At 43.5% G+C, this 71,244-nt stretch overlaps 3 protein-coding genes across 8 annotated transcripts in view; 2 read left to right on the top strand and 1 right to left on the bottom strand.

Moving 5' to 3' along the window:
• SKA3 (spindle and kinetochore associated complex subunit 3) overlaps positions 1-3,403 on the top strand; it is a 23,210-nt gene extending 19,807 nt beyond the window's left edge. The window contains exons 7-9 of one of the 2 annotated variants that reach the window (XM_006927156.5): positions 901-1,104; positions 2,843-2,973; positions 3,274-3,403. In XM_006927156.5, the coding sequence (XP_006927218.2) occupies positions 901-1,104; positions 2,843-2,971 (333 nt within the window). In that variant the 3' untranslated portion in view covers positions 2,972-2,973; positions 3,274-3,403. The remainder of the gene's footprint in view (positions 1-900; positions 1,105-2,842; positions 2,974-3,273) is intronic. The other variant, XM_006927157.5, reaches the window with a different exon arrangement.
• A 6,892-nt stretch (positions 3,404-10,295) lies between these two features.
• Positions 10,296-35,319, bottom strand: SAP18 (Sin3A associated protein 18). 5 transcript variants are annotated; one of them, XM_023249619.2, is made up of 5 exons: positions 34,967-35,319; positions 16,032-16,147; positions 15,740-15,849; positions 10,782-10,904; positions 10,296-10,522 (listed from the first exon to the last, which is right to left on the bottom strand). In XM_023249619.2, the coding sequence occupies exons 1-5, from the start codon at positions 35,061-35,063 to the stop codon at positions 10,366-10,368; spliced, it is 603 nt and encodes a 200-aa protein (XP_023105387.1). In that variant the 5' UTR covers positions 35,064-35,319; the 3' UTR covers positions 10,296-10,365. The 5 variants fall into 5 exon arrangements, with proteins under 5 accessions (XP_023105387.1, XP_019672917.1, XP_019672947.1 ...); XM_019817358.1 differs by lacking the exon at positions 34,967-35,319 and having other exon boundaries at positions 16,007-16,333; XM_019817388.1 differs by lacking the exon at positions 34,967-35,319 and having other exon boundaries at positions 16,025-16,333.
• A 7,594-nt stretch (positions 35,320-42,913) lies between these two features.
• LOC123380853 lies at positions 42,914-69,645 on the top strand. Its single transcript, XM_045040419.1, has 5 exons — positions 42,914-42,920; positions 43,396-43,489; positions 43,581-44,058; positions 48,550-48,657; positions 68,837-69,645. Exons 1-5 carry the CDS (start codon positions 42,914-42,916, stop codon positions 69,032-69,034), a joined length of 885 nt encoding a protein of 294 aa, XP_044896354.1. The 3' UTR covers positions 69,035-69,645.
• Positions 69,646-71,244: the final 1,599 nt, after the last annotated feature.

Below are 71,244 nucleotides of genomic sequence, written 5' to 3'. Positions count from 1 at the left end.
CACACACACACACACACACACAATATATATTTTATTTCAAGTAAAAAGAATAAAAGAATGGATAAAAACACACCAAAATGTGATTGTCTCCAGGTCACAGATTCATGGGTGATTTTTATGCTTTTTCCAAATATTACTCGATGAACAAATTAATATAATCATACCTCCTCCCTTTTTTGAAGTCACTATGAGCACTTAAGACAACCAACACAGTAGGCTGGGCTATCCGTAAAATGTGGCTAGTACATCTGAGAAGCTAATTTTTACTTTTAAAAACTTGATGAATTTCAAATTAAATCTAAATAGACCCGTGTGGCTTGTTGCTACTCTATTGGACGGAATAGCTAGACGGACAAAATACTAGTATCAGTTGAAGTACCTATCAGGTTATCTCCTGCTAGTACTTGCCACTTACAATGAATTCACTCCTTGTGTTCCTGTTCTTGTGGAAGGCCCCCTGCTGATGTGACTCTATTAACTCTGACCCTAGAGAGAGGAAGTGATTTACTGGGTTGTTCAGGTTAGCACGAATTGCATGCTAAGGTTACCTCACACGGGCTTTCTTTGTGTCAAGAGTGAGGGCGTGTGGTCACACTTTTGCTCATCCATGGTGTTACTCTTACCTGGGACAGCTTAGTGTTGCCTGAAACTGGGTGGGTGAGTCCCTCTAACCTTGTTCAGTCAGGCCCGTTTAGTTTTCATAATAAGCTGTAGCTTAGCCTTTATTAGTAAGAAGAGAGTATTTTGTTCTCCATGTGCCATTTCTTTGTTTCCTCCATTTTCTTTAGTAATCGGTCGAGGAAGAGCGGGTCATTTTTGTGCGACAGAACTAAAATTGACTAATTTTTATTTACTGTATTTTATGCCATCATAATTTAATGACTTACTTCTGTTCAATAGGGATCCACAAATTATCCATTATCGGAAACAAATAGTTCATCAAACGATTTGGAAATGAAAGACTGTACATCGTTAGTTTTAAATTCGGAGAAGTGTTTTGAGAGTTTTGCGGATCCCTCTTCTCCTGTAATTTCTTCTTACGAGAATCTACTGAGAACACCTACACCTCCAGAAGTCACTACCATTCCAGAAGATATTCTTCAGGTTATTTTCCCAGGCTGTTTCTTTCTCTGATACATTCTTTTCAAAATTAGACATTTATATTAACGACCTGAAACTGTATAAAAACCATCTTATTTCTCATCGGGCTAATGTGCTGGTTTGTGTACTGAGAAAATCCGAATTCTGGGCTCTCAGTCCCTTCTGAGAGTACCTGGATAAGGCTCTTCAGACTGAGCATGGGCTCAGGATTTCATCATACTTTTATTTTCTCATGGTGCATTTTCTCTTTACCTTCAACTTCATGTTCTGAAATGTCCTCTTATAATATTTTATAATAATTGTTCAACTGCCATTGCCACGTTGACCATTTTTTCCATTGGAGGTATGGCTGGCAAAATCGGAAATGCCACGTACCCCCCCATTCTCCAGGGTAGGGTATCATGGATACATATCAGTGTTTCTTGAACCTGAGACATCTTGGACATCAGTTTGAGAAACACTGACTTACATGTTAGAATATCTGATTCTTTTTTTTTAATGTTTATGTATTTATAAGAGAGCACACAAGTGCACAGGCGTGAGCGGGGGAGGGGCAGAGAGCGAGGGAAGGAAAGAATCCCAAGCAGGCTCTGCGCCGTCAGCACAGAGCTCGACTCAGGGCTCTGTCCTACGAACTGTGAGATCATGACCTGAACCGAAATCGAGAGTTGGACGCTTCACCGACTGAGCCACCCAGGCGCCCCAAGAATGTCTGATTGTTTTGTACACCACTTACCTCTAGTCTACTACTGATCTGTAAGGACTACCAACTCTACCCCATCACCACCAGTCATCCCCACCCTAATAGAAGTTAGAGTGGCAGCTGTCACTTAGGCAAGTGGAGCCGTTCAGAACCGTTCTCGCAAACTACCTAGCTTGTGGAGAGCCGTGGCTACTTGGAGTAATACCTAAATGCCAAGAGAGCGGACTCATCCTGTGATATCAAGAAAGTATTTGCTACCCTTTATTTTCGGTCTTCTCTGTTTTTCTGGACATTAGAAAATCGGGTGAGCGTCTTCTATCTTTATAGGAGTTTATCTAGAGTTTCTACTTTGCTGTGGTCGATCCTCCTTTTTATTTCTACGTGAAAGGGGGGGATCCTTGTATTTCATGTATCACCTCTTTGTGAAAAAAAATCATAGCTGATATTTCAGAGTCTCCTTTTCATAATCTTTAATAGCTGATCATCTTTTGAACACATATTTTGCCTCTTTCCTAGATACATTTTCCCTGACAGTGTTGTAAAGGCTTAATTTGCTCTCGGGGATATGTTGCTGCTTATTTTACTTCCACTAATCTTAGAGTACATTTTAGAAGGCTTCAGAAGTCAAGCCTCTACATCAAAGTTCAATTTCAAACTCCATCCTTTCTTTGCTGTTGAATGTCTGTGCTGCTGAAAAATAACTGTTTCAAATAACCCATATTTTTACATTTTTCTTGGCTTTTTTTTTTTAAAGATTTTTTGGGGCGGTAAGTTTATTTTTTGAGAAAAAGTGGGGGAGGGGCAGAAAGAGAGGGAGAGAGAGAATCCTGAGCAGACTCCACACTGTCAGCACAGAGCCCGACGCGGGGCTCAAACTCACAAACCGTGAGGTCATGACCTGAGCCAAAACCAAGAGTCGGACACTTAACCGACTGAGCTGAGCCCCTTTTCTTGGCTTTTCTTGAGTATTTTATAACACCTTCCAAGTTTGTTGTGTAGTTCTTGGGACTTGATAAAAAGGAATTTGTTTTGTTTCAGATTTTATCAAAATACAACTCGAACCTAGCTACTCCAGTGGCAGTGAGAGCCGTGCCACCCGGCAAAGCGTTCCTCGCCAAATACGGAGCACCGAGTGTTCAAAGTGCTGGCAACAAAGAAAACTGGTGAAGGTAGGCGCCATTCCAGAGAAATCACCTGTGTTATTGGAGGAAGACACTTACAAATGAGCATTCAGATGGTAGTAAAATGTTTTGACATTTGCCAGCTTAACAGGTTAACAGCCCAACTCTAGCTCTCGGGATACTGAGCTTGCTGTCCCTGCAGTTCAGATCCCCACACTAGCAAGTAGGATGTCACTGGGCACACGATTTTCTAAGTGCAAAAATATATAGTCACAGTGTTCTGTCATTTGTGTTGTTGATGTCTATTATAGCTCACGGATTTTTCTTAAACTTTGTATCTTTTTGCAGAAAACTTTGCAAGTTTTGTAGACACAGAACAGAAGGCGGTGGAAGCGGAGCGGGATGGACTCGTCGTGTAGCCCCACATCTTCCCCCTTTTTCCAGACCAGCCCAGAGTAAAGATGAACACGGACACAGATGTGCTTTTTGTTAAGATTTGACTCCATTTAACCTCCGTCGTTAAAGTTGTCGTTACAACTGCACTGACTTCACATTCACCTGCCTGATCTAACAAAATGGTTGAGAGATACTAGGACGCAGGGTAAAAAGTTTAAAGTTCTTAAGTGTTTGTGACTTCCGACAAGGCCATCCTGATCTTCTCGTGGCGGGGTGGTGGTGCCGTCAGCCAGAGCTGGGCTCCTCCCTTGATTCTGGCTCTGTCCTTCTCCTGTCTCCTCTCACGACTGTCCCTGAGCCTTTCACACCTTTTAGTTCAGCAGCGCTCTCTTAAGACTGTTGTCTACAGATGACAGCTTAAGTTAATTTAGGAAGAAGGAGGAGGCCGCAGGCCTGGGTGACTATACCGCGGACGGCCTCGGGCGGACCACCAGAGCCAGGGGCTCACCCATCAGGACGCGTGCCTTTTGTTTTTACTCACAGCTTCTTGGTGCGCGTCAGTTCTGTCCTCTCCAGTCCACTCCATCCGCCACGTGGCTGCTGACCCTCTCAGCGTTCCCTCTCTCCAGCTTGGCCACCCAGCACACCCTGAGCCTCTATGTGGAAGGTTTTGAGGACTCTTCCTGGGCCAGGTGCCCTTCTGTGGACTGTCACCTGGGACCCCAGGAGGCAGAGACCCTTGTCTCTTGAGCCCTCTGATAGCTTCAGGCCTCCCTGTCCAAGCCCAGGAAGTAGTTCTAAATTCATGCAAGTAATGCTGGCGAACTCCAGATTACAACCAGAGGGAAAAGAAGGGCCTGTCCTCTGTGGACACCAGTTAAAATTGAGAAGCAGCAGTTTGCAAGTATCTTGACAAGGTGCTTCAGTGTCCCAAACCTACTAACCTTCAAAGGCTTAGGTTTGGGAAATTTGACGCAGGAAAGATTACCCGACCCTCTCTTAGGCCTGTGCCTCGGAAGTCCAATGTGAAGACCTGTCCTACTGTGCTCTTTTCATCCTGTTAGAAGATCATCCCTAAAACAACACTTGATGATTCTTTGTTCTAGGAATTACTATGTGGTTATAACTTAATTTTTGTTAAATGTAGTGTAACATAATTATCTGCAAGTTTTTCAGTTTTATTTTTCAAGGGAAAGCTCTGGTCAATTTTATATATGACTCCCGAATTGCTGTCAAGCTCTTGTTGGCGGTTTTCTGGAGCTACACGCACATAGATCGAAGAGCAGACGAGACGGTCGAAGGAGGGAGGGGTGGACTTGAAGCATATTCGGGACTCAAGCCTGGGGTTCCCCTAACTTTGGAAGACGGAAAGAGGTGGAGCAATGTAGCAAAGGAGGTCGAGAAGGGGCCAGTGAAGGCAGAAAATATTTCACAGAGAGTGATCAACTCTATCAACATTGCTGAGGATCCGAGTGAAAAGACAGAAGCGACCACTGGGCTTGGCGAAACAGGTCGTTGACGGCACTAGTTTTTTTTGTTTTTTACCTTTGTTTTTGAGAGAGCGTGGGAGGGGCAGAGAGGGAGGCACAGCATCCGAGGCAGGCCCCAGGCCCCCAGCTGTCAGCACCGAGCCGGACACACAGTTCAAACCCGTGAACCGTGAGATCATGACCTGAGCCAAAGTTGGATGCTGTACCCACTGAGCCACCCAGGAGCCCCCGACAGCACTAACATTGACGGGGACCCAGGGAAGGAAGTTCGCAGTGGACTGGAGAGAGGGTGGGGGTGAGAAGCCTCAGGTGTCTTAAGATGCGAAATAAAGAGCGAAGTAAGCGTTTCCGGTCGCCTGCTTTTTTCGCGGCGGCCCCTCGACTTCCATGTGCCCGAAACTTCTCCCCCCGACCCTTTCCACTTTTCCCCCATGGCCCTAGTTCCCGTTACTTCGCGCTGCGATGCTTCCAGTGTATTAAGCTCCGAGGGTTAGGATCCGGCAAGCCTGTCTCCTGGCTTAAAACCCTTCAGTGTCCCCCTGTGCTTTCGAAATGAAACCCAAGATCTCTGAGGCGGCCTCCGCGGCCCTATGCGATCTGACCTCGGGCCACTTCTCCCTCTTCGCTCGCAGCTCGTGCTCTCGCCGCACAGGCCAACTCGCCTTTTCCGCCCCTTCCTGCCGCGGGGCCCCCCACACACTGCTCTCGAAGGAACTTTCCCCGGCCGCCCCGCTTAGCGCATGCCCTCCGGTGGCTGGAGGTTCCGCGTCAGTCCGCCCACCACCGGCCTTTAAGGGGAAACGGCATTCCAGGTTTCCCGGAAGAACTCACAGCCGAGCCCCGGGCCACAGCGGCCGGCGCCGGGCCTTTGGCCCACGTCAAGCCTGCGAGGGCCGATCCCGGGACTTCCGGGAACCGCCGGTGAACAAAACCGCGCGCCCATTGCCTCGACGTGCCGGGACGCACGGCCGCGGCTGCCAGCCGCCATCTTCTCACCGCGAAGGGGACGGAGCCCCGGCCGGAGAGCGCGAGTCGCGGGGTGGCGGCGCCGAGCCCGATCTTCCGGCCGGGCCTGCAGCCGGCCAGCTCCGGCCTGGGGCCTTTCGGTTAAATGCTTCGCAAGCTCCTCTGCCTCGCTAGCTGGAGTTTCCTGGCCATTTCAGAGGCGTTTGGGGCCATCTGCCTCAGGTCTCGGGGTCAGTGTCACTCTCTCCCCGGTCCCGGAGGCCCTCCCGCCTGGTTCTTTCTGACACCGTATTTTCACCCTTCACGACGGGCGGCAGAATTTGTGGTATGCTTGGGTGTACGTTTTTGTGGCTACGAACGGACCGCGAGCTCGAAGACGGCAAGTACCTTGGTTGCTTTTGTTCGTCATGTAGACACCCAGCAACTTAAGCTACTGAAACAGTGGTAAACGTCTTACCATGCGAGGCACAGTTCTAAACACGTGAACCAATTCTTGGATCAACTCCTACGAAGGATCGAGTACTCTCATGCCAACTTGCACACGAGTAAACCGTGGCTCTACTCTAGTGCCTGACTTTCCTTTGCCAGGTCCCGCGTCCCAGCCCAGATCCCGCTTCCAACTCTTTCTGCTGGCCTCACATCTCTGGACGTGTTCCCTCCCCTCTGCCCTCTGCCGCTACTGCGATTCGCACCTAAGTTACCGCAGTGGCATCAGACATTTCCTTTGTATCTACTCCAGCCACCAGGCACTTCAGCGCCTACCTCCTCACATCCGTGCCTTGGCCCTTGCCAGATCCCACATGGGGAACAGAAATCCGACCCAGCTGCCCTTAGGAGCTGGACAAGCTCCAGTGCCATTTTCAGCAGTGATTACCTTCGTCGTGACACCTTCCGACCCACCTGTTACCAGTTACACTTCCGTGACTAGACTGGAAGAGTTTTAAAAAAAATTTTTTATTTTTGAAGGAGAGAGAGAGAAAGAGAGACACAGAGTGTGAACGGGGGAGGGGCAGAGAGAGAGGGAGACAGAATCGGAAGCGGACTCCAGGCTCCGAGCGCTCAGCACGGAGTCCGACGCGGGGCTCGACCTCACAAACCGAGCTGTGAGATCGTGACCGGAGCCGAAGCCAGATGCTCAACTGACTCGGCTGCCAGGCACCCCTAGACTGGAAGACTCTCTAAGGATCCGTATGTGGCTCAGGTTTATTGGTGTACTGCCAGGCCCACGGCACCTGCTATCCGACGGGCACTCTTACATGTATTTTGTCCCGGCAAAGTACTGAGAAGCACGAGGGGAGCTGAAGTAATCAGGAACAGCACAGATTCCAACAACTCCCAACAGGGACTCTACAATTTACAGGTGTGAAAAATGCCTCGGGAGGTTCACCTCATTCACAATTGAAACTGCTTTAATTTCATCAACTCCCATCTGCACTTTTCTTAGGAGCTGCTAGCCTGGACAGGAAATTCTGACCACCGAAGGCACAAAACAAGGGGCCACAAATGCTTTTTTTCTTCTTCCTTAGTAAACAGCACTTTAACTGAATATTCACCATGACGCACACTCAGCAGCATTTCATTGGCTCCTCCCCACAACTCAAGGTTGGTTTTGTAATAACACCTTTCTATAATAAATTCTGCATAACATTCCCAGGATCAGGATTTCTGTTTAACAAAACTATTTTCTTAGTATTTAGTATTAAAATTGCTTTTTAGGCTTGAGCTTATTCCCCTGCCAGGGATTACGGGGGGGGGGGGGGGGGAGAAAATCCCTGAGAAACAGACTTCCTTCGGGTTTGGTTCCACTGTGGGCTCCAAGAAACTACAGCTATCGGCAAAACCACCCGCAGTCAAGCAGCAAAATACAAATCGGAACACACGGACCCCGTCCGGCTGCTCTGAAACTCTCGGCTGGGAGCTCTGGTTTCACTCACGATGGGTGGCTTGGTTTGTACAAACACTGAAACCGGTCTACATACTCCAGACGACTGGCCCCTGGGAGAAACCAGTTGTGGCGGGGAGATTTCCTGCAGGAAGCAGCCCTGCAACGTGAGTGGGAGCCAGGCTGCAGAGGCGAGAACGAAAGAAACCGCCAAAGAACCCTACTTGGGGGAACGTACATTTCCTTTGGCTGGGTACCTGGATGCGCGTGCCCCACAGCGGTGCCCGCTTGAAGCAGGCCCCCACCTGATCGCTAGATGGAACCACGGTCTCCGTAGCTTGGCTGTCAAGGTTCAGTGAGGAAACGCAGTCAAGTTCCTCGTGCCGGGCACAGCCCAGCACTGACTGTAATTCTGAGAAGCTGTTTCCGGGTGCTGCCTCCTCAGTTTCCCCGAAACCAAGTCTGGAATTCGTGTCTGATTGAATAGAAAGAGGCAGGCTAAGTTCAGCTCTTTATTTAAGAATAACAGCGCTTAAATTTTAGAATTTTCAACCTAAGCTAACAGTTTAATAGCTCTCTCCCCCTCACAGGCCTGCGCGTGCTCACACACACGTGCACACTGCTGTCTCAAACATCACCTGAGCCAGGGATCACTATGGATAGGACGGTCCCAGTCGTGTTTCGTAAAACCTAAATAGAATGTAATGGCGAGACTCCCTATTGAACATCTGGTAAATACCTCAAAATGCCAAGTTCACATACACTGTGAGGAAACCGGAAAGTTATTACAGGCAACACGTGAACTACAACACATACTCCAAAGGGAAAATTTCAACTCCAAAATACCCTAAGAGCAAGCGAGGCAGTCAGGATGCTACGCACTGAGCACGGTGCTGTCACGGTGACCATTTATTTCTATTTTGTATTTAAGGAAGCGGCTCAGTTACTTACCCAAAGCCATACTTACCAAAGCCAAACGTAAACAAGGACTAAGTACAAGTCTTCTGATTCTTAGTATTATAGTCAGTAATAAGTTCATTAGATAGTCCTTAACTGTACTTTCGGTGGAAGACCGCAATCTTTAAAGGGAAAATTCCACGTTGGAACCAAGCAAATAAACCACTTTAAGACTACTAAGACAATAACCTGGAATTACAGGAGAGCCCTCACTGCGGTTCACATCATGGGAAACACTGTCTTACGAAGGTCCTGAATTTAGTTCCTGCTTTTGCCGTCTGCACAGTAAATCAGTTTCTTCCCACACACAGGAAGGGACCATGGCTCTTCTTCTCAAAAAAAAAAAAAAAAAAAAAAAGGTTGAAATTACTGTTATGATCTCCAGAACTCAAGTCCATCTAGTCTGAATGAATACAGAATCTAAGAGTTTGGGGTAAACTTCAGAGAAGAGGCCCGAGATTAGATCTAAGCTCCAAGCTGGTCTCTGCCGCCTGGTGACGGCCTTCGCGATGGGGGGCCCATCCCGTCACATTTAAAAGGCTGCTTCTGTGTGTACAAAACTGCAGTTGGACTCTCAAATCCACTGCCAGCACCCCGTCTTTCATTCTGGAATATACGCCTTCCATTTCCTCCTGTAATCCACTAACCTAATTTAGGCTTATTCCCCAGCGGCCACATGGTCCATACACTTCAAGACGGGAACAAGAGTGCCACGGAAGACCGGTTCCAGGTGTGACTAAACTCGACCTTACGGAAAACAGGTAGGATTTACGGTGGCTTACAGGTCAGGCCTTTGCAGACACCTAATCCTGTGTGCCATCATCCCTCTTTTACAAACACACACAGATTCAAGCAACGGGTCCGCGGCTGCGGAGCTCCTGGTGCAACCAGATTACGTCATCCCAGCCGGTCTTTAGCATCACGCTCGCGGACCCTCCAACCACATACTCAGACGCAAGCCCGTCCCCCCGGCCCCTCACCGGCACGCGAGACGATCTCCTACTCGTTCCACTGGGCCTCCTCCCTGGCTCTGCTCCCAGGTCTCAAGATTCTGCTTTCATCCCTCCCTCCATTTTCAGATCTTCAAGGGAAACCTTTCCACCCTCACCTAAGTTCTCACCCTGATTTCCTCGCTAGGGGTTCCTGTCTTCAAAATGCCTATTCTCCCCATTTTTAAAACAGAAAACGCCCCGTGGCACCCATCCTCCTCTAACTTGTTATGTCACCGTACCTTGATTCAGACGGCGCGATCTCTTCCAGCACACATGGCTTCTTCAACTCGCTTCGGCTCGTGCTCCCGCAAGACGCCTCTGCCAGCCACCTCACCCTAGTTCTACCTGCACGGAGCGGCCGGGCCACGAGCTCGCACTCTATTTCGTGCCATACCACGGCTGTGTCACTCTGCCCCACTCGGGCTTCAACACAACATCCTCCACTACTCGGCATAAACCCCAAATGCTAATTAAACCCTGTTCCCATCGCCATGAACTTTCACACTCCGGTTGATTGCACACATGTATTTGACAATACAGTTTTACATCGGATGCTAAGAGCACTTTTCTTCATTATTTTATGGAAGGACCAGAAACATGGACGTTCTGTTAATACCCAACACAGCCAAATCTAATTCCTAAGGAGACGCATTACAATTCGTTTAGAGTTTAAAGGCTTAATGGCAATGACGAGGGGAGGAAAAAGTTTATTTTACACAACTGAACGAAAAATAATTCAAGGAATAGTAAATAAAATTTAATATGGTCTCATGCGCCCTGAAGGAGGCGGTGCCCGATTTGGAGGGGTGATTGCTATGTCCAGATAGTCTCCTATTTGGAACTTCTGCGACTGCAGGGTCATGGAGTCATCAGTCCCCTTCCTCCCAGACATGGTGCTGCCAATCTCCTTTACTCTGCAGAAAAGGAGACCAACTGTTAATGGATCACAGACCAACGAAGCTAAATATGCAAAGTAAACACTGGACTGGATTCGCTCCGTTATCTTACGGCACAGTTATAAATTAATTACTACATTAAGCTGAACCAGACGTTAAGATAATATAAATTTATTTTCTGCCCAATAGGAGGCCCATTAAAAGGGGTTATCCCTATCAATTAAAACATATCAAAGCCAAAAAGATTACAGGAATTAAAAAATTAAAAGTTACCTACCGATAGCCAGGCCTTTTAGGATCTGTAAAAACAATTGCAAAATTGAAGTGTGTGCCCTTCTTTCTAGCTTCTGGGTAGACTTCTTTTACTAAACTAGTCAGTTCTTTCAAAGTTGCATCCATCCTGAATTTTTTTTAAAAAAACATTACATTTGATTAATCAACAATATAACAGTAATATAGCAAGGATATTGACATATAATGAGTTAATTATGTGTGTCTGGATTGTGACCTGTTAGAATTGAGGCTGTCAAGGTCTTATTATTTTTTTTAGGATTTTATTTTTAAGCATTCTCAAAACACACAACGCAGGGCTCAAACTCAGAACCCTGAGATCAGGAGTCACAAGCTCTACCGACGGAGTCAGCCGGGCCCCCTATACTTAATTTTAAAGCGGCTAATACTATTTGCCCCATAAACGCCCCTTACCAGCCTCAATGATTGAAATTTTGATGAACTAAAGTCAGACTTTTAGTGCCAAAAGGGACTTTAAGGGATTACACCTGCTATCTTTCATTGCTATGTAACGTCTTTCTGGGCTAGTGATTTACCTCCTTAAGAATAACTAATCCAAATTAACCTAAACACTTAAAATAACTGTATTTCCTTGTTTCTAAAGCATATATACTTTTCCACATTTTATCATGTCTAAAGTTGAAATGCATCTTAGGCTCAATGACAGGAAAGCGTTTTTGTAAACATGTAACGTTTTTTCTTTCGAAGATGGAATCTTAAGAGTTCTATAGATGACGGAGCCAGAAGGCCAATGAAACATGAAATTTTCTTTAGACTAAGCAGAGGCTCCTTTGACAATACATATTCTTGCCCTGAAACGATGTGAACTCAGAACTTAATGGATGATGCGGAACTGAAACAACTTTGCCTATAAGGTGCTATAAAATGAAACAAGGACCCCAGACACTCTTCAAAAGCATCACCCCCAGAACAATGCCCTTGCCCTCTTACCACTGAAACTACCAAGACCCACTCAGCCGCTCAGGTCATAAACCTAAAAGCACTGTTAAGTTCTTCCCATCTCTGTTGTTTCTGCCTCCTAAACACAGATCGAATCGTCTTCTCCACTCCCCACCACCACTGCCTTATTTTCACCTCATTACGGAACTCCGTATATGTTGCCTTCAACTCCTCTCCATCTCGGTTTCTAAACGTTTCTGTATAAAACTTCTGTCACAGAAGTGACAGCTGTTCCCACCTCCAGGGGAAGAGTCCAATCACGTGGAGGACGGCACAGAGCACACCCGTGCCTTCCAGCAGGAGCAGTAGGCCCAGGATGTCAACCTACTGCATGTTGTGTGGGTACTGGGGTTGCCCAGACGGACCCGACTCACACAGACCACGGAGGGAACGATGCTTTACTCGCACAGAGAAAAGACAGCACAAGACTGGCTTGAGTGCGGGTCCCTCAGCGCCAGCAGGTCCCGCCCTGGAGCTGATGCGCCGACAGTCTGCACGCACCCTTCCTGTGCTGCAGGTAAGGGACCCCTGGGAACAGACACTGCAGTGGGGCCGGTCAGGTGCCAGACAACGGCACATCAAACCCAGAACAGGGAAAGGTACTGCCAAAGAGACACGTCCAGCACAGGCTGTGAGGGTTCTTATCTCTTTGGGGAAAACAAACGAACAAACAAGTAAAAAAGCTCCAGGCCCAGGACACTCTTATGCAGCCACGCAAGGATGGGGCGAGAGGCTGCGCATGACTGCCTTTCTCCACTTGACACACTTTACAGAGGAGGAAAAGCTGCATGCACGGATGCAGGAAGTTATATCCCAAATCTCACCCGCCAGAAATGACCAGTGATGTTAACACCACTGTAGGCATCTTCTTGTACACATACACAATGAGGCAGGAAAAAGACACCTTGAAGATTATCAAGCACATTATACTTGATATGTACTATGAAGTTATAATTCAAAAATATAATTCATTCTTCAAATATTATACGTATTTTTAACGAAAGTCACCATTGAATTTAACAGAAGAAAAAACAAGTAAAATAGAAGGAATTACAAAATTTCAGATAAAGAGTCACACTGCTACCCTCCTATCACCTCCTAATTTTGTAGCTTTTTTTCTTTTTTAACGGTCAGAGTTCTACTCTGTTCTGCAACAACTCCCTGCCTGTTTTAACTTTGTCCCCATGAAGTCTGAGATCAAGCTGATTTTTTAATGTCTTGGAGGTGACCTTTTTTTTCACCTGATGTTAATTATTCCCTGGCACACCTTATATACTAATGCTGTGCACCACAAAGAGTTCTTTCTTCCTTTCTGAAAATACTTCCCATACTGTCATCTTGTCCTAACGAACTGAGGGAATCTGGTTTACATCCGTTATCAGTTCTGACAGTAAATCTCCTACAAGCTTCCAACCTGCCGACGACCGTCTCCCTAAACTAATAGCTGGGAATGCCAAGCATTGCTTTCTGACCACCAGTCCGAAGCTTGAGTGCATGGATGAAGAAAGAGCTCTCTTGGGAAGAGACTTTGCTGTGTGACTGTAAGAGTCAGTTTTATGTGTCAATGTGGGAAAGCTACAGCCCCAGTTATTCAATCAAACACTAATGTAGGTGTTGCTATAAGGTATTCTGTGTATGTGATGAAAGTCTATAACCAGTTGGCTTTAAATTAAGGAGATTATCCCAGATAATCTGAGTAAGCTTCATTCAATCAATCAGAGTAGGCCCGATTCAATCAGTTGAAAGGCCTTAAGAACAGAGGGGAGGCTTCCCTGAATAAGAAATCCAGGCTGTTGTGGGCAGTTTTAGCTCCTGCTCAAGTTCCAGCCTGGCCCTTCCTGCTAGCTCGCCCTGCAGATCGGGATCTAGGTACCTAGGCAGTCTCCATAATTACGTGAACCAAAGCCCTTCATGCAGATCTCCTGCTGGTTCGGTTTTTCTGACCGAACCCTGATACAGCTTACCTAACTACTTCTCTTTCAATAACCTGTTTAAATGACCATACAAGCACAGGAGATTTACCACTCCCGTGGCATCTGGCTTATTATTATTACCCCAACTCCATACAGTGCCCTGAACTTCGGCACATTCAGTTTGCTTCTGCTAGGGTCTTCTGGACTGCACTCTTCTTTCTTAGACTTATCTTAGGGCTGCCTATTTAGTCCCTCAGTCTACTTGTACAAATCAAGAAGTCCCAAGATTTATTCACTCATCTTCCTTCAGTACTGCTCTTAGGCAGAGGGGGCAGGGATCTGTGCTACTATGACACCAACTACTCAGTCTTTCAGAATCTGTCTTTGGCCGTCACTTTGAGATACAACATGGGTGGTCTTTCCTTATTTGGTTGTACTTTAAGGACAGGACAGTCTAGGGCAGAATTTTTTTGTAACTTTTCTTCTGGATTAGGAGCAGAAGGTCTTTGGTAAAATCTCACTCTGCCATCTTCACCCTGAAGTATACTTAGTATTTCTTCACGGGCTTTCTCCGCTAGACTGAGCTTCCTGTAGGAAACCGCGATACCTTCTTTACTTCATACCCTCAGAATCTAAGCATAGCACCTGGCAAACAGGAACTCTTGTTTGTTGGAAGAAGCATACACTTTCATCCCTGAATAGAGATTTTCATCAACCCTTTAGTAACAGTTCTTCCCTGTAAGTTAAATCAATCTCCCTGGAACTTTTATCCCGGAATGATGCTGAACTGGAAGCACACTACAGGGTACCTCCAAAAAGACAAATAAGGTCCCAATGTTTAAAGAATCAAGTTGTACTGTGCTGGGCTCACAGTTTAAAATTACATACCCTTCCAGGACTATAAAATGGTGCGGCTGCTGTGAAAAAGGTTGGTGGTTCCTCAAAAAGTTAAACATATAACTGTACGTTCCAGCAGTCCCATTTCTAGGTATGTACCCAAAAGAATTGAAAGCAGGGATTAAACAGATCCAGGTCCATAGCAGCATTATTCACAAAAGCCAAAAAATGGAAACTCAAGCGCCTACCAGCAGATAAGTGGACAAAATGTGGTATATCCTACAAGGAAGTATTATTCAGCCATAAAAAGAGAACGAAATATCACGCTAAGTGAAATAAGGCAAACACAACAAACACTGTTATGAGTCCACTTGTTTAAGATATCTAGAATAGGCAAATTCATACAGACTACCAGGGCGAAGAAAGGAATGGGGAGTTACTGCTTATTAGGTGTAGAACTTCTGTTGGGGGAAATGAAAAAGCTTTGCTAACAGGTTAAGAGTTGCACAATGTGAATATAGCTGATGCAACGGAGTCCTTACGGTGGCAAATGTAACGCTACATACATCTTTATCACAATAAAGGCATCGTTTTAAGAGTTATTAACCTTTTTCTGCTACTAAACAGCCATTATGATGTGAAACTAAGGAAATACGTGCAGCACTAAAGAGAAGTCTGCAGTATGTACCGGCCCCGGACAGACTTGGGGGTATGGAAGGTACCCACCCATGAGAGAAATATTCAGGGGCAGGCTTTACAGAACACGCATCACAATCTTTTCCATTAAGCACCAGATCAAAAATCAACCTTTTTGTCTTCTTTTTTTTTAAATGCATGGCACCTAAGGATTAATATCACACATAAATGCTCTCGAGGATAAATATCCCATGACTTCCCTTTACTTCCCTTTATCCCATGACCATGAGCCCCTTAAAGAAGGCCGCCGCATTTTCTTTACGTATTATTTCTGTACCCAGCAGCCACAACAAGCGACAGTAATCTTGGGTCTGTCAATTTTTCACAACTCAAAAAAGTTTGCACCTTAAACGTGTTACGAGACAGGCCCCTTTTACCTACCAGGTAAAACCTCCAACTTTCTGAGAGCTGGGCCCAAAGGCCCCGAGTGGAGGGGAAAAAGCGAAAACACGGAGTTCACTTCTTTCCTGGCACAGAGAATTACTTAATGTCCGACCGCCCCCCAGGGCCGCGCCCCCCGCGGCCCCAGCACTCTCACCAAGTGTAGATCTGCAGTTCGCTGGACGGTACGTTTCCGCGGGAGAATTCGTCCATTCGGTGGTGGCGGCCGTTATTGGTGGTGAAAACACGCAGCAGCAGCGGGCACGTCTGGGGGCGAAAGGAGGAAGGGCAGAAGTTAAAGAAAGCGGCTGCGAGCCCAGAGCTCCCTTCCCCTCCGGAGGCGTCGCGGCCTCCGAACCGCCCGGGGAGCTGGAATACCGCCGCCTTCGGGCACAGGCCGCGCTCTCCGCCCCGCCAGGCCCACCTCCACCTCTTTCCGGACCCCATACTTTCTCCCGATCGATCGGTTTCTCCGGCTCCTTCTTAATTTCCTCCTGGGTAACGCGCGACTCCACCGCCATCTTCCTCCTACGGCCCGCGAGACGCTCGCTCTGACCTCCGACCCCTGCAGCGAGCATGAGAACGAAGTCTCTCGCGAGGAGAAGCTCGAGGCTTTATAGAGGACCAGAGGAGGAGGGGCGGGGCGTTTGCCGGCGCAGGCGCAACTCATTGTGCGGCGCGGGAGCTCGGGTCCGGCCGCGCCTGCGTGTTGCGTCCTCAGGAAAAAGGCGGGCATTGGCGTCCGCGGGGCGGAGCTTCTGAGGGAGGCGGTCGTTCGCAGGCCGTTGGTAGCCTGGGAATTTATTACCTGAAATATTCGCGGGCCGAAGGAGCCTGCGGTGGCACTTTTCGCATGTAATGAATAAGTTAACAAACGCAAAACTCTTACGAGTGGTACAGGAGGTAAGTAAGCAAAAACATGACTTTATTAGCAAAGTATCGAACTCTTTAGTAAAGGAATAACAAGTTGTGTAACACACCCTTGAACAGTAAATGCTCACGGAATAGTTGTCTGTATGGGGGAAAAGTGAAGTGAGCCATTCCCCCACCACAATAACACGATTTCGGATGGATCAAAGACCTGAATATGAACAGCAGAACTAGAGCTTTTGGGATATAACGTCATAAACCATCTTCGTGACCTATGGATTGGGATACGTGATACTAAATCAGAAAAGATTGATAAATCTGACTAAATTGGAAAAACAAAACAAAACCTGACCTTCAAAATTCATCATAAAGAAAGAAAAACATAAACCACAGAGTGGGAAAAAATATCTGTGATGCATGTGATTGGCAAAAACTAGTGTCCAAGATATATAAAGAATAGGACAGACATCCCAATAGAAAATGGGCAAAATAACTGAACAGGTGCTTTTAAAATGAAGAATTCCAAATGGCCAATAAACATATAAGGTGCTCAGGAATAATTATCCAGGGAATGCGTTAAAACCATAGTAATTGGCTTGAATTGATTGGTTCGAAACAAACTACACTCACTAGCTTGGCAAAAATTAGAAACTCTGACATTTGCTGGCAGACTTAATGGGAATTCTCCGATGCTGGTGATGAATGTGTAAACTGGTATACCTACTTTGGAAAGTGGCTTAGGGTTATTTAGTAAAGTTGAATATATGTATACTTTAGATCTATAATTCCACTCCTTGGTATATGCCCTAGAGAAGATCTTGCTGAAGTATATCCAGAAACATTACAATAATGTTCCTGGCAGTTTTGTTCATAAGAACAAAAAGCTAGAAACAACCCCAGTTCCGTCACGAGTACAATGAATCATGAGTTCAGTGAGTCACGGTATACCGTACAGCAACAAAAGTGCCGAACAGCAACGGAACACCGTATGGCAACAAAAATGAACTACAGCTACATGAAACTACAACTATGTGAAACAACAGGAATTTCGCAAACATCATAGTGGCTGTATGGCATCAAAGCTAGAAGAATCTATATACCGTGTGAATCCATTTTCATAACATTCAAAAGCAGACAATACTAAACTATACTGTTCAGGATGCATCCCCAGGTGATAAAACTATAAAAAGAAAAGCAATGAACTAATCACAGAAGTCAGAATGGGAATTACCTCTGAGAAAAGAAGAGTACGGTGATGGGGGTGTGTGCAAAGAAGGTGCTTCTGAAGTACTGGCAACATTCTATTTTTTTTTTTTTACCTTTATGGTGGTTACACAGTTGTTAGATTTTAAATTATTCTTTAAGCAGTATGTTTATGTTTTATACTCTTCTGTATGAATACTATATCTTGCTATTTAAAAAAAAAAAAGCCCACCCCAAAAGAATGCCTATCAATTGATAAAAAAAATTTTTCAAACAGTCCGTTAGAAAAATGAGCACGAGTCATCATGGGCATTTCATAGGAGAGAAGAAACACAAATTACATGTAAACATTTGAAAAGCTGCCCAACCTCATGAATAATCATAGAAATGCACGTTTGAACCACAACTACATTTTACTCAGATTGGCCAAAATGTAAAAATCTGACAACCAAGTTCTGGCAAGGATATGGAGAAAATGGAATTCTTATAGACCACTCTCATCCACTGTGGAAAGACTGGTGTTACCTAGAAAGATTGGATATATGCACAACTTAAGACCCAGGTATACCACTTGTATTTGTATACCCAGAGAAATAGTCACACGTGAGCACCAGGCAACATGTTGAACAACACTGAAACATTTATTCTTCATAACTAGAAAAAATCTGAATGTCTACCCAGAATATATTCATAAAATGAAATTTCATAAAGATTTGAAAATGAATGAATGCATCCATATGCTTATTTAAAAAGTAGACTAAAAAAAGCAAGTCACAGAACAATACATACAATAGGATTCAATTTGTGGAAAGTTAAAAAATAGGAACCTTCTCTCCCCCATCCCCCAAATGCTGTTTAGGAGAACAAACACAAAGTGGTAAAACTATAAAGAAAAGCAAGGCAGTGATTACACTAAATTCAGGACGGTGTTACTTCTGAGTGTAAGCTAGGGTAATGCAATTTATGAAGGGCACCTAGGGAGCTTCTAGTGGATTAGCTAGCATTTTCTCACTAGAGGGGTTTTGGGGGGGGGTGTTCATTGGTCACATTGTGGCCATACGTTTTAAATACTCTTGTGTGTGTGATTTAGATCTCTGTTAAAAAAAAGTGTTTTAACTGCTTAGAGATGGGTCCTTGCATGAAGTGAATATTCAGTTTTTAAAAAGATCTTTAAATTTTCTCCCCAGTTTTATGATTCTATTTTCTTAATTTAATTTTTTTTACTTAAGCTTTTATTTTAGTTCCAGTTAACATACAGTGTCATGTTCGTTTCAAGTGTTACAGTGTAGTGATTCAACACTTCCATACATCACCCAGGGCTCATCACAAATATGCTCCTTTCTCCCCATCACTTATTTCAGAACTTCCATAGTATAAAAATATAGACACATGAGGGCACTGTAATCAATCAATTAAAGGAACAACAATGAAAGTGGGGAAATGAAGAACCTCACAACGTATTATTGGCATTATTGGGGAGGTTTAGTTTCTTAGACGTAAGCTCTCATTTGGACCTTTCCAAATGACAGGCCCTCATCAAAACAGAATTTCCCAGTACCTTGAAGCAGTGGAACCGCAGGTACAGTTTAGAAGTTAAGGTGGATTTCAGCATGCTTCAATCCACCTACTTGAGCTTCTAGATCCAGCTCTGAACACAAATTATAATATTTAAGTATATGCGTCCGTTCTCTTTAGAATTCACACGCATGAGTATTACACTTGTAGGTATATGCCCCAAAGAATTGAAAGCAGGGACTCCAATCAGTATTTGAATACCAGTGTTCATAACAGCATTAGTCACAATAGTCAAAAGGTGAAAACAACCTAGTGTCTCTCAACCGATGAATTGATACACATTAACGGAATATTATTCAGTCTTAAAAAAGAATGAGGGACTGATACATGCCAGCAAGGATAAAGCTTGAAAACATTATGCCAAGTGAAATAAGCCAGACACAACAGAGCAAATATTGTATGATTCCACACATATGAAGCACTTATAATAGGGAAATTCAGAGAGACAGAAAGTAAAATAAATGTCACCTGGGCCTGGGGAGGGGGGGGGGGATGGGAAATTACTGTCTAACGATACAGAGTTTCTCCTGGGGACGATGAAAAGTTCTGGAAGTGAATAATGGTGATAATTGCACAACGTTGTGAATATACTTAATGCCACTGAATTGTGCGCCTAAAAATGGTTAAAATTACAAATTCCGCATTATATTTTGCCACAACAAAAAATGTTTAAAGAATGAACATTTGAGGTATGTGTCTCCGCCCGTCCTCTTCGCTCTTCTTCTGAAACATGTTTTGGCATTTTCAATCAGGGCGCAAGTAGATTACCCTAATTAAAATCGGAAATATGTAAGGTGAAGTTTTATAGAATCAGCCTCAGTCAATCACTGTAACTCCATGGCTTTTTCTGCTGTTGAGATTCAGAAGGACAGCTTTCTGATGGCAGGAAACAGATATTCATGAACGCGTACAAACTGTTTCTGGAAAAGATTTAGTGGAATATATTTTTCATAAAATTTTCTCTTTTTTTACAAAAGCTGTGGGTTGTAAATCTGGATATTTCTGGGGAGTTATGAATATGAAACCTTTTTAAAATCTCTTCAGGTGCATCTGTGGGAGACTAGGTATATGACATTTATAAGCACAATATTTATGGGTTCTTTTTTTGGACAGAAGTGTATGTAAATACTCTCAGTAAAGCATCTGCTTGTTACCAAGAGTAGCAAAAATATGTGAATTTCCATAACGATTCCTAGAAAAATTAAGCCTAGAAGCAGTATAATTACTACTTAGAAGATACATTGTTTTATGTTTCCCTAAAAGTTGTATTTTTACAAATAAGCATACATGCCTGCTTGGCATCAGCCCTAAAAGCAATGCCGCCATGAGCCTGTCCTGACACTCCTAGCTGGTCTCTGTGTCACCCCTTCAGCCATTGCTCACACTAAAACCAGAGAGGCAGTGTTTGTAAAGGCTGTTCCCACTAAAATGTGTTCTGGGGGATGGTTTTGGGAATCCACTTTTTTTGTTTATTTTAATTAAAGGCTTTTATTTTTAAGTAATTTCTACACCCAACGTGGGGCTTGAACTCACAACCCTGAGATCAAGAGTCGCACACTCCACTGACTGAGCCAGCCAGGCGCCTCTGGAATCCACTTTTTAACTAGCTTCTCAGGTTGTTCTGAGAACCATCTCATTTACAGTACATTTTAAGCCAAGGGAATGAGGGCACATTGGCATTTCAGAGGGTTGAAATATCTCTCACTTTACCCCCTACTTTAAGCATTTGAATGATTAGATTGATAATTGTTTTTAAACAGACATCCTCATCCTCAAGAGTCTGCAGTGTCAACAACATATTCACCAGAAGCAAATTGTAGGGAGCAACTAAAAAGCTTACCTAATGGTGGGGCACCCGGGTGGCTCAGCTGGTTATGCGTCTGGCTCTTGATCTTGGCTCAGGTCATGATCTCACGATTCGTTGGATCGAGTCCTGCATCGGGCTCTGTGCTAACAGCACGGAGTATGCTTGGGATTCTCTCTTGCTCTCTCTATCTCTCCCTCTCTCTCTGCCCCTCCCCCACTCGCACTCTCTCTCAAAATAAATTAAAAACTTAAAAAATAGTTTTAAAAAGCTTAATTAATGCTTAAAAATCTTAGTCTTTGAATTTAGATAGATCTTTATTTAAATTTGAGCTTAGTCACTTGCTAGCTGGTTAATCTTGAATCACTTAACTGTTCTGAGTCAAAGATTCCTGATCCATAAATTAGGATAATACTTAATGAGGAATAAATGCATCTAAAATAGTTGGCACAGTGGCTGCTATAAACTAAATGCTTAACAAATGTGAGCCGTTATATTCATCATTATGTAGACTGCATCATCATTTGCAAAGAGGCAAGGGGGCAAATTAAGAGGCTAATTCCCTGTCAATTCCCTCTATTGCCAAAGGATAGCTGATTTCATGAAAATCTCATGGAAAAAAATAGCATTGCTCTCATGAGTACTTAATCATAAATCCTTGCCAATTCATTATCATGTACATTCAAATAGATATGCACTAATCTTTTTTTAAGTTTATTTATTTTGAGAGAGAGTGTGAGGGGGGAGGGGTGGGCAGAGAGAGACAGAGAAAATCCCAAGCAGACTTCACACTGTCAGCGCAAAGCCCAAGGCAGTACTCAATCTCACGAACCATGAAATCATGCCCTGAGCCAAAATCCAGAGTCAGATGCTTAACTGACTGAGCCATCCAGGTGCCCCTGATATGGGCTCATCTTAAATCGCTGCAAAATACCAAGAGCATTATTCAATTGGAAAAAAAAAAAAAAGCTATGGAAGGTATTTGGTTTAGGTATTTAAATATCAAATCTAGAAGGAGTGATACTTTGGGAGACTTGGGTGGCTCTTCTGGCCCTGATTCTAAGGTTGCACATGAAGAAAGATCTCCAATAACGTGTCAGTTCTTTGAGATTTGGAAATGCATGTGATAGATGTCTTCGTGGTATTGATACCGTAATACCATACATAAAATTTAAGGCAGTCCTTTGTATATACCCAACACTAAAGTATCTATTAAATGATTAAAGACAGGTGTGCCTCGGTGGCACAGTTGGTTGAACGACTGACTCTTCTTATCTAGGCTCAGGTCATGATCTCGAGGTTTACGAGTTTGTGTCCCTCATCGGACTCTGCACTGATGGTGCAGAGCCTACTGAGGATTCTGTCTCTCCTTCTCTCTTCCCCTCCCCCACTTGTGCTCTCTCTCTCTCTCTCTCTCTCTCTCTCTCTCTCTGTTAAAATAAATAAACCAAAACAAATGATAAAAGACATTTTAAAGTGCCTAGGTAACTATCTCAAGGTCGTATTCTCATCTTTTAGATTTATATGGTAATAATTATATCAGTTCATATTTATTGATCACTGTATCAATTATCTTCTTAGTGCTATGTAACAACCACCTGAAAACACAAAAGCTTAAGACAACAGCCATTTTATCTGGGCCGGGCTCAGCTGGGCAGTTTTTCCGGTCTCATCTGGCTTCCCTCATGCCACTGTAGTTATCTGATCTCTAAGAGGACTTTGCCTCCCAGGTAGGTAATAGTGCTGGGTCATGTGTCTCTACCAGGGTAATTCAGGCTTCTTCACATCATAGTCTCAAGGTTCCAATAGAATAAGAGCATCTTGAAGACTTGGCTCATTAGCTACACAACTTCACTTTTGCCACATTCTCTTGGTCAAAGCAAGTGACAAGGCCATGACAAAAATGAAGGAAGTGGAGAAATAGACTTCACTTCTTGGTCAGAGTTGCAGCTGAGACACTCTACTCTCTTGTATTTTACTCATTTTTCATAATAAGCATATATTTACTTTAGAAATGAAAAGTAATATTTTAAAAAGTAAATTTCTAGCAAAAGTCACACAAGAAGAAATAGTTTTTCTTAATAGACCTATATCTGTTAAAGATGTGGAGTCAATAACTAGCAACCTCCTGAAAGAGAAGCACCAGGCTCACATGGGTTCACTGGTGAATTCTACCAAACATTTAAGGTAGAAATTATATGAATTCTCTACAATCTCTTCCAGAAAGTAGGAGCAGAAAGAATACTTCTTAGCACTACTCAGAAGCTTTTTATCTTGATGAAGTCCCAATAGGTCATTTTTGCTTTTATTTCCCTTGCCTTTGGAGACATGTTGAGTAAGAAGTTGCTGCAGCTGAGGCCAAAGAGGTTGTTGCCTGTTTTCTCCTCTAGGGTTTTGATGGTTTCCTGTCTCACATTTAGGTCTTTCATATATTTTGAGTTTATTTTTGTGTATGGTGTACGAATGTGGTCCAGTTTCATTCTTCTGCATGCTGCTGTCCAGTTCTCCCAGCACCATTTGCTAAAGAGACTGTCTTTTTTCCATTGGATACTCTTTCCTACTTTGTCAAAGATTAGTTGGGTATATATTTGTGGGTCCAATTCTGGGTTCTCTATTCTGCTCCGTTGGTCTATGTGTCCGTTTTGAGGCCAGTGCCATACTGTCTTGATGATTAGTAGATGATTAGCTTTATAGTAGAGGCTAAAGTCCAGGATTATGATGCCTCCCACTTTGGTTTTCTTTTTCAACATTACTTTGGCTATTCAGGGTCTTTTGTAGTTCCATGGTGTTGTGATCTGAAAGTATGCATGGTATGATCTCAAGTCTTTTATATTTATTGAGGGCTGATTTGTGACCCAGTATGTGATCTATCTTGGAGAATGTTCCACGTGCACTTGAGAAGAATGCTGTTTTGGATGAAAAGTTCTGAATAAATCTGTCAAGTCTATCTGGTTCAGCATATCATTCAAGGCCATTGTTTCTTTATTGATTTATCTGCCCAGATGATCGGCCCATTTCTGTAAGTGGAGTATTAAAGTCATCTGCAATTACCATATTCTTATCAATAAGATTGCTTATGTTGGTGATTAATTGATTTATATAGTTGGTGTTTCAAGTTGAGGGCATAAACATTTACAATTGTTAGCTCTTTTTTGTAAGCTTATCTTTAATTTTTAAAAAATGTTTATTCATTTTTGAGAGAGAGAGAGAGAGGGAGGGAAGGAGAGAGAGAGGAAGAGAGAGAAGGAGCAGAGGAGGGGCAGACAGAGAGGGAGACACAGAATCCAAAGCAGGCTCCAGGCTCTAAACTGTCAGCACAGAGCCCAGTGTGGGGCTCCAACCCATGAACTGAGAGATTATGACCTGAACCTAAATCAGATGCTTAACCGACTGAGCCACCCAGACACCTGACAATTGTTAGCTCTTCTTGAAGGATAGACCCCGTAATCATGATACAATGCCCTTCTTCATCTCTTGTTACAACCTTTAATTGAAAGTCTAGTTTGTCTGATATAAGTATGGCTACTCCAGCTTTCTTTTGACTTCCAGTAGCATGATAGATAGTTCTCCCTCCCCTCACTTTCAATATGAAGGTGTCCTCAGGTCTAAAATGAGTCTCTTGTAGGCAGCAAATAGATGGATCTTAGTTTTTTATCTATTCTGATCCCTATGGCTTTTGATTGGAGCATTTAGTCCGTTTACATTCAGAGTTATTATTGAAAGATACAGATTTAGTGTCATTGTGTTATCTGTAGGCTTCATGCTTGTGGTGATGTCTCTGGTCCTTTGTAGTCTTTGCAGCATTCCACTCACAGAGTCCTCCTTAGGACCTCTTGCAAGTCTGGTTTAGTGGTCATGAACTTCTTCAGTTTTTGTTTGTCTGGGAAAGCCTTTATCTCTCCTTCTATTCTGAATGACAGCCTTGCTGGATAAAGGATTCTTGGCTACATATTTTTCTTATTCAGCACATTGAATATTTCCTGCCACTCCCTTCTGTCCTGCCAAGTTTCAGTAGACAGGTCTGCTACTACATTTATGTGTCTACCCTTGTAAGTTAAGGCCTGTTTGTCCCTAGCTGCTTTCAGAATCCTCTCTTTAGCTTTGTATTTTGCCAGTTTCATTATGATTCGCCATGGTGAAGACCTTGTTGATTCTGAAGGGAGTTCTCTGGGCCTCCTGGATTTGGATGTCTGCTTCCTTCCCCAGATTAGAGAAGTTCTCAACTATAATTTGTTCAAGTAAACCTTCTACCCCTTTCTCTCTTTCATCTTCTTCTGGAACTCCTATGATACAGATATTATTACATTTCATTGAATCACTTAGTTCTCTAATCCTCCCCTTGGGGGCTAGTATTTTCTTATTTCTCTTTTTCTTGGCTTCATCATTTTCCATAATTTTATCTTCTATTTCACTGAATCTCCCCTCTGCCTCCTGCATCCTTGCTGTCACTGCATCTAGTTTATTTTGCACCTCATTTATGGCATTTCTTAATTCGTTGTGACTATTTCATAGTTCCTTGATCTCTGAGCAATAGATTCCCTGCTGTCTTCTATGCTTTTTTCAAGCCCAGCTATTAATCTTATGACTATTATCCTAAATTCTTGATCAGATATATTGTTTATATCTGTTTTGAGCAATTCTCTAGCTGTCATTTCTTCCTGGAATTTCTTTTGAGAAGAATTCTTCCTTTTCATCATTTTGGCTAGTTTTCTGCCCCTTATGTGTTTTAATAGCTTATTACATGTCCTGCACCGGCGAGCACTACTATATTAAAAAGGGGTCATACACTGTCCAGGGCCTGGCCCTTCAGGAGGTGTTTTTGGAATGTGTTGCATGCTCTCTGTTGTTGTAACTCTGGTTGCCTTACGTCCCTACTCATAGTGGTGGTTTGGACCTTCCACCAGCTGTGCTTTGATTTTTTCATTGAAGTAACCCTGGAAAATTTGAAAGGAGGTGGAAGAAGTCTTATCCCATACAAAGAAAGAAATGACAGGGGCGGGGAAAAGCTAATTGTTTCTTAAATTCATATAGCTATTGCATTCAGATAAGGAGTTCTCATCTCACTGGAAAAGAAAAAATGAAATATATTAATAAAAAATGTAATTGAATATCAAAAAAATCTCAATTTTTACAGTTTTACTTTGTTTTACTTTCATACAGCCTAAGTTAACTAAGTTCTACATAATGTCTGATATAGTTCCTGGTAATTAGTTAGTTGTCTAAGCAAACATCTCAATGTTTTAGCCTTATGCAATTTAATAAATGGTTCCTAAATAGTCTCCAATAGCCTAAAGGAGTCAATGCACTAACTGCCCAATTTACTAATGGAGGACCTCATGCCTGGGGACTTCAAAGTCCATTAAAGGGAGATTCAATATCATACCTTGAAGTGATCAAGCACACTATTGAGTGATTTTTTTCCAGTAGGCTGGCAAACCAAGAATTACAAAATTGTAAAACTAAGAATTGTGGCCAGAATTTGAAACTGGAATTCACTAATATGGGTTGTCATTTTTTTATAAAAATATACCTGTTGAGTATTACAGATATTTTGGGGTTCCATAGACTAATAAAATTATTTTATAATAGGCAAATGTTTTTCTGACTAGAGTTAATATCTATTCTCTCAAACTATTCTAAAATATAAAAGAGGAGGAGGCTTCCAAATTCATTCCATGAAGCCAACATTACTGTAATACCAACACCAGATAAAGACTCTACAAAGAAGAGGAAGAAGAAGAAGAAGAAGAAGAAGAAGAAGAAGAAGAAGAAGGAGAGGACGAAGGAGAGGAACTATAAGCCACTATCTTTGATGAACATAGGTGCAAAATCCTCAAAAAAAATATTAGCAAACCAAATCCAACAATACATTAAAAAATCATTGGCCATGATCAAATGAGATTTCCTCCTGAGATGCAAAGGTGGTTCAGTATTCACAAATCAATCAGTTTGAAACACACACATCAAGAAGAGAAAGGGCAAAAACCATACAGGCATTTCAATAGATGCAGAAAAAGTATTTGACAAAGTACAACATCCTTTCATGATTAAAAACCTTTAACAAAGTAGGTTTAGAGGGAACATGCCTCAACATAATAAAGTCCATACATGAAAAAAACCACAGTAAGCATCATACCCAATGGTGGAAAATGGAGAGATTGTATCCTAAGACCAGAAACAAGACAAGGATGTCCACTCTCACTAATTTTATTCAGCATAGTACTGGAAGTTCTAGCCACAGCAATCAGACAAGAAAAAGAAATAAAAGCCATACAAATTGGTAAGGAAGAAGTAAAACTTTCACTATTTGCAGATACATGAAACTATATACAGAAACCCTAAAGGCTCCACGAAAAAACTACTAGAACTGGCAAGTGAATCGAGTAAGGTCACAGTGTACAAAATCAATATACAGAAATCCATTGCATTTCTATACACTATAGTGAAGCAGCAAAAAGAAAAATTAAGAAAACATCCCCATTTACAATTGCACCAAAAATAATAAAATATCTAGGAATAAATTAACCAAGGATGTGAAAGACATGTATTCAGAAAACTATAAAACATTGATGAAAGAAATTGAAGATGACACAAACAAATGGTAAGACATTCCCTGCTCCTGGATTGGAAGAACAAATATTGTGGGTTTTTTTCCCCTAAATTTTTGTTTAAATTCTAGTTAGTTAACATATAGTGAAATACTGGTTTCAGGAGTAGAATTCATCACTTACATATAACTCCCAGTGCTTATCACAATACATGTCCTCCTTAATACCCATCACCCATTTAGCCCATTCCCCACTTCCCTCCCTCCATCAACCCTCAGTTTCTTCTCTATCATTAAGAGTCTCTTATGGGTTACTTCTGTCTCCCTCTCTCTTTTTCCCCCCTTCCCAAATGTTCATCTGCTTTGTTTCCTAAATTCCATATGAGTGAAATAATATGGTATATTTCTTTCTCTGACTGACTTATTTCACTTAGCATAATACACTCTGGCTCTATCCATGTCATTGCAAATGGCAAGATTTTATTCTTTTTGATGGCCGAGTAATATTCCATTGTATATTTATATACCATATCTTCTTTATCAACTCATCAGTAGATGGACACTTGGCCTCTTTCCATAATTTGGCTATTGTTGATAATGCTGTTACAAATATTGGGATGTATGTACCCCCCCCCTTTTTTTTTTGCTTTGGCAAATGTCTATACTACCCAAGGCAATCTGCACATTCAATCTGATCCCTATCAAAATAACCACCAGCATTTTCCACAGAGCTAAAACAATTCTCAAATTTGTATGGAACCACAAAAAGCCCCAAATAGCCAAAGCAATCCTGAAAAAGGAGAACAGAACTGGAAGGCATAACAATTCCATACTTTAAGTTGTATTATAAAGCCATAGTCATCAAAATAGTATGGTAGTTGCACAAAAATAGACACATAGATCAATGAAACAGAATAGAAAGCCCAGAAATAAGCCCACAATTATATGATTAACTAATTAATGCCAAAAAAACAGTCTCTTCAACAAATGGTGTTGGGAAAACCAGATGGCTACATGCAAAATAATGAAACTGGACCACTTTCTCACACCATACACAAAAAGAAACTCAAAATGGATTAAAGACCTAAATGTGAAACCTGAAACCATAAAAATCCTAGAAGAGAGCACAGGCAGTAATTTCTCTGACAACAGCAGTAGCTATATTTTTATAGATATGTCTCCTGAGGCAAGGAAAACAAAAGGGAAGGGAAAAAAACTATTGGGACTACATCAAAATAAAAAGCTTCTACACAGGAAAGGAAACAATAAAACAAAAAGACAACCTACTGAATGGGAGATATTTGCAAATGACATACCTGATGAAGAGTTAATATCTAAAATATATAAAGAATTTATAAAACTCAACACCCAGAACCCAAATAATCCAACTAAGCAATCAGCAAAAGACAGGAACAGACATTCCACCAAAAAAAGACGTGCAGATAGCCAACAGACACATGAACAGATGGTCAATATCACTAATCATCAGAGAAATGCAAATCAAAACCACTACAAATACCACCTCACACCTGTCAGAATGACTAAAATCAAAAACACAAGAAACAACTATTGGTGAGGATGTGGAGGAAAAGGGACCCTCTTGTACTGTTGGTGGGAATGTAAACTGGTGCTGTGGAAAACAGCATGGAGGTTCCTCAAAAAATTAAAAATAGAATTACCATATGAACTAGTAATTGCACTATTGGGTATTTACCCAAATGATACAAAAAGTCTAATTCAAAAACATATATGCACCTCTATGTTTATTGCAGCATATTATTTACAATAGCCAACTATGGAAGCAACCCGAGTGTCCATTGATAAATGAATGGGTAAAGATGTGGTATATATGCAAAATGGAATATTATTCAGTCATTAAAAGAATGAAATCTTGCCATTTGCAACAACATGGATGAATCTAATGAGTATAATGTTAAATGGAGTCAAGTCATCAGAGAAAGATAAATACCATATGACTTCACCCATCTGTGGAGGATAGGAAAAAACAAATGAACAAAGAAAAAAAGAGACAAAGGAAAAAACAGAGTCTTAACCATAGAGAACAAACTGATGGTTACCAGAGGGGAGGTGGGTATAGGAGTGGGTGAAATAGGTGAAGGGGATTAAGAGTACATTTATCAGCACTGAGTAATGTATAGAATTGTTTAATCACAGTACTGTATACCTGAAACTAATATAACACTGTATGTTAGCTATATTGGAATTAAAATTTAAAAAGGAATGAATGAATGAATGTATGAATGAATAAATAAATAAATATATAAATATTATTTTTCTCCTCATTTTTAGCATTATATCACTTAGGTTTGATCATTATATCATTTACCTTAGTAAATAAACTTTTCTTCTACCAAATTAAAATATTACAAGTTGCAATGGAATAATTCCTTAAAATCATTTCATTTTGGACAAAAAAATTATTTTTCTTTTAAGATTTTAAGTAATCTCTACACCCAACATGGGGCTCAAACTCACAACCTGAGATCAAGAGTCACATGCTCCACCGACTGAGCCAGCCAGGTGCCCCAAGGGCAAAAAAAATCTCTTAAGAAATTTTTTATGAAGCATATAAAAATTACTGAAATAGAAACTGCTTGTTTTAGATCTTTACAAGCAGTTTCAATCTTATAAGGGGTATGAAACCATAAACATTATTCAGGTTATTCACCAGTATATGGGCTGACACAAATTTCTTTACTAAATATTACATGAAGTATAATTTGTATTGTGACTTTCATTAAATAATTGTGAAATTTAACTCCTAGGACTTATCACAAATCCACTTTTGGTTTTCAGACCAGAGGTGTACCGTAAGAAAATTATGCATGTTTACTATGATTTACAAGTACAGTAAACCTCAGATTGCGAGGAACCTGTTCTGCAAGTGTTCCACAAGATGAGCGAACATTTCTAATCAATTTTAACTTGATAAACGAGTGACATCTTGCAACATGAGAAGTATGTGATGCCGAACATCACATGATCACAACTGAACCAATGGTTCTCTCTCTCTCTCTCCCTCACTGTGGGATTATGTGTCATTGTCTCCCATTCTCTGACACTCAGTCTCAGACCACGGTTTCGACAGAAATCAGTGATTTTTCAGAACATTTGAAGGTGCCTGCAACTGGCACTAGTGTATTTTTTGTCACTTCAAAGCACCTATGGGCAGTCCTTTGCTTTTCCATACAAGAGTAAGCTTAGGAATGCTTTGCTTCATTCTAGGTCAGGCCGCCTGCAGATATAGACCCTTTCCTCTGCTGCCTTATTGCCAGTTACATTAAATACAGTATATGATAAGAGTTTATGAATACTGTGCTGTAGTCAGCATCCATGTGAGCATATACAGTGGCCCCCCCATGCAGAAAAAGGTTGAAAAGAAAGGCAGCAGAGAAGAAGGAGATGATTACGGTGGAAGTTAAGAAGGAAATCATCAAGAAGTACAAGTGGCTGAAATTGCAAGATTTTTTTAAATTTTAATTTTAAAATTTTAATTAATTAATTTTAAATTTAAATCTAAGTTAACATATAGTGTAATAATGATTTCATGAATAGAATTTAGTGATTCATCATTTCCATGTAACACCCCGTGCTACAAGTGCCCAACAAGTGCCCTCCTTAATGTCCATCGTGCATTTAGTCCATTTCCCAACCCAACACCCCGCCGGAAACCCTGAGTTTGTTCTCTGTATTTGAGTCTCTTATGGTTTGTCTCCACCTCTGTTTTTTTTCTTATTTTTTCTTCCCTTCCCTTATGTCCATCTGTTTTGTTTCTTAAATTCCACGTATGAGTGAAACCCATATATTTGTTTCTCTGATTTATTTCGCTTAGCATAATACACTCTAGTTCCATCCACGTTGTTGCAAATGGCAAGATTTCATTATTTTTCATCATCAAGTAATATTCCATTGTGTATATATACCACATCTTCTTCATCCATTTATCCAAATGTCAATGGACATTTGGGCTGTTTCCGTACCTTGCCTATTGTCGATAGTGTTGCTGTAAACATTGGGGTGCATGTACCACTTCGAATCAGTATTTTTGTATCCTTTGGATAAATACTTAGTAGTGAAATTGCTGGGTCGTAGGGTAGCTCTATTTTTAATTTTTTGAGGAGCTTCCATACTGTTTTCCAGAGTGGCTGCACCAGTTTGCATTCCCACCAGCAGTTGGAAAGGGTTCCTCTTTCTCCACATCCTCGCCAACATCTGTTGTTGCCCGAGTTGTTAATGTGAGCCATTCTGACAGGTGTGAGGTGGTATCTCTTTGTGGTTTTGATTTGTACGAAATTGCAAGATTTTATACGAAGTCTACATCTGCATCTCATCTGCAGAGGAGGAGGAAAAAAAGGCAAAGGAATCCCCCACCTCAAATGAGATTAGGGAGATGTGTAAAATGTGGGAAACAATGCAAAATTTTGTAGAAAACACGACTTGAGTAAGGCTGTGGAAGTGCGAGTGATGAATCTGTTTAACAACGCAATGTCCCATTTCCGTGAAATCCTCCAAAGGAGGCAAAAGCAAGTGTCATTGGATAGGTTTCTTGTTAAAGTTGCACAAAAAGAAAAAGAGTCCATTGAGCAATAGATAGCAGTGATTCTGTTAGTGGTAGTGAAAGCCGTCCTACCCGATTACCCTCCTCTCTTGCCTCCCTCACACCAGCCACAAAGGTTTTCAAAGGTAAGTGTAGGTCAATTTGTTTATTTTTCTTTATATTTTGTACTTTATTAGTTTGTATTATATTACAGTATTTAATAATTTTTATATGACTATGTTGGGTTGTGGAATGAATCATCTGAGTTTTCATTATTTCTTATGGGGAAATTCACTTTGATATACAAGTGCCTCAGATCACAACCATGTTTCTCTGGCAAACCAAGGTTTTATTGTATTTTTAAAACTTTGTAAGTATCTCAAAATTTATTTTCTCTCCTATATAATCATAATGCCAGTATCTGTGTTTTATTGATTGATTGATTTTTTAATGTGTATTCATTTTTGAGAGACAGAGACAGAGTGTGAGTGGGGGGGAAGGGCAGAGAGAGAAGGAGACACAGAATCTGAAGCAGGCTCCAGGCCCTGAGCTGTCAGTACAAAGCCCGATGCTGGACTCAAACCCATGTACCAGGAGATCATGACCTGAGCCAAAATTGGCCCCTCAACCAACTGAGTCACCCAGGTGCCTCAGTATCTGCATTTTATTAAATGGCATTCAATTTAAAAATTAGGTCCATACTACCACCACCATTAAAATCTGAAGTTGTCAGGCAAAAATGTTCCTTTAATATAAAACCTCCATTTATCTGTGTTATCAATGAAATATTTGATGTAAGATCTCTCCTACACTACAAATATTAGGATCACAGAGGCAGAGCAGAGAGTTTTGATAGTCTTCAGAATTTATCTACTGTCATGAACAAACAAACAAACAGAAATGGAGCAGGCCAAGTTGTGGTTCAGAACACGGTCCCAAATTACTGTCATGAAACAGGCAACCTAGTTAGTATAGCCTGGATGCCTCTCATCTTCTGTATCCAACCTATCAGCAAGCCATGTTGGTCCTGCCCTTCATTTTCAAATCCCTTTACTTCTTTCCATATCTGCTCCCATTATTTTATTTTATTTATTTTTTTAACGTTTATTCATTTTTTGATAGAGACAGAGCGTAAGCGGGGGAAGGGCAGAGAGAGAAGGAGACACAGAATCCGAAGCTGGCTCCAGGCTCTGAGCTGTCAGCACGGAGCCCAATGCGGGGCTCGAACTCACGGACCATGAGATCATGACCTGAGCTGAAGTCAGACGCTTAACCGACTGAGCCCCCCAGGCGCCCCTGCCATTATTTTAATCTAATGAATGGGCAGGTCCCAAAACATATGGCTTGAACAATTGGCATTGTTTTCATGGACATTGTGAAGAGAGGATTTGGTGCTTAGGTATTTTAGAAGTTTCTATTTTGAAGGAAAAAGTAATATCTTTTTTACGATGCTTTTTTTTAATGTTTATCAAGTATGGTATGGTGTGAAGAATATCAGATTTTTTCCATAAGGTTTTTAAAAGGAATGAAATCGAAACTAATATGAGCCATGTTCTTCCCCTGTTAGTTGCCGACTGAAGGCAAGCCTCATGGCCTCCCTGAGAAATGGATATGATAAAGCATACATTTACCTCACGAGATTATTGTGAAGATCAAATAAAAGTACTGTGACACTGGAAACCGACTCATTTATTTAAACAGCTATTTACTAAGCACCTTCTCCTATGCATGACTACTACCATCGTAGGTGCTAAGCATAGAGTAGTGAAGAAGGATGACTTCCCTGTCCACGAGGACCTTAGGGTAGAGGAGACAGAAAAGAAGTGAAGGACAACAAAGACACCACAAAGACACACGCACACACACACACACACACACACACACACACACTCACAGGATTTTAGATCATGGTGCCTTCACACGGAAACAAATAGGGCAAAGCGCTCTGAAATTCTACTGGTTGAGGCAAAGGGAGCAGACCCGGAAAATGAGGGTTCCCGGCAGAAGAGCTCCGGGATGGAGCTGGGGTGCCTCAGCCAGAGTGCACTGGAGACCGAAAAGAGCCAGGAGGGAGTAGGGAGGACAGAGCAGAGAAAGGAATCAGATGAGGCTGAGAGGTGGGCAGGGAACCAACTCACCTGCTGGAGGCCACGGCAGGAGTGTGAGTTTTATTTTCATTGGAATAGGAAACTGTAGTGGTTGGGGCTCTTCTGCGAGTAAAAAAAGACTCCAGCCAAGTTAAGAAAAGGAACTGACCGAAAAGAAGTTGGAAAACTCGCAGGACCACCAAGAAGCCTGATGAGTCAGGTCTGGAAAATGGGCAGCTGCCCAGCGAGGCGGGCGGTGGGCAGAAGAGGCGGGACGTGTCCCAGAACTAGTGTGGAGGAACACCGGCCGCCAGCAGAGTGGACCCCGCGGGCCCGCCTCCACGCCACCTACAGCCCCAGACCGGTGTCCAGGGCAGTGCCTCTAACGGATCCCGGTAGCCTCCGATGGAGGGAAATAGAGAAAGAGTCTTCAGCCACAGGACCGCCAAAAATGCAGTGTCTGCACCAAATGTGCCCCTGGGACGTTGAAAGGATGGCAACAACCACTCCAGGCCAGGCATTACTCACCGGCCACCTGAGTCATTCACCCACTTTGTATCTTTTGTTCTCAACAAGAAAGAAGATAGCTTTGGGTGTTCTTGTTCGTTCCCGCATCACAAATATCACCCTGACGGTTGTGACACTGTCTTGTTCCGAGACTAAACGTTACAACGTATTTTAAAATATGAGGTGGTACGGAATTGAGGCATAACTTATTCAAAATGGAAGCATTTGCTCACCTACTGCAACGGTCACGTTTTCTGTTACAGGAAGGCACGCGAAGGAGCAAATTTCTTCCTGCTGAAAATCCTCCTCATCGGGGGTGTGACTCAGCATTCTTGGCAACCAATTCAGGTTCCTGAGAATATATACTTAAATCGGTTTCTTTCAAAATCCTAAGGTCTCAGCCGGGAAAAGAGGAAAAGTAAACGGGTAGGCTTGTCGGAAGACATTTCCAGATGGCGGCCAAGAGAGAAGACGGTAACTAGTGGGCACCCCTGGTTTCGCCCAGGGAAAGTCGCCGCCTTTCAGGAGCGGGGATCAGCCATAATCCCAGGCTCCCGAAAGGCGGCAAGCAGGGGGGCGGTTACAGGCCAGGTGAAGACAACGGTCCCTGGCACGGGTCCAGGAAGACACCGTTGTGGGACAGGAAACAGCAGAGGGCTGTCGGCAGTGCTGTGACGGTGGAGACGTGCTGTGAAAACAATGGGGACTCCGTATCACTTCAACAATGGTGACTTGGCGTGTTACATTTAGGTGGTATTTTTTCAAACCTCTAAACCGGAAGTTTCTAATCCTGGCTACACATTAGGGTCACATGGGAAGCAAACAAGCAAAAAAAGCTCATGAGCTTTGAAATTCAAGAGGCTGGGGAATCTCTGTACAAGGCTACCAATGTGTCAGACACCCCTTCTTTGTCATTTGTACGGTTCTAAGTTCAAAGATTTTTTTAATCTTTTTAATGTTTATTAATTTTTGAGAGAGAGAGAGAGAGAGAGAGAGCGAGAGGCAGGCAGAGAGAGAGGTGGACACAGAACCTGAAGCCGGCTCCAGGCTCTGAGCTGTTGAAAGACCAGACCTAGGCCGGCCGACTAGTGACTGTGTCCCCAACATGGCCGCAGAAAGAGGTTCCCGCTCAAACCTCAGACCACACCTCCTCCCCCTGAGTAACTTATGTTTTCTAAGAAAGCAGGCTACCGATTGATGCATTCTTCCGAAGTCTGAGGTGGGAGGAAGGGGAGCGTGAGAGGCGTGGAAAGTGTGAGTGGAAGAGGGAGGGCTTCTCTCAGGTAGGGGCCAGAGGCAGGAGCCCTCAACCCTGTCCAGGCTTAGAATGACCTGGGAGCATTTTACCCCTCCCCAAACCAACTCATCAGAGTCTCTGGGGATGGTGTTTGGTGCTAGGTATTTATATAGCACAGCAAGGCTGACAGCCAATGGTTCATAGGTGACCAGTGAGAAACGTTCTGTATACACTGAGGCCAAACATGTTAGAGACCCTCAGACACAGTGGTTCTTACACTTCAGGTGCATCAGAATCTCCTGGAAGACTTGTTCAAACACAGATTGCTGAGCCCCACCCCCAGAGTTTCTGATTCAATGGGTCTATGACCACCAGGCCCAACATTTGCATTTTTAACAAGTTTCAGGTGATGCTGATAATTGCAGATCTGGGACCACACTTTGGCAGCCAATCAGCTGAGGCCACAACCCTTCCCTAGCCAATCGGCTGAGGCCATGACCCTTCCCCAGCCAATCGGCTAAGGCCATGATCCCATTAAAAACTTTGCTTTTGAAACTCGCTCTCTCTCTCTCTCTCCGGCATCTCACTGCTGCGTCGGTGCAGGTAGGTGATTGAGCTCGAGCTAGCTCGAATGAAGGCTCTTTGCTTTTGCATCGGACTCGGCTCCCTGGTGGTCTTTGGGGATCACGAATTCTGGGCATAACGCCGTCAGCACAGAGCCCAACATGGGGCTCGAACTCACGAGCCATGAGATCATGACCTGAGCTGAAGTCAGACGCTTTACTGACTGAGCCACCCAGGCCCCTAAGTTCAAAGAATTTTTTTTTTTAATTTTTTTCAACGTTTTTTATTTATTTTTGGGACAGAGAGAGACAGAGCATGAACGGGGGAGGAGCAGAGAGAGAGAGGGAGATACAGAATCAGAAGCAGGCTCCAGGCTCTGAACCATCAGCCCAGAGCCTGACGCGGGGCTCGAACTCCTGGACCGCGAGATCGTGACCTGGCTGAAGTCGGACGCTTAACCGACTGCGCCACCCAGGCGCCCCAGTTCAAAGAATTTTTAAGACCAGATTCCGTTTTTGCTCCAACTATTTTGGTGGGCAAGATAACTTGCCTCTGTTCTTTTGTTGTTGTTGTTCTTTACCAATTTAATTTTTAATTGCCTGTCCTTAAAAAGAAAAAATAGTTAAGTCTCGAGCATTTATAATGGTATATTTGTCTTCGTACCCATCATCTTTAGAATTTTAATATCCATCTGATTTGTAACTCAGCGTAATTTTATTCTCTGCTAAGGTATAAAGGTATGTAACTATAAATGTGTCATTTCTACCGAGGGTAATGATTGGGGATGATTAGCTGGAAGCCTACAGTGGACTACTTGTCATTCTTTAGGACAAAGGCAGCTTCCTGTTTTGTACTTGGACACACGCACTGGGGCTTACAGGGAGGCTGGGCCAGTCTCAGATGCCTCCAGTGGGTGGAAGGTCCCCACCTGCTTCTGACAACACAAGCTGCCACTCTGAGCAAGTCAGTGCCCCCTCTGGCTGAACAGAATGCTCTTGGGACCTGGACATGCTCATTGAGTTCTGTGGGCTTTCTAAAACTTAGCTAGCTTCATAGCTAGGAGGAAAAGAAAAGCCTCCCAGAAGGCAACATGGACTGCCCCTAATGTTAGTAGTAAATGTACTTAAGTGTTCCAGAAAGTTCGCCTCCAGAGAGTAGGTTTGGGGTGGGGCCCAGGGAACTCCCGGGTTGACCCGATGCAGTTGGCCTGGGGGTCAGTCATTGAGAAACTCTGGTCATGGCCAGGGCAGGAGCCTTCCACAGGAAGAGTCTAATTAAGAGAGGTGAATTCCTGATTACAAAAAAGGTTATTTTTATGGGGTGTGCTAGACATAGTGAGGCTTTCTCTCCCTCTTTTTTTTAATCTTCAACCCTGTTTATCACTGCCGCCTTCCATGGAAAGAACTATATTTCCCCGAAACCCTTGCCTTCAGGGTTCTAGGGTTTACATTTTGCCCACGACGGGCACTCGTGCATTATTTGAAAGGCAACGAGGCACAGACGTAGTGGGCTGATGTGTGGACCCTAGAACAGCCAAGGATCTGCACAGCCACCAGGCTCCCTTGTGAGGCCCCCTGCTTCCAGGTGTCTGACCGTTGGCGGAGGTTCTCGATCAGGAAACAAATGGCAACAGATTCCTAAGTCTCTGCCGCACAGCTCGCATGATGAATTTGGAAACTGATGCCTGCTTTCCTTGACTTTTGTTCTTTTAGAACTTCCATCAGTTTTTTTTTTAAGTATCTGATTCTACAAATTAAATTCCTTTCTGCTTAAAATATCTGGAATGGCTTCTGTTTTTTCGATAGAACCCTGACTGATGAACTATTTGGCGTCAGAAGTGGCTCCAGGAAATGACCCGCAAAGGTGGGGGTCTGGGATTCATTGTCTAAGCTGAATGGGTCGGGCGGCAGTGGAAATGGGCCCCTGCAGGTGCAGAACACCCGGACCGCACAGTTGCTTGAGTCTGTATCTGCGGGCGCCAGGGACGAAGGTGATGCTTTGAGGGCCAGTGGCCACTGCGAGGGCACAGGGACAGGAATGCTACTCATAAGGCCTGCAGAGCGGCTGCGTGGAATGCTTATCAAAAGAAAACTTCCAACTTCATGCTTGGGGCTTATCACTTTCAACTCAAGGCAGAGTCAGAAAACCAGAGATTTTCAGTAACGGCTCTAAAAGAAACTCTTGTATTTTCGGGCTGCAGGGCCAGTAAACTGTCCCCAAGAGGCCCAAAGGTCAAACCTGTGGATTTCAGAATTACAACACACATCGCATCCACAGCCTTGCCCAATGGTCTATGAATTTGAGGGACCTGACAGGAAAAGGGAGGTGCCCCATGCACCGTCATGAGGGCATTTGGGTGCATTTGGATGGAGGTGAATACTCGCAAACCCCGCTGATTATTTCTTGCCAGCAGAAGTAGCTGGAATTCCTCGTAGGTCTGAGGAGACTCACCCCACCGTGCCTGAAGCCCTAAGTAATCTCTTCTCAAGTGAATACATTTTAAGGGAAGGTTGATTCTCCTTGAGCTCTAACCCATCTCCTCATTTTCTCCCGACTGTAACCGAAGTCAATAGCCAACCTCCCCCACGCCCCCACCCGCACCCCGGAGGTTCAAATCTGACCCAGGGAGGGAGAGAGATGTGCTCACTGAGGGGACTACGAGATGTCGGTGGAACCCGGGACCATTTACGATCTCCCAAGTCTTTCCAGAGAAGGTCTCCAACATTCCCGAGAGCAGGTCTGCTTGGCCAAGTGCTACCAATGCCCCTGAACACCTGTAGGCCAAGGTGCAGCCTGGCCCCCCACCCCCAGAGTGTCACGTCCTCATATAAGGGAATCCAGTCCCTCTCGTGTGCCGGTCATCCCCTCGTACTTGGAACACCTCCTTCATTTTTCCTTTTAACTGTTCCCGTTCTCCATTGAATTAAAAATGAGTCCAGGGAGACTAGCGAAGAGACAGCTGGGAGGGGGGGACTGCATGCTGTGGACCATGCTGTGGTCTCAACCGCACTCTCCTTAGGTGACCAAGTCTTTTTGAATCTCACCAAATCTAAGACTTACCAGTTGTGAGGCACGTTGTTATTCTATGTGCTATTAAAAGGGGGAAAAACACTGCCAACTGTAATTGGAAGGTGCCATCGATTATAAGATACATCCTGGTCCAGAGTGGGAAAATGTGAAAAGAAAAAAACAAAAGCATGTCTTAGAATGGAAGGAAACCAGTAAATCGAGCTCCTTGGACGTGGCTCCTCTCCTCAGAATTCCTTGGTTCGTTTTTAAGTTTTATTTACTTCAGTAATCTCTATGCCCAACGTAGGGCTCAAACTCACGATCGGGAGTTGCGTGTTCTACAGACTGAGCCAGCCAGCACCCCCAGAATTCCTTGTTTCCCAGGAGGGACCTTCTCTCTCATACAAATCATCTAGCACGTTCTTCCAGGTCACAAGACGTGCCCAGACACAACAGATTTCTGCTTCTACCGCCCGGTAGTCCTGATTTCAAAAGATTTTTTAAAGATATGAGAAAACATCTATAGTCACAAGTTGGAAAAGTCTATAATACAGTATGCAAAATATGTTATCAATAGTGTAAGAAAATTCATAAAACTGTAGACAGATATTCTAAGAAAATATTTACAGCATATTCATAAAGGGCTAATATTTGAACTATGTGAAAAATTCATAAGAAAAAAGATGAAAATTCTTACAGAAAAATAAAATGAAAATTTAGTGCATCTATTCAATAAATATTAATGAACATTTACTGTATTTGCGGATCTGTACAGCTGAGGCTGTTCAATAAACCAGAAAAAAAAAAATCTGACCCAGTGAAGTTTATAGTCTTTTGAAAAAAGAAACGGTGATGAACAAGTAAATATACAGGCATACCTCAGAGATATTACAGGTTCAGTTCCAGACCACTAAAACAAAGTGAATATCACAACAAAGCAAGTCAAATTATTTTTTGGTTTCTCAGTGCATATACAAGTTATGTTTACTGTAGTCTTAACTGCTATATCATTATGTCTAAAAAAAACAGTATATGTACCTTAATTTTTTTAATGCTTATTTGTTTTTGAGAGAGACAGAGAGAGAGAAAGACAGAGTGCAAGCAGGGGAAGGGCAGAGAGAGAGGGAGACACAGAGTCCGAAGCAGGCTCCAGGCTCCGAGCTGTCCGCACAGAGCCTGATGCAGGGCTCGAACCCACAAACTGCGAGATCATGACCTGAGCGGAAGTCAGACACTTAACCAACTGAGCCACGCAGGTGCCCCTAATTTAATTTAAGTTTTAAATTTATTTATCTAAGTAATCTCTACCCCCAGCGTGGGGCTTGAACTCGTGGCCCTGAGACCAACCGACACGGATTCTCCCGACTGATCCAGCCAGGCTCCCTGTACCTTAACCTAAAATTACTGTATCGCTAAGAAGTGCTAATAATCATCATGTGAGCTTTCAGCAAGCGACATTTTTTGTGTGCTGGAGGGTCCTGCCTCGATGTTGATGGCTGCTGACCGATCGGGGTGGTGGGTGTTGAGGGCTGGGGTGGCCGCGGCAATTTCTTGAAATAACACAACAGTGAAGTTTGCCGCATCGACTGACTTCCTTTCGTGAACGACTTCCCCGTGCACGCGACACTGTTTGAGAGCGTTTCACCCATAGTAGAACCGCTTTCAAACTCGGAGTCCGTTCTTTCAAACCCTGCCCCTTCTTTAACTACTAAGTGTGTGTCATATTCCAAATCCCAAGTGGTCACTTCAACAACCTTCACAGCATCGTCAGCGGGATGGATTCCAGCTCGAGAAACCATGTTCTCTGCTCAGCCGTGAGCAGTCCTCACCCATTCGTGTCCTGTCACAAGATCCCGGCAACGCCATCCACCTTCAGGCCCCACTTCTAGTCCTGGTTCTCTCGCTGTTCCCACCACATCGGCAGCGACTGCCTCCACCAACCTCCCGAACCCCCCCAAAGTCATCCCCGAGGGTGGGAATCAACTTCTACCAAACGCCTGCTAACATGAATCATGTAAGTATATTAACCACTCAAGAAATAAATTTTTAGATAAGCAAAACAAGGCTAACTGAGTAAACTGAGACTCTACTTGGGAGTTAGGTCAATTGTTTATCGTCTGTGCTAACAGTCCCCTTACGCCCAAGAGATGCCTGGGTGGCGGAGGAAAGAACAGTATTGGAACACAGGGAAGAAGAACAGAATTAGGAAAGATAACGTGTTGCCTACATTTGCAGGTGCCAGCTGGCCACCTCCATCGGAAGGACACCTCGTTTCCCCTTCCCATGCACCCATAGGATCTTGAGTGACCGCTCTCCAAAATTCTATTCTACTCTATTCTATTCTATTCTATTCTATTCTATTCTATTCTATTCTATTCTATTAACTCAATTTCAGGGGCACCTGGGTGACTCAGTTGGTTAAGCCTCTGACTTTGGCTCAGGTCATGATCTCACGGTTCATGGGTTCGAGTCCCTTGTCGGGCTCTGTGCTGACAGCTCAGAGCCTGGAGCCTGTTTCAGATTCTGTGTCTCCTTCTCTCTCTGCCCTCTCCCACTCGTGCTCTGTCTCTCTCTGCCTCTTAAAAATGAATAAATGCTAAAAAAAATTTTTAATTCTATTTCCATTATTTGTTACCACATCTGTCATTCTAACTCAGTGCACAGAGTTGACTCGCACTTAGCCAGTGTTATTTCTTTTCTTTCTTTCTTCCAGACAGTAGGGTGTATGTTTTTTCCCTTGTGTCTCAAGGCCCAGCTTGTACCTGAGTTTAACACTCAACAAGCGTTGGCTGAAACTGTATGAATGAATGAATGACAACAAATTGGCCCTGACCAATACATTTTAGAACATATGGGAAAATAAATATAAAGCTAAGGTGGTTATTTCAGGTACATCTTGAGTTAGTCTTGTACTGGGAGCAGCGTAGAAAATCCCCAAAACTTGGTCCACGTTCCAAATTTCATGTGCACAGGACCTGTCATTGCTGAGGCCATGATGTCATCAGAACCTTATAAATAGAACGGCCTCCAATGGGAATTTCCAAGAGGTTATGCTTTAGTTTTGAATCCACTACAAAAGATGTCCTAGTTTCTTGGACCGTGCTTAAAAGGGCAGGTAAAACGAACAAGTAGTAATTACAGAGGTTTGGCATCATTAGGCTGTCTTGACTCCAGTCCAGGTGGCTCCGGGTGGCCTGCCACAGAGTCAAGGCGAAGCTGAGAACGGAGGGAGGGCTCGGCCCCCAGGGAGTGGCTCCGGGTCCGGGCACCGCTTCCCAGACAGGAAGCTGAGCGAGTCCTCCCCCTTCCCGGGGTGGGGGTCAGTCCCAGCGGGTCAGGGCTGAGTTGAGTGACACGGCAGTGACAGGCAATGCCGAGTGCGGCACTTTTCAGACCCTTAGTCTGAATAAAGCCCATGCCGAATCCCCAGACTTTCGCTCTGCAATCCAGATGATACCGACACGACATTTGCAGTCATTTAAATTTTGCTCCCACTCTTCATTCTGCCAACACCATTTGCGTCGACTTGAACAAGCTCGAAAAAACATACCTGCTTACGATTCCTATACAGAGGTCATTTGAGACTGGTGGTTACGTCGGTCGCGTGAAAAGGAAAAGCCGTTCAACATATGCGTGGAGTGGAAGAAAGAAAGCGGTGGCCTTGGTTGGGAAACTCCCCGGTTTCTGAGCTAGTGTAGACAGCAGGCCCCGCCTCCATCCACACTCACCTGGACAGGAGGACACAACGGGAAGGTCTGTGTGTGGCCTTCAGCGTCCTGGGTTTCAAGGGCAGCTGCAGCACTCCCCGCTCCTGCCAGTTTGGGCCCATTACCCGCCCTCTTTGAAACGCAGTTTTTCCAAGCGTGTGCTGGGAGGCCCACGACTCACACCGTCACTGGGGAGGCGGAAGGGAGCGACGTTTTGGACAAGAGCTGCCACAGACCATGTGACAGAGGTTGCCCGCCTCCTTCCCCGGGGCTGCTGCAGGGGCCCCGGCCCGGTCCCCCCAGTCCCCGGCTCCCGCTCGCCTCCTCTAGGTGTCCAGCCGGGATCGGATCGGGGACCGCGGGAGAATCTGCTGAGGGTTTACGTGCCGGCGGAGGCCCGAGCGGGGCCCGAGGGTCCTGGGGCCTCCGGGCGGTGGTGCCGCGGCCGCTGCCCCTCGTGGGTGGCAAGGCTCCTTCGACCCGCGCCCGGGAGCCGACGCACGTTTCCCCCCCGGCCTGGGGGCTCGGGCTCCCGCGCCCGGTCCCGCGACGTCCAAGGGCAAGATCCAACGTGCCCTCGCCGCGCGGGGGCCCCGAACAGCTGCGTCTCGCCTGGGGCTCCGGCTGCGGCGCCTCCCCGCTTCCCCGCGGTCTCAACCGTGGCTCTTGCTGCCAACGAATTTGGTGTCACGCGCGACCCGCCCGTGGCCACTATCCCCGACCCCTACACCAGCGGGCAGTGGGCGTTTTCGGAAGAACGGGGTCAACCGCTTCCAACTACAGTGTGGGCTGCTGGCTGCTATTCCATGTAACTGATCTTTTTTTTTTTTTAATTAAAAAAATTTTTTAATGTTCATTTATTTTTGAAAGAGAGGGGGGGGGGCGCCTGGGGGGCTCAGTCGGTTGAGCCTCCGACTTCGGCTCGGGTCATGATCTCGCGGTCCGTGAATTCGAGCCCCTGGTCAGGCTCTTTGCTGACAGCTCGGAGCCTGGAGCCCGTTTCAGATGCTGTGTCTCCCTCTCTCTCTGCCCCTCCCCCGTTCATGCTCTGTCTCTCTCTGTCTCAAAAATAAATACATGTTAAAAAAAAAAAAAGAAAGAAAAGAAAAGAGAGAGCGAGCATGGGGGAGGGGCAGAGACAGAAGAAGACACAGAATCCGAAGCAGGCTCCAGGCTCCGAGCCGTCAGCACAGAGCCCCACGAACCGTGGGGTCAGGACCGGAGCCAAAGTCAGACGCTCAACCGACTGAGCCCCCGAGGCGCCCCTCTATGTAAACCGTTCTGATTGTATCCGGATGGTGACCCGTCCCCATCCAGTGCTGCCTATGCAAGTTGCTCAGGATGTGCTGAGGATTCACTTTGCAGCCCAGAGGGACGATGCATTGTTTGGTTTTAAGTACATCCCTACCTGGTGACATTTTTTCCCTTTTACTTTTGGATAAAAGGAAGTATCCTGTAGTGATTAAGAGCAGAGACTCCGAGTCCCACGGCCTGGATTTGCTCCTGGTTCAGTCACCAGCCGGTGTGTGACCTTGGGGGAAGCTAGTGAGCCCCTCCCAGCCTCGTCCTCATCTGTGACAGAGGGGGAATCACAGCAGCCTTGCGAGGTTGCCCAGAGGCCTGAATGGGACCACTTGGTATCGGTGAAGCATGTGCCACAGGGCCTGGCACTTAGCGAGGGTGTGTAAGTGATGTGTGTTTGGCATGAGGGTCATGGGGGAGCTGCTTTTCGTATTTGTGTGAGAGCAGTTTTGCGAGACACAGTCTGGGGAGCTTGGTTTTGGCCTTTTATTGGCTTTGACATCATGGTGTGGAATAGAAAGATCCGCTGGGGCGCTTGGGTGGCTCAGTTGCTTTTGTGTCCAACTCTTGATTTCAGCTCAGGTCACGATCTCCCCGTCGAGGGATCGAGCTCCGCGATGGGCTCCATGCTGGCATGGAGCCTGCTTAAGACTTTCTCTCTCTTGGGGCGCCCGGCGGGGGGGGGGGGGGCGCTCAGTCGGTTAAGCGTCCGACTTCAGCTCAGGTCATGACCTCACGGTTCTTGAGTTCGAGCCCGCGTCGGGCTCTGTGCTGATGGTCGGAGCCTGGAGCCTGCTTCCGATTCTGGGTCTCCCTCTCTCTCTCTCTGCCCCTCCCTGGTTCACACTGTCTCTCTCTCAAAAATAAATAACCATTAAAAAAAAGTTAAAAAAATTTTTTTTTCTCTCTCTCTCCTTCTGCCGCTCTCCCTGGCTGGCGCTGTCTCTCTCTCCCTCTCTTTCTGAAAACTAAAAAAAAAAAAGATCTGCTCACTTGTACAATGTCAGTCTGCCAAGACGGCAGGGTCCGGGGGTCTCGGAAAGATCACTTGCAGACTCAGAAAACGGCACAGACAACATAAGATGCTCACAGGGGCACGAACCCAGCTTCGCGCCACTCCTGGGATCTCCGTAGCTTGTCTGCAAATGGCGCAGTGACTCCTGATGCTTCTCCCGCAAGGGGCGGTGGGGGGTGGAGGAGGGCTCCCTTAGTCTCGTTGGGTAAAGGCGATTGGCTGGTGAGGAGCCTCGGCTGTTGGGGCGGAAGCTTCCGGAAGCGCCGAGGGGTTACAAGGCGGAGGAGCGACGCGGTCGCGGTGCGAGGGCTGTCCGGCTGCTGGTGCGAGTGCGCCTGTTTGCCCGGCCACCTGCACGGGCTGCCCGGCTGCCCCGGCGGGTCCACGACGTCTCCGCAGCCGCCTGCCACGGGCCGCGTGTCGCCGTGCACTTGGAAGAAGTCGGGAAGTTCACGGTATCGCAGTCTCTCAGGTGAGACTAGCCCGTTACAGCCATTGCTGTCGCCAAGTGCAATCTGAGATCCGGTTGGCCTCGCACACTTGGGCCTCATTACTTTTGTCGCTTTCTCTTACAAGGGCCCTTTCTTCGGGAAGCCAGTTAAAATATATCCTCCTCATTCCCTCCCCTTCTAGGTCTGTAGCCGGTAGATCTGGGGTCTTTGGCTTGTTTACTCTTTGTAACACGTGACCAGAAGAAGTTGTGTCTTAAACTGACACTTCTTTATGTGTATTTATTTTTTTTAATTTTTTTTTTTTTTTTTTTTTTTTACCGTTTATTTATTTTTGAGACCGAGAGAGACAGAGCATGAACGGGGAGGGGCAGAGAGACAGGGAGACAGAGAATCGGAAGCAGGCTCCAGGCTCTGAGCCATCAGCCCAGAGCCCGACGTGGGGCTGGAACCCACAGTCTGTGAGATGGTGACCTGAGTTGAAGTCGGAGGCTCAACTGACTGAGCCACCCAGGCGCCCCTAAACTGACACTAATTTATGTTTAAATCAAATTAATAACATCACATTCCATAGTTATGTGATCTTATTAAAGCATCACATTTATTTTCTAGGTAAAAATATATCTCTAGAAATGTCCAGGGACATCTGGGTGGCTCAGTCGGTTAAGCAACTAACTCTCAATTTCGGCTCAGGTCATGGTCTCATGGTTTGTGGCATTGAGTGGTGATGGCACGGAGCCTGCTTGGGATTCTCTCTCTCCCTCTCTCTCTCTGCCCTTCCCCACCCCACCCCCTCTCAAAGTACATCAGTAAACTTTAAAAGAAAAAAAATGTGCAGCATTGTATTCAGAAAGAAATTTACAGCCTTGCTTGCATTAAAAGCATTTTGCTACACTTATGAGATTATCAACAGAAGGAAGATTTCTTATTAATTGAATAAAGTATAGCTATCAGAAACATACAAAAGCGTCATACTTAATGGTGAAACAGTGCAAAATTTTCATTATAGTCAGAAACAAGATGAATATGCTTATTATAATTTCTCTATAGTACATTTTACTGGAAATTCTAGCTAATGCAATACAATAAGAAAAATAACCGATGTGTGCGTATCAGAACGGAGGATCCAAATTGTAATTATTTGCCAATGATACGATGATCTACCTGGAACATTTAAGGAAGTTGATGGACAAAATACTAGTACTTCTAAGAGAGCTCGGCAAGATAAACAGCTCAAACAGAACAAAGGATTTTGCAAAAAAAACATGTGCAAAAAAAATGTAACCACATGAAGACACTCTGCATTATTATTCTCAGGAAAAAGCAAATAAAAATGACTACACACACATTAAAATGACTAGAACTGAAAGGACAATACCGAGTAATGGCAATGATGTAGAGCAACTGTAATTTGAATACACTGCCGGTGGGAGTGTAAAAGGGTACAACAACTTCGAAAACCAGTTTGGCAATCTCTTACCAGGTTTGCGTGTCAGAACTCCGCTGCTCAGTACGCACCCAAGAGAAATGAAAACATTTGTCCACACAAAAACTTGTGCACAGACGTTCACAGCCCCAAATTAGAAAGACCCCAAATATTTATTCACAGGTGAGTAGGTCAACAACTTGTGGTATATTTATACAATGGAATATACTCAGCTACGTGCAACAACATGGACGAATCTCAAAAATATTTTGCAGAATGAAAAAACAGAAACAGAAAAGTACATAGCATTTGATATCATTTTTTTTGTTTTTAAACTTTAAGTTATTTATTTTGAGAGAGAGACACACACGGGGGGGGGGGGGCAGAGAGAGAGAGAATCCCAAGCAGGCTCTATGCTCAGCACGGAGCTGGACACGGGGCTCGATCCCGTGACAGCGAGATCACAGCCTGAGCTGGAAATCAAGAGATCGACGCTCAACCGACTGAGCCACCCAGGGGTCCCAGCATTTGATTTTATTTGTAAGAAATTCTTCTTAAAAAGGCATTCTAATCTCTAAGGGACAGAAAACAGATCGGTGGTTGCCTGGGGTTGAGGGTAAGGAGAGGTTTCAACAAAAGATGGGGAATAAGGAACTTTTTTGGGTTCCTTATGGAACCAATGGTGGAAATGTTTCTTATTTGAATTGCGCTTAAATAGGTGCATTTTGTTGTATGTAAATTGTATCGTAGAGAAGTTGATTTTTTAAAGTGTCAGCCTTTTGAATTGGATTTTTACGTCCTTTGCCTCTTTTTTCTTTGCTTTTTCTTTTACTTGGTTTTTCCTCTTTGCTGAAGATGAACTTTTTAAGGATGTTCATTGAATTGTAAGAGAGGTCAGATGGATCCTTATTGATCCGCCTAACTTAGGGACCCCCTCCCCCCCTCCCGCCTTGATTCTGCCCTGCTTCCTTTTCAGTGACATCTAGTCCTGAGTCTCGACTTCATCCCTTGTGTCTGGACGAGACGTTGGCGTGTGCTTGTTTTTGAGTCAACTCGGCACCCCCTTAGCAAACTTATATACTTTGGGCTTTTCTGTGTTTGGCCCAGGTGGATAGGATTCCTTGCTCTCGTCTACACGGTAATCCAGCCCGCTTCCAGTTTGTTGACGCCAGCAGGCTTAGCCAGTGGTCCTGTAGGGAATCGGACGTCTGCCGGGTAGGGTGGGCTCCCTGCTTGGTGTGGGAGGAGGAGGGGAGAAGGCCAAGGAGGGTTTCACAGTATGAGAAATGCTTTAAAAATTGTGCTTGGGGCACCCGGGCGGCTCAGTCGGTTGAACGTCCGACTTCGGCTCAGGTCATGATCTCGCGGTCTGTGAGTTCGAGCCCCGCGTCGGGCTCTGTGCAGACAGCTCAGAGCCCGGAGCCTGTTTCGGATTCTGTGTCTCCCTCTCTCTCTGCCCCTTCCCCATTCACGCTCAGTCTCCCCCTCTCTCTCAAAAATACATACACCTTAAAAAAATTTTTTTTAATTGTACTTGAAAGGGATTGGTTATATTTCTATGTGTCAGATCCCGGTCCTTTGTGCTCATTACCGCACTTAACACGTCTGAGAGCGGGTTAAAGGTGGAGCCACATTCTGTGTCTGTTTATCCCTGCTCTTTGCACTCTACTCCACACAATCTGAACCTCAAGCATTACTGGGCTCGCCCACACTCTGCTCTCAGAGGACTGGAGGGTAAACAGTGAGGACTGAAAATCCTGACCTCCTGGTGGCCTTAAATGCAGAGCAAGCAGGAAAACTACATTGGGGATGTCAGGGAGGGGGAGATGGGAGGAACGAGGGAGGTCAGGGAGGGGGAGATGGGAGGAACGAGGGAGGTCAGGGAGGGGGAGATGGGAGGACCGTTTGTTGCGGGGCTGTTAGTGACTCCTGTTTGAAGTGATCTGAGTCGTGGAGGGCAGCCAAATCACATGGACTTACATAGAAGCCTGCGCGAGTGACTGGGGCCAGAAGCTGGGAGGTCCAGTGGGTCTCTGGATTCATTACACCATAAGATTTTAGAGCAGGAGAGGACCTTAAGAGATCACATAGTCCCACCCTCCATTTTATAGATGAATCAATGCAACTTAAGGAATTTAAAAGATATCCCCAATGTCTTGCTGGTTGGTAATTGACTTGAAATGAAAATTATAGTCTCCTCACCGTGAGTCGAGTAATTTTTGCCATCAGACAAGGCTGCTGATTTGTGTGGTTTTATCCTTAGCTTCCTGATGGGTTTTAACTGACACGTGTGTCCCATCTAGCCTGACTACAAGCTGACCTCCCCAACTCCTTTTTAAATAAATTGTCAAGGAAATCTGTTCCTGTAAACTGTTTGGTCTTAACCAAAGTCTACTTAACTAATAAAAGAAATTGGGAAGAAATGCCTGCAAAGCAATACCGTGAACCAAATATAGCCAGCGTCCCCAGAGAAAAGCATTTCCAGCTATTGAACCGTAACATAAAACAATACAGTCTCTGAAAGTGTAGGACTTCCATGTGCCTCCTACTCAAGAAGGGACGCGGGTGGACGACGTCCTCGTCTTCTTCCTGTCCTCTCAGAACGCTGTTCCCCCTCACCTCCGAGCTCTACCTGTTTAAGCCGGGGACATGGCAGCTGTTATTCACTTGTACTAAGAACCACTGGAATATCTTGCACATTGGCAAACCGGCCTCCATCTACTTCCACCGGCCTCGATGTGCGTGCGTCAGAGCGACACGAATTGAGGACAGTGCTATGACTGAAAGTGAAAGTCTTGAAAAACTAAGAGAAAATTACTATTTTTAATCAAAACTGCTGAAATAGTACATCTCACTGAAATTTGTTATTTTGGGTTTTTTTTTTTTTTCAATATATGAAGTTTATTGTCAAATTGGTTTCCATACAACACCCAGTGCTCTTCCCAACAGGTGCCCTCCTCAATACCCATCACCCACCCTCCCCTCCCTCCCACCCCCCATCAACCCTCAGTTTGTTCTCAGTTTTTAAGAGTCTCTTATGCTTTGGCTCTCTTCCACTCTAACCTCTTTTTTTTTTTTTTTTTTTTTTGAAATTTGTTATTTTGAATTTCTATGCTGTGTTTGATTGTTTAAAAACAACACAGGCGGGGCGCCTGGGTGGCACAGTCGGTGAAGCGTCCGACTTCAGCCAGGTCACGATCTCGCGGTCCGGGAGTTTGAGCCCCGCGTCGGGCTCTGGGCTGATGGCTCGGAGCCTGGAGCCTGTTTCCGATTCTGTGTCTCCCTCTCTCTCTGCCCCTCCCCCGTTCATGCTCTGTCTCTCTCTGTCCCAAAAATGGGTAAAACGTTGAAAAAAAAATTTAAAAGAATAAAATCTTTAGGGGCGCCTGGGTGGCGCAGTCGGTTAAGCGTCCGACTTCAGCCAGGTCACGATCTCGCGGTCCGGGAGTTCGAGCCCCGTGTGGGGCTCTGGGCTGATGGCTCGGAGCCTGGAGCCTGTTTCCGATTCTGTGTCTCCCTCTCTCTCTGCCCATCCCCCGTTCATGCTCTGTCTCTCTCTGTCCCAAAAATAAATAAACGTTGAAAAAAAAAATTAAAAAAAAAAAAAAAAACACAGGGGCGCCTGGGTGGCTCAGTCAGTTGAGTGTCGGACTTCAGCTCAGGTCATGATCTCACAGTCCGTGAGTTTGAGCCCCGCGTCAGGCTCTGTGCTGGCAGCTCAGAGCCTGGAGCCTGCTTCGGATTCTGTGTCTCCTCCCCCTGCCCCTCCCCTGCTCATGCTGTGTTTCTCTCTGTCTTAAAAATGAATAAAAACGTTAAAAAATTTAAAAAAAAATAAAAAAAAAAAAAAAAACAACACAAAATTTGAGGGGCATGTGGCTGGCCCAGTCGGTAGAGCTTGCAGCTCTTGCTCTCGAGGTTGTGAGTTTGAGCCTAATGTTGTGTATAGAGATGACTTAAAAATAAAAATTTTAGGGGCACCTGGGGCTAGCCAGTTGAGCATCTGACTTTGACTTGGTCATGGTCTCGAGGTTTGGGAGTTCAAGCCCCACATCGGGCTCTCTGCTGTCAGCACAGAGCCTGCTTCCGATCCTCTGTCCCCCTCTCTCTCTGCTCCTCTCCCACTCGCTCGCTCTCTCTCTCTCTCTTTCAAAGACAGGTAAACATTAAAAAATAACAATAAAAAAATAAAATCTTTAAGAAAATACAAAATTTGACATTTCATATGACACTGGAGAGAGAGTTTCAAATCCTAAACAACGAGTGAAGCTAACACATGTCTGAACTTCTTCCACTGAGTGCATTGTGATGGTGACTGGATTGTATTTGTCATCTATTTGAAACTCCAAGCAACCCTGGGTATGTAAATCAAGGGTGTGAAACATAGAGGAACTAATAATAGTTCATGTATGATATTAATTAGTTCACAAGGGATCAAAACTTAAAAATTAGGTATCTGGGTTATTTTTAATCGTGGCAAAAAAAAAAAACAAACCACATAATATTTCTCATCTTAACCATGTTTAAGGATACAGTTCAATAGTGTTAAGTATAGCCATATTGTTGTACTACAGATCTCCAGAATTTTTCATCTTTCAAAACAGAAATTCCATATTGCCTCCCTCCAGCCCCCAGCAAGCACTCTTGTGCTTTCTGTCTCTTATGAATCTGGCTGCTCAAGGTGCCTCCTGTAAGTGGAATCAAGCACTTTTATCTTTCTGTGACTGTTTATTTTCACTTAGCATAATGCTCTCAACATTCATCTGTGCTGTAACCTGTGACAGGATTCCCTCCTTTTTCAAGGCTGAGTAATATTCCATTGTATGTATATATCACGTTGCTTTTCACCTGTTCATCTGTCAGTGGACGCTTGGGTCCTTGGCTGTTGTAAAACATGCTGCTGTGAACATGGACTTGCAAATATATGTTCAAGATTCTGCTTTCCGTTCTTGTGGGTATAGAACTGGAAGTGGGAATACTGGATCATACGGTAATTCCGTTTTTACTTTGTGGGGGAGGTCACCACACCATTTTTCATAGCGGCAGCACCACTTTACATCTCCACCAACAGTGCAGAGGGTTCCCTTTTCTTGACATCCTCTCCAACGTGTTATTTCTCGTCTTTGTGATAATTGCTATTCTAACAGGTGTGAGGTGATAGCTCATTGCAATTTTGATTTGCACTTCCCTGATGATTTATGAAGTTGAACATACTTTAATGTGCCTGTTGCCATCTGGATGCTTTCTTTGGAAAAATGTCTATTTAGTCCTCTCTCTAATTTTTTTTTTAATTTTTTTTCAACGTTTATTTATTTTTGGGACAGAGAGAGACAGAGCATGAACGGGGGAGGGGCAGAGAGAGAGGGAGACACAGAATCAGAAACAGGCTCCAGGCTCTGAGCCATCAGCCCAGAGCCTGACGCGGGGCTCAAACTCACGGACCGCGAGATCGTGACCTGGCTGAAGTCGGACGCTTAACCGACTGCGCCACCCAGGTGCCCCTCTAATTTTTAATCAGATTGTTAGGTGTTGGGTTGTATGAGTTTGTTACATAGTTTGGAAATTAACCCCTTATCAAATATGTTATTTGCGAGATCAAATATATCTCCCATTCAATAGGTTGCCTTTTCATTTTGGTGATTATTTCCTTTGCCGTGTGGAAGATTTTTGGTTTGGTATAGTTCCGTTTTTGTTGCGTTTGCTTTTGGTGTCAGATTCAAAAAGCCGTTGCCAAGACCTGTGTCAAGGAGCTCACTGTCTATGTTTTCTTTTATAGTTTCAAGTCTTCCATTCTCTCTTTTTGTAAGTTTTATTTATTTTGAGAGAGAGTGCATGTGAGCGGAGAGGGGCAGATAGAGAAGAAGAGAGAGAGAATCCCAAGTAGGCTTCACACTGTTAGCTTGGAGGCTGATTCAGGACTTGATCCCACAAACCGTGAGATCATGACCTGAGCAGAAATTGAGTTTGACGCTCAACTAACTGATCCACCCAGGTGCCCCCATGTCTTCCATTCTTTAATCCATTTCTTTTCTTTTCTTTAAAGTAATCTCTGTGCCCAACACAGGGCTCGAATTCATGACCCCACGATCAAGAGTCACATGCTCTACTGATGAGCCAGACGGGTACCCTCAGTCTTTCATCCATTTTGAGTTGATTTTTGTGTACGGTGTAAGAAAGTGGTCCAGTCATTCCGTGCATGTGCCTGTCCAGTTTTCCCAGCACTATTTATTGAAAACACTATCCTTTCCCCATTATATATTCTTGCCTCCTTTGTTGAAGACTAATTGACATCCATGAGTTTATTTTGGGGGTCTCTATTCTATTATTTTCAGTAATAAAACTTTAAATCAGGGATCATGATGACTCCAGTTTTGGGTTTTTTTTTTTTCCTCAAGATTCAAGGTCATTTACAGTCCCATACAAGTTTTAGGATTTTCTGTTCTATTTCTGTGAAAAATACTATTGGTATTTAGGTAGGGTTTGTGTTGAATCTGTACGTTGCCTTGGGTAGTGTGTACATTTTAACAGCATTGATTCTTCCAATCTGTGAGCATGGTATAGATCTTCCACAGCCTTGGTTAAATTTATCCCTAAGTATTTTACTCTTTCTGATGTGATTGAAAATGGGATTGCTTTCTTAATTTCTCTTTCTGGTAGTTTATTGTGAGTAAATAGAAATGCAACACATTTTTGTGTATTGCTTTCGTATCTTGCAACTTTACCAAATTTATTAATTCTAACACTTTTTTATGGAGTCTTTAGGGTTTTCTATATGTCATATGTCATCTGCAATTAATGACAGTTTTACTCTTCCCTTTCTAACTTAGATGCCTTTTATTTCCCTTGCTTGTTTAATTACTCTGGCTGGGACTTCCATTACTATGTTGAGTAAAAGTAGAGGGAGTATAGCCTTATTTTTTTCCTGATATTAGTAGAAAAGCTTTTAGCTTTTCAGCATTGAGTATGATGCTAGCCAGGGGCTTGTCATATATGGCCTTGATTATGTTAAGGTACATTTCCTCTTTACTTGCTTTGAGAATTTTTAATATATAAATGCATATATGTTCAGTTTTGTCAAATGATTTTTGTCTTCCGATTTGATAACGTGGTGTGTCACATTGGTTGATTTGTGAATGTTAAACCAAACTTGCATCCCTGCAATCAGTCCCACTTGATCCTGGTATATGATCCTTTTCCTGCATTATTAAATGTGGTTTGCTGATACTTTGTTGAGGATATTTGCGTCTGCGGTCATCAGGGATAACGGCCTCAAATTTTCTTTTCTTGTGGCATCCTTGTCTGGGTTTAGTATCAGGTAATGCTGGCATCATGAAATGACTTTGGGAGCGTTTCCTCCTCTTCTATTATTTGGAAGAGTTTCAGAAAGATCGGTATCAATTCTTTGAATGTCTGATAGAATTCACCAGTGAAGTCGTCTGGTCCTGGAAGTTTGTCGGTTTGTTTGTTGATTACTGATTCAATCTCTTTTCTAATAATCTATCTATTCAGATTTTCTGTTTCTTCCTAATTCAGTCTTGGTGGGGTGTATGTTTCTAGGAATTTATTCATTTTTTTCTATGTTGTCCAATTTGTTGGTGTATAATTATTCATAGTAGTTTCTCATGATCCTTTGTATTTCTGTGGCATCAGTTGTAACATCTTTTTCATATCCAATTTTGTTTCGGTCCTCTCTATTTCTTGATTAATCTTAGTGGTTTGTCAATTTTGTTTACCTTTTTGAAGAACGTACTCTTAACTTCTTTGATCTTTTCTATTATCTTTTTAGTCTCTATTTCACTTATTTCTACACTAATCTTTGTTATTTTCTTTTTTTCTACTAACTTTGAGCTTCATTTGTTCTTCTTTTACTAGTTCCTTGAAGGGTAAAGTTAGATTGTTTATTTAAGACTTTTCTTGTTTCTTGAAGTAGGCATTTATTGATATGAACTTCCCTCTTAGAACTGCTTTTGCTGCATCATAAATTTTGATTATGTTATATTTCCACTATCATGTGTCTCGAGGTATTTTTTTTATTTCTCTTTTGTAGGTTTTTCAGTAACATATTTTTAAATCTCCACATATCTGTGAATTTTCCAGTTTTCTTTATGTAGTTGTTTTCTACTTTCATATCATTGTGGTTGGAAAACAAGTTTGATATGGTTTCAATCCTCTTAAATCAATTAAGACTTGTTTTGTGACCTACCACATGATCTATCTTGGAGAATGTTCCATGTGTGCCAGAAAAGAATGTGTATTCTGTTGCTTTTTGATAGAGTGTTCTATATATATATACATATATCTGTTAAGTCCACTTGGTCTAATGTGTTAAGGCCAATGTTTCCTTACTGATGTTCTGTCTGGATAATCTGTCCAGTGTAAGTGGAGTGTTAAAGTCCCCTCTATTATTGTATTGTGTCAATTTCTCCCTTTAAGTCTGTTAATATTCGCTTTATATATTAGGTTATTCTATGTTGGGTGCATAAATATTTACAAATGCTGTATTCTCTTGTTGTGTTGACCACCTTAGCATTATGTAATGCTTTTCTTTGCCTTATTGCAGTCTTTGTTTTTTTTTTTTTAATTTTTTTTCAACGTTTTTTATTTATTTTTGGGACAGAGAGAGACAGAGCATGAACGGGGGAGGGGCAGAGAGAGAGAGGGAGACACAGAATCAGAAGCAGGCTCCAGGCTCCGAGCCATCAGCCCAGAGCCCGACGTGGGGCTCGAACTCACGGACCGCGAGATCGTGACCTGGCTGAAGTCGGACGCTTCACCGACTGCGCCACCCAGGCGCCCCTGCAGTCTTTGTTTTAAAGTCAGTTTTGTCTGGGGTTACCTGGGTGGCTCAGTTGGTTACGTGTCCAACTTCGGCTCAGGTCATGATCTCATGGTTCATGAGTTCGAGCCCCACATCAGGCTCCGTGATGACAGCTCAGGGTCTAGAGCCAGCTGTGGATTCTGTCTCTCTCTCACTCTCTCTCTCTCTCTGCCTTTCCCCCACTTTGTGCCCTCTCTCTCTCTGTCTCTCAAAAATAAATAAATAAACATTAAAAAAATTTTAAGTCAATTTTATCTGATATAACTACCCAACTTTCCTTTGGTTTCCATTTGCATGGGATATTTGTCTCCATTCCTTCACTTTCAGTCTGCATGTGTCCTTACATCTAAAGCGAGTCTTTTGTAGGGACGCCTGGGTGGCTCAGTCAGTTGGGCATCTGACTCTTGATTTTGGCTCAGGTCTCATAGTCGTGGAATCGAGCCCTGCTTGCATCAGGCTCCACACTGTTAATGCTGAGGATTCCCTCTCCCTTTCTCTCTACCCCTCCCCCTGCTTGTACTCTCTCTCTCTCTCTTTCTCTCAAAATAAGCAAAAACTTTAAAAAAATAAAATGAGTCTTTTGTAAACAACATCGAGTCTGTTTTTTTTCTTTTTCCATTCAGCCACTGTATGTATTTTGACTGAAGACTTTGGTCCATTTACATATATTTTTTTGATAAGTATGTATTTATTGCCATTTTGTTAATTGTTTTCTGGTTGTTTTTGTAGTTCTTCTCTGTTCTTCTTTTGCTCTCTTTCTTTGTGATTTGATGACTTTCTTTAGTGATGTATTTAGATTCCTTTCTCTTTATGTTTTTGTATTTACTATATGTTTTGGACTTGTGGTTACCATGAGGCTTACATACAAGAATTTATATCTATAATAATCTATTTTAAGTGGATAACAACTTAAATTTGATCAAATTCTAAAGCCCAACATTTTTGCTCTCCTTCCCTCCCCACATTTTATGTTTTTAATGTCAGTTTACATCTTTTTATCTTGTATATCCCTTAACTCATTATTATATTCATAGTTATTTTTACTAGTTCATTTTTTGACCTGCATGCCAGCTTAATAAGTGATTAGTACATTATCTTTACTATATATTTACCTATCCAATGAGATTTATTCTTTTCTATGTTCTCTTATTACTAATGATCATCTTTTCTTTTCAGCTTAAAGAATTCCCTTTAACATTTCTTGTAAGGCTGGTTTAATGGTGAACTCCTCTATCTTTTGCGTCTGGAAAATTATTTATCTCTCCCTCAATTCTGAGTGATAACTTTGTCAGGTAGAGTAGGTTGAAGGTTTTTTTGGTTGGAAGTTTTTTCTTTCAGCACTTAGAATATATCGTGCCGCTCACCTGTGCCATCACAGTTTCTGCTGGAAAAATCTGCTGAGTGTCTTATGGGGATTCCTTTGTATATGTAAGAATTTTTCTTCTCTCCTTGCTTTTAGGATTCTCTGTTTTTGTTTAATTGTTGACATTTTAATTATAATGTGCCTTGATGTGGGTCTCTTTAGATCCTCTTGTTTGGAATCCTTTAGACTTCCTCATTCTGGATGTCTGTTTCCTCTTCTGGGTCAGGGAAGTTTTCAGCCACTATTCAAATAAGATTTCTTCCTCCTTTCCTCTCTCTTCTCCTTCTGGGAGCCCTATAATACAAATTTAATCGGTTTCACGTTGCTCCATAAGTCCCTGGAGCTGTCTTCACTTTTTTTTCCATCCTTTTTTCTATTTGCTGCTCCAATCAGGTGAGTTCCACTGCCTTGTCTTTGAGTTCACTGATCCTTTCTTTGCTTCATCTAGTCTGTTGTTCAACCCCTCTAGTGTACTTTTCATTTCAGTCATTGTGTTCTTCAGCTCTGTGACTTCTATTTCATAGTTTCTTATGTTTTCTGTCTGTTTGTTGAATTTCTCACATGTTCATCCATTTCCTTTCCCCAGTTTGGTGAGCATCTTTATGACCATGACTTTAAAGTCTTTATCAGGTAAATTACTTATCTCTGTTTAATTAAGGTTTTTCTCTGGTTTCATCTTGTTTTTTCGTTTGGCACCTATTCATTTATTTCTTCATTTTGCTTGACTCTCCGTATTGGTTTCTATGCTGTTGAGACTTCTCTCCCAGTCTTGAAGGAGTGGCCTTGTATAGGAGATATACCTTTTTGTTCAACCCTGTCCCATCTCATGGTTGTCTCTCAAACCTTTGTGTTTGTCCAAGCAGTCTATTATATTTTTAGTAGCTCCTTATAGTTACATATGTGCCTAGACTTGTCAATATCCCAAAGGGGAGGATCTTAGCACCTAGATTCAGGCTGATTGGAAGTCAGACCCTCAGTCATCAGCTTTTAATTGTTTGCAAATATATATACAATCTGTAGTTACCACAATCATAAGCCCCACTGGCCACCAGAGCCAGGAGATCCAGAGGTGTCTTCTGGGTGGCAATTACAAAAATTGGGGCTCCACATGAGAGTACAACCTCTTTTGTGGGAGATACTAGCAAGCTGGGGCAAGACAGAAGAAAAGTGGCAAGATGGCATCTACAGCCTATGCTCCTTGAGAGCAGCCCCGTAGGCGATAAGACATCTGCCAAATCTAAAGCCTGCCCCTCAGGCTTCTCTGTTTCTGTTTCTGTTTTTTTGTTTTTATAATAGTGGCCGTCCTAATGGATGTGAAGGGATATCTTGTGGTTTTGGTTTGCATTTTCCTAATGATTAGCTATGTTGAGCATCTTTTCATATGCTTTTTGGCCAGGCATGTGGTTTTAAACTATTATGGAGTGTCAAACTGTAGCTGTTTTCAGCCAATCTGTGTGTCATTTATAAGACTATGTAACAAAAAAAAAAATCCCACAAAACAAACAATCTGAAGACGAAAGAGCTTTTTAAGGTGACTCAGAAGTTAAGCACATGTCATTTCAGTTGGGTTCAATTGACTTGGAGATCTTCATCGTGTGCCCAAAGCACACAGCGCTCCTAATTCAATGTTTAAGTAAGCTGATGAATACTAAGTAAAGACCTCTGAAAGGAGAAAGGATGTTTTATTACATATAATAAACTCCAGGTCTACATGGCCTAGATGGTTTCACGGGTGCATTCTTCCATCCATTAAAGAAGAAAGAAAGACCAACTATACACAAACTTTTCTAGGAAATAGAGCACTTTCCAACTCATATTATGAGGCTGGCAGTATTCTGATACCAAAGCCAGACTTTATATATAAATACACATCTTATGTATATGCATTTATTTATACGTATACATTTTATGCACCTGTATGTACAAAATTTTATAGGCATACTCCTTCTTCTTTTTCTTCTTCAGTCATCCATTACAAACCAAGGGAAAAAGAATGGTCTTTTAATGCATTTCACATCTTTTCTTCGTGGCTGGAGATGCCAAGGATGGAAGTATAGCATTCGTGATGTAGGCTACTCCTGGGTCGACCCACACAAATTGTACCCATGCTCAGATCCTAGTCTTTTGAACTGGTTGCCCACCGTCTGAAAAAGGAAAAAGTTCCTAAGGCAACGTAAATTAAGAGGTTGACATGCCTTAAAGGAGGCCTATTAAGGATAAAAATATACCATTGGAGCTTCTTCTGATAAACACAGTAAACAAAACCATGGGATAGATCCATTAGGAGGCATTTGTGAGACACTCAGACTCTGAGAATTGGTGCTTTGATGAATGAGAAGGGCAGGGAAAGATTGCAGGGTTAGTTTCCACTTGAGCAGGGTGAGTTTCCACCTGAGTATCTGAAGTCAGAGCCAGCACATCTAACGGTATTGATGGTGTGCAGTGTTTCTCTGAGTTTGAAGGGTGGGCTGCACTGTCTCTAAAAGTGGGTTTTTCTTTACGGAGTGCAACAGTGATCTCATCCCTGAGTACCACATGAGCCCAGTAGATAGCACTCCAGACAAGGGTGGGATTCCCAGGATGCTTTCCATCAGTGCATCAAGAGGACTGATAGGGCTGTCCACAGATGTGGAATTTCCTTGGGATCACACTATAGTTCTTGGCCTGTTTCCCTGATTCCAGGTTAGCTAATTGATGGTAGGGGAATCATTGTATTCGACTCTGCATTTAATTTTTCATACCTGATCCTTTGTCTGGCACCCAGTTAGTGCCCAATACATAGAGTGTGCATAGTTGGAGATCTTAAGAAACTTCTCAATCCCCCGAGGACTTCATCATAGGAGAGACATTCCCCTGTGGGTCCTACAAGTAGATGGGCATCTGTGTTTTTCTCCAGAGCCTCCTGAAGCCCATTCATCATTCATTACTTATTAATGATTTGTCTCTTGAGCCTAACAGAGAGGCCCAAACTTGAGCAGTTTTCCACTGTGGGTCCCCAGTGTGGCTCAGCACATCCACAGACACTTAGAAGGGAAACTTGGCTCATTCCAACCCTGGGGTCCCCATCGGATTGGCTCTGCCCTGAAGGCCAGTTCTCAGCATTACGTTCTTCCCTTCTGTTTCCTGGTTTCCCCGAGCCCTCAATGAGGAGCTCATCTTCTGCGCTGTTTGGCCAAAGTCCAGGCTTTCAGCTAAAGGCCCAGGACTTTGGGAACTGAAGAGATTAGAATTATTTAAGGGTAGCATGTCAGTAAATAGCAGGGACTTCTATTTAAAATGTCTAAATAGGTTTATTAACACCTACTGTTTTTTAGTACACAGGTTAGATTTCTATAACAAAAAGATTTAAAAAACAAAGCCCTAAATGATACAGATGTTCCTTTCTTTTTCATATAAGAGTCCAGATATAGTAGTCTAGGCTTGTGGGACAGTTTGCCATCCCACGTTTGATGAAGGTTCTGGTTGTTGATGTTTTCCTGCTAGAGAAAAGCAGAAAAAAGAGATAGAGGAAGGCTTCACCCAGTGTTTTTTAAGTGTGGGAATCCCAGGGTGAGAACCTAACACAGAGCCACGGCAAGTCTCAGGCTGCCCATGCAGGACCCTGCTAAACTCCGTACCCCAGGCCCCTGACCATTCCTTCCTCCCCCCTTCACACCAGGATGCTCGCTTCCCCTGTAAAACAAAATACTTGAATTGTCTCTAAAGGTGACATTTTGCTTCCTGCTTCTGTGCCATTGTACTTGCTCTCCCGGCTGGAAAACTCCTCCTCCCCTGCCAAAGCCAAGCCCTACTCATCCCTCCAGGTGGGAGGGCCCCTGAAGTAGCAAACCTACTACACCAGTGCTCCCTATATCCTGAACAGCACCCACTGCTCACACCACAGCCCTGGGAGTCATCCTGCCTCACCCCCACATCTGACCCATCACCGAGCCCTGTCAGTTCCATGTCCCAAAGGGCTCTCGAATGGCTTCTCTCCCCCTCAACTGCCAACCACTATTGGAGCTTCCAAACTGGGATGTGTTGAAGAGTGAAAGGTGCTCCAACAGATGGCAAGAGAGGACAACAGGCATAAACTTGGTCAGTTCTAGGCAAACCCGGGTCTGGGGAATAGGATGTAGGGTTGCCCTAGTTTCTAGCCCGGTTTGGGTCTCCAGCTCTCTTGCCTGGTCTCATTGTTTCCAGGCTTGCCGCCTCCATTCCTTTCTCCACACAACAGCCCGAGTGCTCTTATGTGTGTGTGTGTGTTTTTTTAAATACATAAAGCTAGTCATGGCATTCCCTGCTTCAAATCATTTAGTGCCCCTTAGTCATCTTAAACTCTCAATGATGTTATTGTCATCACATCCTAAATGGTTGATTGGTTTTGACATTTTAGTTTCAATGATGTGACATTCTTGCCTTAACAATAACTCTGGTGATGTTAATTCCCGACCTTTTTGTGATTACTTTATATCTTAGAGTTTTCATTGGCAATTTAGCTGTAGATTTAGTTAATTAATAAAGCAGCGAACTTAAAAAAATAGATGATGGAAATAGGTCATCTTCCAATGGCTCCCCTGTGCCTTCAGGACAAAACGCAGATCAATTAATGCAGTGTTCTAAGTTCTCTGTAACTGGCTCCTGCCTACGTCGTTAGCTATACCTTGTCTCTCTAGCCAGGCCCCCAAATATTCCATCTTCTGGCCCTGAGCCTTTGTACTATGTTTATTCTGCCCGAAGACTATCCCCATGTACCTGTACCGAGCAGATTTCTATTCCCCCTTCAAGTCTCAGCGTAGACATCATTTACTGTAGGAAGCTAGATATGCCAATATGTTACATCGTATTCCCGTGTGATAATTGTCCAACTGTTTGCTGTCATCCGGGGTAGTCTGCAGGTTCTGTGAAGGGAAGGCCTGCATCAGTTTTGTTCACTGCTCTATTCCTAGCCCTCAGCTGGATGGCCCTGGTCCCTCGCGGTCTTTGGTCAAGTGTCTGTGTTTTCTGAGTCCTCCTTGTCCCTTCTCTCAGCCACCTCCACATCCCTTTCATGCTGTGCTAGGAAGGACTGCATGATGCTGTCCTTAGGCCATCTGCTCAGGAACCTCACCCAGCCAGGCCACTGTACAGCTCTGGTGCCTTGAGGGGCCTGGGACTCCTCAGAGGGCCTTATGGCCTCCCCGAGATGTGGGATCCCCTCGGTCCTTTCCAAGGCAGCCGTCAGCTTTCATCAGGGCTGAGCCAGACTGCTTTTTGGAGACACCATCAAAGGGTGACTCCATGGCTCTTGTCTTCATCTCGGAAGTTCATCCTCTCCCCGGTGACCTTTAATCTCCTCTTAGGTAGAACTTGCTCTTACATCATCACAAAATTTTCCTGAATCAGTTGTTTATGGCATAAACTTGGCAAGTTTGGCCTTCAGACTGGCTTTTGGTAACTCAAAAAATAGGCTCTCTCAAAGCTTCTGTCTCTGTCATGAGCATCAAAAGTCTATTTTGATGACACATTACTTTGAGTTGTGGCCCTCTCAATGGCAGTAAACATGTCTCATCATCTGGATGTAAAGATGGAAGGGAATGTGGGATAAAAAGGAACTAATGAGAATGAGTTTATATGTTAAAATACCACCTGGGTGGCTCAGTTCAGCGTCCGACTTGGGCTCAGGTCATAATCTCATGGTTCATGGGTTTGAGCCCCACGTCAGGCTCTGTGCTGACAGTTCAGAGCTGGGATTCTGGCTCAGATTCTGTGTCTCCCCCTCTCTCTGCCTCTCCCCCCTCAAAAATAAATAAATATTTTAAAAATTTAATGAAAAAATATTGCCTGTATACAGACACTTTTAACAATAACATGGGGTTGTATGCACAGGAATTCCCATTTCCAGGAATTTGTCCTACAGAAAATGCTTACAAAATAAGGTAAAAATAAATGGATAAGGATGTTTTACAGCATTTTTAAAGTAATAGTGAAAATCATAAACTAAATGTCCATCAATAGGGACTGGTTAAAAAAATGTTCCCTCGTGGGAACATAAAATGGAATTTTGTACAGTTGTTTGAAGAAATGAGATAACTTTAACTGACATGGAAAAGCATCCATGATATGTTAAGTCAAAAGAGAAACTTGCAAGGGTGCCTGGGTGGCTCAGTCAGTTAAACATCGGACTTTGGTTCAGGTCAGAATCTCACAGTTTGTGAGTTCGAGCCCCGCATCGGGCTCTGGGCTGACAGCTCAGAGCCTGGAGCCTGCCTCAGATTGTGTGCCTCCCTCTTCCTCCTCCTCCCCTGCTAGTGTTCTGTCTCTCTCTCTCTCTCTCTCTCTCTCTCTCTCTCAAAAATAAATAAATGTTTAAAAGTTTTAAAAAAAGAGAAACTTGCAAGCAGTAATGCCTAAACATTTGTATGTGACCAGAAGATGCCTATTAAGAGAATATACAAGGTATTATGTTAAGTGGAATAAATCAGAGAAAGGCAAATACCATTTGATTTTACTCATATGTGGAATTTAAGAAACAAAACAAGGAAAAAAAAGAGATAAACCAAAAACCAGACTCCTAAATATGGAGAACAAACTGGTGGTTGCCAGAGGGGGATGAGTGGGGCTGAATGAAACAGCACACCCATGTTGATGAGCACTGAGTAATATATAGAATTGTGGAATCAATATGTTGTATTGCACCTAATCTAATACTGTATGTTAACCATACTTCAATAAAAACACAAATAAATAAATAAATACAAATGGGTTGAACTTTCACTCTACATGTGGAAGTTTGGAATATTCTAAGTATTTCAGGAATGAGTAGGGAACCTAAATTCCTCTTGATCATTTCTGTATCCAAATCCCTATATAGTTGCATGCAAGTTACCTGCGTTTTGCTAACTGTACATGTGGACACAATTTGACAGCTACTTGGAGGTGCTCTTGATCCCTGTTCTTTTACTGAACGGACTACAAGGTGATGTGTTTCAACTTTCCTAAAAAGTTGGTAGCCGTGCTGGTGGTGGTAGGAGGGGGTAGAGTGGTTTCACATTGCAGCAGAGCAAATTAAATACACTCTTAGACTCAGCCATTAGAAACACCCAGGAAGCACCACAGAATCCTATGTTTGGGGCCTTCCAGCAGTGAAATCAGAAGTTCCGGTGGTGGAGCTCAAGCATCAGGTTTCGTTTTGTTTTCATTGACCTAGGTTATGCTAATATGCAACCAGGTTTGAGAACCACTGAATAAGTCCATTAAAGCACTCTAAGCGTGTGGTTTTTCATACGAAGAAAGTTCATCAAGAGATTTTTGGGGGCCCTGGGTGGGTCATTCGGTTGAGCTGCCGACTCTTCATTTCGCCTCAAGTCATGATCTCACGGTTCCTGGGACTGAGCCTCGTATCCGACTCGGTGCTGACAGTGCGGAGCCTGCCTAGGATTCTCTCTCTCTCTCTCTCTCTCTGTCCATCCCCCGCTTGCTCACTCTCTTTTAAAATAAATAAAAAAATAAACATTTTTTAAAAAGATATTTTTGTAAATAAACATAGTTTCTCCCAGAGAAACACCCCCTTGCCTGCTTTCCTGGCTTTAATAAAAAGCTTTCTTTCTACCATATTAGATTGACTTATTGTTTCATATGTATTTCCTTTACTAGTTTCTAAGCTTTGTGGACGAGATTAAGATATTTGTCTTATTCGTTATGGCTTCTCTCTCTCTCTCTCTCTCACACACACACACACACACACACTCCACAGTTTCTGAGACATGTAGGTCACCCAATAAACATTTGTTGAATCAATAAATTTAGAGTTTCAGAAAATTTGTAACAAAAAATAATGCTTTCTCCATGTAAAATTGATGTAGAAAGAGTAAAAAAAATAACTACTAATTTATATTAGTAGTTAATATTTTTATTAAGTAAAAGGCTTCCATTAGAGTTTAGAAATATACATTTACATTATCAGTAACTTTGAAAAAAATCTATACGAGAAAGAGGAATTGAGTGCTATTAGTGGAGATGGAGGCGATGGGAACTTTACTCCCATTGGCATTATCTGAGTTTCTTTTTACAATGGGCATTCAATATCTTTACAATATTTTAATTAAGTTAAAAACTACCTTTACACTGATAAATAACCTCAGGAAAGTCATAGGATACAAATCAATGTACAGAAATCTGTTGCATGCCTGTACACCAATAATGAAGCAGCAGAAAGAGAAATTAAGAAAACAATCCCATTTACCATTGCACTGAAACCAACAAAATATCTAGGACTGAACTTAACCAAGGAGGTGAAAGACCTGTACTCTGAAAATTAGAAAATACTGATGAAAGGCATTGAAGACGACACAAAGAAATGGAGATATTCCACGCTGATGGATTGGAAGAACAAATATTGGTAAAATGTCTATACTCTTCAAAGCAATCTACACATTTAATGGAATCCCCTATCAAAATGCCAACAGCATTTTTTTTTCACAGAACTGGAACAAACAATCCTAAAATTTGTATGGAACCACAAACACACAGACCCCGAATAGCCAAAGCAATCTTGAGAAAGAAAAATGAAACTGGAGGCATCGCAATTCCAAATTTCAAGTTACATTATGAAGTGATAGTAATTAAAACAATACGGTACTGGCATAAAAAGAGATACATAGATCAGGGAATAGAACAGAAAACCCAGAAATAAATTCACACTTATATTGTCAATTCATCTTTGACAAAGGAGAAATAAATATAAGATGGGAACAAGACCGTCTCTTCAACAAATGGCATTGGGAAAAGTGGACAACTACATGCAAAAGAATGATGCTGGAACACTGTCTTACCCTGTACACAAAAATAAACTCAGAATGGATTAAAGACTAAGTGTAAGACCTGAAACCATAAAAATCCTAGAAGAGAGCACAGGAAATAATCTCTGACATCAGCTGTAGCAACATTTTTCTAGATGTGTCTCCTGAACAAGGGAAAAAAAAGCAAAAATAAACTCTTGGGACTACATCAAAATAAAAAGTTTCTGCACAGCAAAAGAAACAACCAATAAAACTAAAACGTAATCTATGGAATGGGAGACGGTATTTGCAAGTGACATATCTAATAAGGGTTAATATCCTAAATAGAAAAAGACCTGATACAACTCAACATCCAACAAAACAAATAATCCAATTAAAAAATGGGCAGAAGGCAAGAACAGACACTTCTTCAAAGAAGACATCCAGATGGCCAACAGACACGTGAAAACATTCTCAACATCATTCATCGTCAGGGAGATATAAATTAAAACCACAATGAGATGTCACCTCACACCTATAACAATGGCCAAAATCCAAAACACAAGACACAACGATTGTTGGTGAGGATGCGGAGAAAAAGGAACCCTCATGCATGCACTATTGGTGGGAATGCAGACTGTTGCAGCCACCATGGGAAACAGTATGGACCTTCCTCAAAAAATTAAAAATAGAACAACCCTACGATCCAGGAAGTGCACTCCTGGGGATTTACTCAAAAAATACAAAAATGCTAATTCAAAGGGATACATGCACCCCGATGTTTATAGCAGCATTATCTACAATAGCCAGATTATGAAGCAGCTCAAGTGTCCATCGATAGATGAATGGATAAAGAAGATGTAGCATGTATACAATGGAATACTACTCAGCCATAAAAAAGAATGAAATCTTGCCATTTGCAATGACATAGATGGAGCTAAAGAGCATAATGCTGAGCAAACTAAGTCAAAGAAAGACAAATACCATATGATTTTACTCACATGTGGAGCTTAAGAAAAAAAACAAATGAGCAAAGGGAAAAAGAGACAAACCAAGAGACTCTTAACTATAGAGAACAGACTGATTTGCGGCAGGAAGGAGCTAGGTGGGGGGATGGGTGAAATAGGTGCTGGGGATTAAAAGGTACACTTATCACGATGAAAAAAATAAAACAAAATAATTTAAATTTTTTTCATAATAAAAATTACCTTTATAAGCTGCTTTTATCATATACAACATATTGGGAACATCTTCATTCGTAACGGAAGTATAGTATCCCATCCCAGGGTTGCACCAAAAATATTAACTTTCCTGCGTTTAGGTTTTCTCTAATATTTTAAAACATTAACACATTTTTTAAATATTTATTTATTTTTGAGAAAGAAGGGGTGGTCAGGGGCAGAGAGAGAGGGAGACACAGAATCCAAAGGCAGGCTCCAGGCCCTGAGCTGTCAGCACAGAGCCCGATGCGGGGCTTGAACTGATGAACCATGAGATCATGCCCTGAGCCGAAGTCAGACGCTTAACTGACCGAGCCACCCAGGCGCCCCTCTTTGCAAATTTCTGATGAAGAAAGCGGGAAACGTTTCTCACTGTAGCCCGATGTAATGTCACTTAGCAAGTTTCCGTGTCCCCTCTATTTCCCAGAAATCAGTAGTTAGATTGAGATGTGGGATCAGGTTTAAGTTTTAAATCTTTGGCAAGAATACTTCACAGGTGGTAGTGTGTCCTTTCACACAAAGGGTCTGCTTGTCTGTCTTTTTTTGTGTGTTTATCAGCCATTGATGCTTCTTGCCTAGAGCCCATGCAAAGGTCACAGAGTGGTGACACTCGGACTTGTCTTCTCCATTTATTAGCTGGAATACTTTGTCAATAGAAGCCTCCGCTTGTCCCTCTCTGATTAGTCAGTACTACAGTTCATACTGGAATGGCAGAAATAAATACCTAATTCTTTCCTTTTATTTACGAGTCTTGAAAATAAGCGTGTCCCTAGCATTCTCTGAAGGTGACCAATGAAGGTGTTACCATTGCCGTTTTTAGTATCCTTTTGAATTCATAGATGTAGACATTTGTAAAGTGTTTCCATCCAATGCAGTAAAAGTCCTCACAGTTGCTCAAACTGTCCTTTTTTTTTTTTTTTTTTTTTGTCTGTGGGAGCTTTCAATGCTATCCCGGGTTTTCTGGACTGAACCCTTGAAGTCGAGTCAATTCTTCCTGCTTGGCACAGGAAGATATTCCACTCACCCTAAATCCGATTGTGTCACAGACCGAGGAAGGTGGGAGGAAACGAATAAATAAAAAATGAACAAAAGCCCTCAGCTTGACTGGAAGAAGTCCTGGGGTGGGGGGCAGGGGGGAGAGTCAGAATATCTAGGTTTCAGTCCCGGCTCTGTAGCCAGCTGGGTATTTCATTTCAGACAGTCGGTGAACTCTGATTCTCCGATTCTCTTTTTAATTTCTTCTCATCTGTCCTAGGAGGATGATAATAGCAGGAACCACAATAGTACTGAGAATGATAACGGTGGCGGCTTCAGCGAGTTTCTGAGACGACAGAGCATCTGTGTGAGGCCGCCTTGTCAACCGCACGCCAACAATATGCTGTCCCCGTCGCTCCTTCAGCCTCTGGCCTCCGAAAATGCGCTGCACCAGTGCAGGTGTTCACTGTCTCCCTGAATTGTCTAGCAGTCTCTCGGAAATGCTCTCTCGAGAGGGGTCTCAAGCCGCCTTTCTAAGGTACCGGGGAAAACAAGACTGGCGAGGAGGGGGCTCTGGGCCTCAGTGCCCGGAAGGGCGTGGGGAAGCGGGCACGGGCGTGTGATGCTGCTGAGAGGCTCCAGCAGTAGGACTTCTCCGAGAGGTCATTAGCCAGTACGCAGCACACTTTAAAAAAGTGAGCATTCCTTCGATTCAGCAACCCTACCTCCTAGAGGGAATAATTACACAAAGGAGGTAGGATGTGTCTGTGAGAATGCCTGTCAGGGCGATTTATAAAGTCTTAAAAATTGGAAAGACTCTAAATATACCAGTAGTTAAGTAAATATGACACACCCGTTAAATAAAATGGAATACTGTACCAAAACTGAAAATAATTGTGTAGGTCTGTATTGACCGACCTGAGACGTATTTGTGATCTGTTCCTAAATTTAAACAAATGAAGCCTGAGGAGGGGCTCAGGGGAAACTGCTAGGGTGCCAGCAGCGTTCGGTGTCTCGGCCTGGGCGGCGACGACACAGGTGGACCCGTATGTAAAACTTCATTGAGCTGTGCATCCAAGATTCGGGATGTGTACATTTTACTCTAATAAGCAAGAGAAAGTCAAAGGAGGAGGAGGAGGAGGAGGAAAGGAAGGAAGGAAGGACAGAAGAAGGAAGGAAGGAAAGAAGGAAAGGAAGGAAGGAAGGAAGGAAGGAAGGAAGGAGGGAGGAAGGAAGGAAGAAGGGAGGAAGGAAGGAAGGAAGGAAGGAGGAAGGAAGGAAGGAGGAAGGAAGGAAGGAGGAAGGAAGGAGGGAGGAAGGAAAGAGGAAGGAAGGAAGGAAGGAAGGAAGGAAGGAAGGAAGGAAGGAAAGAAGGAAAGGAAGGAAGGAGGAAGGAGGGAGGGAGGAAGGAAGGAAGGAAGGAAGAAGGAGGGAGGAAGGAAGGAAGGAAGGAGGAAGGAAGGAGGGAAGAAGGAAGGAGGGAGGAAGGAAGGAGGAAGGAAGGAGGGAGGAAGGAAGGAAGAAGGGAGGAAGGAAGGAAGGAACAAGGAAAGGAAGGAAGGAAGGAAGGAAGGAAGGAAGGAAGGAAGGAAGAAGGGAGGAAGGAAGGAAGAAGGAAGGAAGGAAAGAAGGAAAGGAAGGAAGGAGGAAGGAGGGAGGGAGGAAGGAAGGGAGGAAGGAAGGAAGGAAGGAGGAAGGAAGGAGGAAGGAAGGAAGGAAGGAAGGAAGGAGGAAGGAGGGAGGAAGGAAGGAAGGAAGGAAGGAAGGAAGGAAGGAAGGAAGAAGGAGGGAGGAAGGAAGGAAGGAGGGAGGAAGGAAGGAGGGAGGAAGGAAGGAGGGAGGAAGGAAGGAAGAAGGGAGGAAGGAAGGAAGAAGGGAGGAAGGAAGGAAGGAAGGAAGGAAGGAAGGAAGGAAGGAGGAAGGAAAGGAGGGAGGAAGGAAGGAAGGAAGGAAGGAAAGGAAGGAAGGAAGGAAGGAAGGGAGGGAGGGAGGAAGGAAGGAAGGAAGGAAGGAGGAAGGAAAGGAAGGAAGGAAGGAAGGAAGGAAGGAAGGAAGGAAGGAAGGAAGGAAAGAAGAAGGGAGGAAGGAAGGAAGGAAGGAAGGTACACCTCTCCTTTTTGTGGGAACAGCGGCCATATGGGACGAGCCCCTCCCCAATGACCTCGGTGCAGCCCTGGTTCCAGATAAGGTCACATTCTGAGGTGCTGGGGGTTAGCGTTTCATCATATCTTTTGGGGCTGGGGGGGGTAGGGACGCACAGCAGAAGTGTTTCCTTAAAACAAGAAAAAACAAGTTCCTGAAATTTAAAGGTCAGAAATGTGTGGAAACCTGTGTGCGAGGGGAGGATACTTCCCTGGAAACACGACCTCTTGGATACGTTTTCTCTCGGGTTAATGATTTTAGATATTAGTGTGTCTAAAGCTGCCTAAGAATATTTCAGTCGCAGTATTCTGGATCATGTCAATAGAGCAGGTCTTTCTAGAAGATGCTGTTTCATTTGCTTTCATCCTCCACCACTGAAACGTTTCCGCATTAAGGGACTGGCCCTGCCTTCTTGCGGCAAAGGCCTCCGACAGCCAAGAGGAGCCAGTCGCCTCCCAGAGGGACCCTCCTCTCCCACGGTGGGGTCTAGATGTCCCCCAGGCTGGGAACCCATCTTGGCCGCCACCGTCTCCCCACACTGCCCTG

The sequence above is a fragment of the Felis catus genome, chromosome A1 (assembly GCF_018350175.1).
Source record: "Felis catus isolate Fca126 chromosome A1, F.catus_Fca126_mat1.0, whole genome shotgun sequence".
In the NCBI taxonomy this organism is placed as follows: Eukaryota; Metazoa; Chordata; class Mammalia; order Carnivora; family Felidae; genus Felis; species Felis catus.
The sequence above is the reverse complement of the archived record's forward strand: the minus strand, read 5'-3'. Positions and strand labels throughout refer to the sequence as shown.

Coding starts and splice junctions, on each gene's coding strand:
- SAP18 (XM_019817358.1), bottom strand. CDS start 16,318: ATGCCCGCCTTTTTCCTGAGGACGCAACACGCAGGCGCGGCCGGACCC. Junction 10,905..15,739: donor GAACTGCAGATCTACACTTG/GTGAGAGTGCTG, acceptor AAAAAAATTCAG/GATGGATGCAACTTTGAAAG. Junction 10,523..10,781: donor CCTAAAAGGCCTGGCTATCG/GTAGGTAACTTT, acceptor CCTTTTCTGCAG/AGTAAAGGAGATTGGCAGCA.
- LOC123380853 (XM_045040419.1), top strand. Junction 44,059..48,549: donor GCTGCTGGCTGCTATTCCAT/GTAACTGATCTT, acceptor TGTTTGGCCCAG/GTGGATAGGATTCCTTGCTC. Junction 48,658..68,836: donor GGGAATCGGACGTCTGCCGG/GTAGGGTGGGCT, acceptor CATCTGTCCTAG/GAGGATGATAATAGCAGGAA.